Source organism: Juglans microcarpa x Juglans regia, chromosome 2D, assembly GCF_004785595.1.
Source record: "Juglans microcarpa x Juglans regia isolate MS1-56 chromosome 2D, Jm3101_v1.0, whole genome shotgun sequence".
In the NCBI taxonomy this organism is placed as follows: domain Eukaryota; kingdom Viridiplantae; phylum Streptophyta; class Magnoliopsida; order Fagales; family Juglandaceae; genus Juglans; species Juglans microcarpa x Juglans regia.
Genome location: NC_054596.1, coordinates 8,538,251 through 8,599,198, shown reverse-complemented (window position 1 = coordinate 8,599,198; position 60,948 = coordinate 8,538,251). Strand labels below are relative to the sequence as shown.

Below are 60,948 nucleotides of genomic sequence, written 5' to 3'. Positions count from 1 at the left end.
AAAATAAATAAAAAACAGGATAGTAAAAAAATCATACAAAAAAGACCCTGCATCATGATCCACCGAGTCAACAAACCTTTACGTCAACATGATACAAACTTATTATACTAGACAGTTTGCATCTTCTATATACTCAGCTGCCTTTAACTCTACCCACCAGCATCTGATTTTTTTTTTTTTTTTTAAATGAGCAGTGCTACATCTATCTACAATTTTATTTATATTTTTATTTACAATACTCATTTTATTAGTTTTCTTTTAAAATTTAAATTTTATAATTAAAAAATAAATTTTTAAATTTTTCTTAATACATTTAATATTTTTCTTCTTTTATTAATCTACATCCAAAGGAAGAAAACAGCGTAGGATGGAGGATGAAAATGAAACTTGTACCACCGTTTAAAGCTTCTCCATTGAACTTGAAACCCTGTTGTAAATGACAAATTCCTCGACCTAGCAAAAATAGACCAATTCCTTTTCTTTTCCTTTTTACATTTTTTTTTTTTTTTGGTTGAAAGATGAAAATGCTCTAATGAAACACATTCATAAAGTGCAAATATGATAACGCACATCACTTATTTTCTCAATTACACATGATAATCTTGGATACCTACAATGCCACATGCACGGTGCCCAAGAAATAAAAAAGGGTGCACTGCCCTAACAATCATCCACCATATCCATCCGCCACTGTGTGTGGTTCTGCTCATTTGGTCCACTTGCTGATGGAACCCAGAATTCTGTGACTGATTCCTCGATAAGAGGATCAGATTATAATGTCACTTACAATAGCCCTAATTGCATACATCATGTACCCCACTAATAAAATAACAACACGTACCAAATCCCCCTTCCTCGGCTCATTAGAAAAAAAAATATATATTTTAAAAAAATAACTGTAATAACTACCATCTACCTAACCCATAAAAAAATTTGCCACAATCTCTATTCTTAGTGACATTATAGCTGAAACCATCGCATATATCTTCCAATGCACAGATTTACCCTCGGCCTTCCCTATTATTACCACTTAAATCCCCACTCCTCTTGTTCCTTGAACCTCCTTAGCACCCCCTCAATGGCCACATCAAATGCATCCTTCACTGTTTCCAACCCCTCCTGAGGTCTTGCATACACTATTTTCGGTATATAATCAATCACTTTCTCTCTCATTTTCCTCACCTCCTCCCTGCTATACCTCTCCAGCACTTCCTTCACAGACGTCCCGTTTTTTACGGCGTTTCGGTCTATAAAGACCGAGTAACTATCCGCTTCGCCCGGTAAAAACCACTCGTACTGATAATAGGCAGTTCGCTTCCAAAAGAAAACAGGGATCGACCCGGCAACCATGCAGTCGAATAACGATCTGCGGGTGAAGCTGTCACCCCTGGGCTGTAGACAGAACTCAGAGCTCAAGAACGTTTCCAGGATCGCCGATGTACCGTTGGAGCAGCGAGACCCCGCGCAGTCTACGATCGTACACGCGTCCGTTCCGTTGCACTGCCTGAGCAATATGCCCCTAAAGTCGTTCCTGACGGCGCCACGTGTCGCCCCGGCGAAAGAGAATAGGCTTGTGCGGTTACGGTCGCGGACGAAGCGCTGCCATGCCGTTACATCGGAGTCTGACCTGGGGTGGAATCCGGTGGGGTAAGGCACACCGACGTCAAAGTAGTCCCACGGGTTCCGCTCGATCAGGAGGCGCGTTATATTCCTCATCCCGCGCATGTAGATACAGCTAGAACCCCAGTCCTCGTCTTTCGACCGCCGGAAGTCCCACGAGATGCGCCCCATGGTGAGGAAGTGATCCCAGCCGTTGGATCTCTTGTAGTAGGGTTTGTCCTGAACCCACTTTAACATCATCTCGCAGTGGAGATCGCGTTCCTTGGCGCTCGAATTCGACCAAAGATACTTACCCACCGCCAGTCCAGCGTAGAACGGTATGTAGAACGCCGTAGCATTTTCCGGCTCTAGGACCCGACACTTGTGCTTCAAGACACGATTGTGGAAAATGATCTCGGACACGAACTGGTCCGTCCAGTACCACGCCGAAGCCAACTGCTTCGGCACGATCCCGACAAGCCCGGTGGCACTCCGGCCGAAGCCATCATTGGCCAGCGCTTCGCAGCGCGAGCTCCACGGGTTCAAGTCATCGCAATTGGCCAGAATCTCAGAATTGAATGTTACGGGGAGATCGTACACGAATATTCGACCCGATCCACATTGATCTCGATTCGGGTCAGCGGATAAGGAATTCTGGACATATTCGCTGGGGCGAGGGTGGGAGAGGGAAAGGGAGATAGGAAGAGAGCGGAGGGTGAAGAGAAGGAGTATCTGGATGGAGAGGATGGTGAGGAGGAGCCAAATGCGAGAATGGGCATAGTGGATAGGTAGAAAAACCGAGTTGAGCTTGTTGGGTGAGTTCTTGCGGTCTAATAACTCGGGGGTTTGGGGTTTCTTGATAGTTTCGAAGGAAGCGTGATCGGAAATGGGAAGCATCAGAGAAGGAGTAAGGAGGGTCTTTGACTCTTTTCCGGCAACGATGGGTTTCTGTGAATAGTGAGGGTTTCTTTGAGGTGAGAGGTGGTGGAAGCCGAAGGGTTTGGGTGTTTGGGGAGATATTGGACCGGTGGAGGATTTTAGAGGCTTGAAGAAGAAGGTGGAGAGAGGGGAAAGGGCACGTGTGCGTTCGCGGTAGGATTAAGGGCTGGCAAGGGCAACCGACAGAGAACATAAGCTAGATTTGTCAACCGACACGTGGGGGGTTTCGTTTATGTGCTCTTGCGCTAATTTACGTATGTTTGGAAATATGCGCGTAAAGCTCGTTATACTTTTGATTATAATCTTTTCATTAGGCCAATTAATTGGCGATGGGAAATAATATTTTTCTTGTATAAATTTTGTACTTAGATAGTTTTTATATTAAATAACGTGATAAATTTTCGTGTTCGCATTTTTTGCAATAAATAAATTTATATCTTTTTTTACATATTATTAACTCTTTTAGCTGGTCCCTTTTCTTGATTTGCTGTAACGCCCGGTCCTAGAGGTCTAAAAAGTTAATTCATGTGTCACCTAAAATCATCTTTATAATTTAATTATATATACTCTAAATACTTCATAAAATATAAATATAATTGTTTTAACCAAACATTTATGTTTCTCTACGAGGACACCGAAAAAAGACCTCAACATAACAAATTAAAAATCTCTATAAAGACTCAAAAATATTTACGTCTCAAAATACTCAAATTACATAAAATAATAAATTTAGTAAATATGACTCTCCAATAATTACTGGTACCTTTTGACACGTATTCCTATACGATTATCTAATCTTTCTAAAGCTTCCCATTATTAATTTCCAACTAAACCATCAAAATTATCAAAAAATTATTGTGAAGATAGGAAGTAAGTTATCAACAACTCAGTAAGCAGAGAATATATACTAATATGTAAACATGAACATTTACAGAGTTCATAATGTAAAATAAAATATTTTTTATTTCATAATGTAATATCATAACATGTTATCAAAAATATCAGAGCGAAAGTTCAGAAATATTCTTATTTAAAAATTATTTGGCATAGCATAACTGAACATCATCATCATCTTATCAGAGCATCATATCAAAACAAAGGCCATGTTTAACCCCCCGTGGTAAGGTTGTGCATCTGTGGATAGACAAGCAGAACATAAATCACTCTGTAACCAAATGGTGTGCACTCAAACAGAGACCATTACTATAACTCGTGGCAAGGTCGTATACCACTATTATCACCCGTGTCAGGGCCGTATACCACTATTATCACTCGTGGAAGGGCTGCATACATCTATTATTACCCGTAGTGGGGCCGTATATCACTACTATAACCCATGACAGGGTCGTATACCATTATTATTACTTGTGGCGGGGCCTTAATGGAACATAACAAAATCAGAATCAGAAAGTCATGCCAAAAGTTTTTCAGATACCACATTATATCAAAACTGAGTACTGAATAGATTTCAATCATTTCACATATTCCAAAAATAAATTCAGAACATCTTCACATTGCATGCAAAAATCTTTAGATTTCCTATTCGCTCTTTTTGCAAAGTTCAGAAATAGAATGTCAAAAATAAGTTCATATCTACACCAGTTATGACAAAAAATACTTTCTTCTTATACAAAGTCTTATAAGTAATGCAGAATATATGACTGCGGTTGTTTTCATATTTCTTTTCAAAACATATCATGCGCACTTTTCATCAAACTCAGTCATTTTCTTTTATGCAAAATTTAGCATAGGAACTCCGTTTACTTAAACTTTTTATTTCTCTGAACTTTTCCACAACACTGTCTAACGAAATCCATCGTCACCTATAAAACAGACACGTAACTTACTTAAATCTCTAATTAAACCCATATTTTAATATTTAAGCCCGAAATACTAAAATAACTTATTTTCCTAAAATTCTAAATTTCTCGTAAACCTCAAATAAATCAACATCTACTAAATATCTCCGACTAATGCATCAAAAAAAAAAAATCAAAACAATTTTCCACCTTCAAGCACCTAATTTCCCCTAATTTTATTAATCATATATAAAATATAAATCCTACGATCAACACTAATTGGTAGGGGTTTTTATGTAATATAAACAAGTTGCATTTTTGTAATAACACTAAATTTGGGTACAGACTTATATTACGATAATAACTCAAAAGGCCAGCTTGTGTTCTAAGAATGAGTGGAGTGCACCATGCGAGGTCTTAGACTCACCGAAAGAGCAACACGTGTGGTGGCGGCCTGGGTGGATATGACATCGGTGCGGCGGGACATTGTGTAAGGGAGAGAGAAAGTGATGAGAGAGAGAGAGAACATGGTGAGAGAAAGGGACTTACGTACGGTGGAGTGTGTTGACCAAGACGATGGTGGCGTGAGGGGTAGCACGACCGAGTTATAACCGTGACGTGTGACAGTTTCCGGCAAGAAACGATGGCGGTCAATGGAAGGGCATGGGGAGGGAATTTCTTGCTATGTTTTGGGATGCAAAAATAGAGATCACTTTGGTTCTCTATTTAGGTAGTTGCCGGTTTTACGTGGGCTAGGCAGTGGGGCACACGATGGTTTTGAGTGGAAGGAGGGCTCACGGTGTGGAGGTTGGTTTCGCGGCAGTTGGGTATGGCGGCTTTTGTCATGTGGGGGAGATCTCGATACGTTGGGTTTCTGTTCAGGGCTATTGTGCTGCAAGATGTAGTGGAGTTGCCACTTGAAGGGACTCACGTATAGTGGCTTTGGTTACGACATGGGGTTGGGCAGACCTGCGTGTGGGGACGTGATGGCCATGAGGGGTGGTTTTGGCTTCCAATGAAAGGTGGTGGTGGTGGCTACAGTGCAGTGATCCTAAGGAACCTGAGGAAGGAGAGGAAATTCGCCCTAAGATCTTGTGTTTGGGATGAAGGGAAAGTGTGCATGAATGTGTGTAATGTGCTTAAATAAGGTGCTGATGTGAACCCTAATGGGAAAGAGACTTGCATGCTATGGAGACATGCATGGATTATGGACCTGGTTCATGAGATTGGGTTTTTGGGGCCCATTTCAAAGTATTTGGGCCCATGTCTTGGATATTGTACGGAATTAATAAATATATTGGGCCAGTTAGCGTAGTCCAAATAATCTCTTTGGTTTAATGGTAGTTTTCATGGGTCGAGTATTTAACCAACACTAATGGCCTCCACTCAACTTCTAAAATAATTCAACTTGTCCCATAAATTTTTTAGGCAAATTCCCACTTGGCCCATTAGAAGATTTTAACCTAATTATTAAGCCCAATCAATTCCATACTTCGCCGAAATAAATTTTGGACCCATGACCTACTCTAAAATTACTCGTTAAAGCTCAAGTAGGCTTTTCATACATATTAATCCAAATAAAAATTTTTGAAAACTAGGTTCATGTTGGGCCCAGGTGTTACATTTGCTCTACTCATCTTGTCCTCAAACATATGGCCGCTTTGATCCATCCTAATTCCTAACTTTATAAGTTATAACTTATGACATAAAGAGAAGAATCCACAATATTACAAGTCTTGAATACTTAACCATGAATTAAAAGAGGATATTCCATTGGGATCTTAATGTTGTTTCTTTAAATTCATCTATCCAAATATGAGAATCTAGAAATGTTATCATGTGTTTTATCATTTTGAATCAAATAAGTTGATTTATTTATATAGTTAATTTTTGAAATAATTAAAACGCATCATTCTAATATGTATGACTTTGAATAATAAATCAATATTAAAATAGCATTGGCATTTATTCATCATCTTCTATCATTTTGAGCGCGTTAATCTTGAGTGAGATAAAATTAGAAATCTGAAATTTTCTTAATTTGAGCTAAAGTGCAGTGACAGAACCAACAATTTTTTTTAGGAGGACCAACTTTTATATCGCACGAGATGTTTATATAAAATGAAAGAGTATTACAAAATTATAAAACATATATAAAATTAAATCTCGATCATTTATCAAATAACTAAGAAATAAAATTTTAAAAACACAACTTAATGTATGTTTCAAATTTTTGACAACAATATTTTATAGAATAATATTTGTCTATTATTATTTTTGTAAATATGAAATATTTAGAAATTATTTTCTTCGTAGAAACTATCAAGTGATCTTTTATAATACAATCTTTCGTTCTAATATCTAAGTTAGTTTACCAAATTTCATGTAAAATCTATCCACTTTGGTGTCACATTAAGCATAGAATACTACAATTGAGACCTTAAATAAAATTTTCCTTGCTCAATTAAGTTTAAAAGATACATCATCGCCATTATTTTTCATATAAATCATCAATCTTAAATGGTTTTTCTGATATTTTCACTTTGTATTTTCTATATTAAGAAACTTAATATTGTATAATAAAAAACTTTGGGATCAATATTAATAGCTTATTATTTCTACTAATCTTAGTTTTAATTTAATTTTAGTGTGGCCACATCCTTAAAAAATAGATAATAGATAGAAATTATACAAAATCTAAGGGTTATAGGAAAAAAATTAGAGAGAGACATTTCTATATATATTGAAATTTTTCAAAAGTTTAGAAAGCATATGGGAATAAGAAAATTATAAATTTTTTTTGGGAGGCCAATTTCTATATACATGAAATTATGATTAAAATTTAGGGATTATTTTAAATTTTGAAAAAAAAAATTGGGTTAATTTTATTTTTAAAAATTTGAAGGATTAAAAAAATAGATATACCAAATGAATCAACGGAACTCTCCCGAGTTCTAATCTAAATATTTTAGCAGTTTTGCTACGTACAACCGACGATGGGAACCACCAAGTAATCTACTGACGTTAGTCGATATTTAATAATAAAAAAAAAACAATAAACAACAAATAGACGAAGTTGGAGTGTACGAGTCTGTTGTATCCTTGTCACATGTCTTCTTTCTACTGTTCTTTTTGCTAAGACTATTAATCGTCCGAGTCGAATGAAGAAGTTGGAGTGTACGAGTTGAAGATGGGAGATTTTTCTATGAAGCTTACCAACTATGATGCAATTGTGATCTTTGTCATTCTCCCTAATAAAAATGGGAAATTAGATGATGTCGTTCTTAGATACAATTCAGTAAAGGAGTACAAGAATGATACAATCTACTTTGAAGCCATCTTACTGGAATCTGGGGACCACATAAGTGGGGACATCTTCTCCCACAATCTCCAGCTTTTTGGGTCACATATCACTCCAGTTAATAACCAACTTATCCCCACCGGTGAAATTCTCTCCGTCAAAGGAACAACATATGATTTTCTCGAACCCAGATCGATTGGTAGTAGGTTCAAAAAGGTTATAATGATGTTTAGAAGTAAGTTCTTTTTTTTTAATGTATCTCACACGACACAACTTCTAAAAGTTTTGTTTATTTTGCTTTCTCCCTTTCGGAGAAAGCAAGAAGACATTGAAAAAAAAGAAGACAAAAATAAGAAAAAGAAATAGGAGAAAAAACGTCTATACCATGAACCTCTACTCTAAATCATTATCCATCAGCCACAAAAGCTTTTGGCTCAAAATAGGAGAAAAAGCATCTGAGAGAGAGAGAGTGAAGTCGCGCGTTGTAGGTAGGAGAACCAGATCAATAGCAGTGATCTAGTGAACCAACTGGTGGGTTGCATCTCTGTTGGGTACAGAATCTGTGTTGTGTATTCAAGATCACGCACACTTAATTCTTGTTCAGAGCTTGAGGAAGAAGATGAGAAGAAGAACCTGCAAACAAGAAAGCTGCGACCATGTCTTCGTCTATTTGGGATGAAGGCTTCGTGTTCTTTTGTAAGAAGACGAAGGGAGCAGTTCTTCAGGAGGAAGGGCAAAAATGATGGAACGCGGTCATTTGGTATATATGAAACACACAGTTTCATTTTCCACGTGGATGCCAGTTACGCGGCGGTTCTCTCAGACGGTTGCAAGTATAATTTCTCATATTTAGGTTAGCAATAAATCACATTTTTTTGGTCTTTTAAAGTTTTTAATTTAGTATCAACCAAAGGTAAGAGTAGTTTCCAAACTTTCTACAATAATCAAACAAAAATAAATTATGCCTTCTTTCGATTTTGAATTTAGAAAGTATTCCAATTTAAATAATTTCATCTCATTTAATTATTATAATTTTTTAAAAATTTTAAATAAAATATAATAAATAATTCAATAATTTCAAATTTTAAAATAAAAATAGTATTTTATTAAAATTTTAAATTTTTTCATCTCATTTTAATAAGGAAAACTCTTAAGTCAAGCGAGATTGCGTACCAAAGTGCACCCAGGTGCTGACATGGATTAATTTAATGAAATGAACCGTTTTTTATTGTAATTGAATGAGTTGAAGGTTTTGGGCAGGATCTGAAGTGAAATGAAAATAGAAAACAAAACACACAATTTTGACAAAACAGGATCTTCGTGCCCTCTCTCCTGTCTGGTTTGACAAAAAATAGAATTTGTTTTCAAAATTTTATGTGATTGAAATGAAAATAATGAAGAGATAACATGAATCTTGCAGATTTCCTTGAATCTCTGTGGAGGGAAATAGAAATGAACAGGCTTCACCATGACCATTCCCATGACTTGAGTCTCGTAATTATATCACACGGGCTAACCTCACGTGTCTTCCTCATGAAGTGGTTCAAGTGGATGGTTGAACAATTTGAGCTCTTAAACAATCTTAGGAACTATGAATTCCGAGTGCTAGAGTTAGGAAGTGGTGGAGAATACAACCTAGCAATCCATCACACAGAGGAGGAAATAAGAGAATATGGACTAGATTCTGAGATGATAGCTGACCAAAAATGGTGAGCCCATGGTAACAGGGGTGCTTGGAACCACAATTGCCCCTGTTATTTTGATACTTTTTTTTAACATCTAGCTGATTCTGATGAAAACGAATATGAAGACAATGACGACAAAACTCCAAGTAATGCTTCAAGTATATGCACATAGGCTACCCAACATTTGATTGGAGATCATTTTTTTTTTTATTCACTTGGTTGTTGTTTTTGCATAGTGAATCAAATATTAGAAAAGGGAATTTTCAAGGCTGATTTGGTTGTCTAGTCATATTGTAAAAATCATGAGTTTGGCTTGAGAATAGGGAAGATGACAATCGATTAGAAACTCTTAGAACTGCTGTTGTAATCCTTGGCTTCCATGCTGGGGATTGAAAAAAACAGAGACAACGATTTTGATATTTTAATTTAGATTTCTTTTGCGAGCAGCTCTAGGTCTTGCCGTGTATGTCTTCTCTTCCAGTTTCGTATTTTTTTTTTTAATATAATAAGAGCCACATCGGCTATCGGTACACAATTGGTACCAAAAACTGCATGTACGTATAAGAATTGTTTTAATAAGAGAAAAGTTATTCTGCCGCCTCAATGGTATCGCTTAAGTGTATTGCTCGGAAAATTTTTTTTTAATTTTTTTTATTTAGTGATTAAGGAAGTGATTTTAAATGTATTAATATATTTTTTTATTTTTTACAAATGGGTAGTGATAGGGTTACAACCCAATTACTACCCATTTACTACTCATAGTTCATTTCAAGTTTTTTATTTTTTTTATCATTTTTTTTAAGTATTTTTTTAATATCCTTAACTATTAAGAAAAAAAAATATAATTTTACTTATAGTTACTTTCTTAATTATTAAATAAAATAATAAAATAAATAATAAATAAGTAGTAGAATAGTAGTAATTTTATTATTTTCCCACTTTTAATAAACCTCCCTGAGCAGTGCAGGGGTGTTTGCTGGCACTTGTGAAGATTAGTTGGATCTCATTAAACAAACCGATCAAAACGTGTCCACGGCGCGAACTACAACACGTGGCGTAAAATGTAGGGCCAAGACGAAAAAAAGGCTGACCAACAGTCTGACAACTCCTGATAGACATTAGACATCGGCACATTGCTATTTGTCATGGCAATGGGTGGAAACGAAGCAGCATGAAGACGACGTCATTGAAGTTGATAAAATATTGTTAAATGAATAAATTTTACATCAGCCTACTTCTACTGATGATTGCAGCGGCAACACACTTTACATGTAGAACGGTTGATGTATTCTGTTCGATAATGTGGTATAGTGAGCTATTCGGTGTATAAAGAAAAAAAAAAATTAACATACAGAAGATAAAAAAAAAAAAAAAGTCAGCTCAAATACGCTACAGCTGATGTGCTTCAGTAAGTTGCTGTATAGCTTTACTCTTGTTAAATTAATTAATTAATTAATTAATTATAGACGTCATTGAAGTTGATAAAAATATTGTTAAATTAAGCACCGCTGCGTTTGAATTAATTAATTAATTATAAAGCCTGCCAACCACCGTGAACTTTCTTGGGGGTTTGTGTCCTAACGGAAGTGTTAATATTTTTGGAGGGTAATTGCCGACAAATTGCTTTTTGTAGTTTTGTGCGAGATGTGGTTGAACAACTTGCATGAGACTTGGCCTCTCTGTCTCTCTCTATGCTTCAATTCTTCAGCCAATTGGTCAAGGATGATGATATACTTACTATCCACTTACCATTCTTTACTATTATGAAATTTTTATTCTTTTATTATTATTTTTAAATATATTTTTTAACATTTTTAATCATTAAAAAAAATTAAAAAAATATATAATTTCAGTAATAATCACTTTCTTAACTATTAAATAAATAAATAAATAAATTTAAAAAATAGTAAAAAAGTAATAAGAGATTTATAAGCCTATCATTACTTGATCTATATGTGTGACAACTACAAGTGGTTATGATACCATGTTCTTAACGTGGACCGTGGGACCCTCCCTCTTTTTATTTTCTTGAATGTAATGTCGATAATGTATATACGTTCATTCAATTAAGGCGATTACTTATCTTTCATAAAATGTGTTTTGTTATACATCATTACTATTCATTCTCATATTTTACACATAATATTTTTTTTAATGTGGAGTAGTAAATAGTGACTGATGAGAATAATTATTTTTTATAAAAACTTTTTTAGATGGTCTATTTGGATATAGAGTTGATATCAACTCATTTTATTTCATTTCATTTAATCATTATAAATTTTTTAAAATTATTATACAAAATATAATAAATAATTCAATTTTTTCAAATCTCAAAATAATATTATAATAATATTTTATTCAACTTTCAATTTTTATCTCAACTCACTATTCAAACTTTATCTATATTTATCTCATCATTTAATGTTAGGAAAATGATAGACCCTCGATTATATGATTTTTTTTTTATTTTTTTGTATTTTTAGCATTTGTGTTTGTTTATATTTTAGTATCTTTTTTTTTTTAAAAATACAATAATTAATTAATTAATTAATTAACACCGTCGATACAAAAGCTCGATAAATTTTGTCTTGTCGGTAGACGTAGCAATGCCTAGTTCTGTCGGCCCAAATTTGGGAGGGTTCAATTCAACTAATATTACACTAATTATTTAAACTTGACAACCATCCAAATAATTTTATATTAGTGGAGAATTACAGTCATAAAGAGATTTTATAAAATTAGATTTATAAACTAACATAACATGATGTGATACGTTAAATTTACTTTATAATTAAAATAATTTTATAATTTAATATATCGCATCCTATTTAATTTATAAATTTACTTTTATATAAATTTTTATGGTTAAACTATTTCTCATCATATTAATGCCTTGAATTCAAACCTACAATTTAAGTTCAATTGCATTAACAATGTAGTCAAGTTACTTGATTTAGGTCTATCACTAAAAATAAATCACCCTCATTTAATGTCAAGACATAAGAGTTCACATGGGAATTGAGTTTTTTCTTTTAATTCAAATTGATCCGACAATATTGAATATTTGTTTGTGAATATTATTTTATTATGGCCTCGTCATGCATATTTATCAATATTTTCTTAAATTTTTAAAAAAATATTTAGATTATGAAATTGAAGATAATACTTGTCGACGCAACATCGCGTTAGATAGTTTCTGACGAACTAGTGGATCTGGATACCAACCCTCCGTAAATCAAACATACGCAGTGCACAAAATTTCCGGACTGGCTTTCTCGGATGCATCTCTCATGCATCCATGTATACGAAGTGTGAAGACTGCTTTGTGGGTCTGCGCTAGATTCTTGCCGAATTAAGTGTATTCCAGGTCCATGCATCTGACTGTCAACGCGTAAACTGTTAAATATTGTCATAAAAAATCATTTACCTTATTATTATAAAAAATATTCTAACTACAAAAGAATTATATAAAGATAACCACACAAATTGAAATGACTTGATGTGTTTCGTCAGATTATAAAGTTAATGTTCTATTATTATTATTATTATTATATATTATGGTTGGTAGCCTAGCCTCATCAAATCTCAAATTGATTGTGGTTTGTGCGCGGCACCACAATCTTCTTACATGTATGCTTCTAACGTGTGCCTTGTTTTGCTTATTGTCTGTCACGAATTAATGTAGTATGATCTGGAATGTGACAACTCTTGTGTCTATTATTATTACGATACTAATATATTTTGACCGACATACTTGGTTGAATTAAAACAAAAAAATAATAATAATAAGGGTATGCACGCCACATAAGCTCGGGATCTTATATCGTCCTATAACGTTAGTCATTTTATATACACATCCGTATAGAACATAAATAAATAAAATTATATTTAATTAGAAGCATAGAGGGTGTCTCCTCTAAATAAACTCAAGACTTTTTCGGCATTGGAATTCGTCCTACTTGAATCTTGAATACAGTATTCAAACCAAGAAAAAATTACATGTTTATGTTACGTAAGTCCAGCTATCTGGTTTTGGAATTATGGGTGGTGGCACTGATGGGGACTAAGCAAATTGTCGATTACTGCTAGCCAGGGATGATAAGACATGTTTCCCCCTTTACTTTGTTCCATTTCATTAGCTTTACTGAACATTAGACATTTAGCTTTAACCATTTTCTTTACGAGCTAAGTCATTTGGTTTAATCATTAGGGTGTTCTTTTTCCTCTTTGGCATCCAATGATCATTAAAGCTTCTTATTTTGATAAGCACTTTTGATTCTTTAGCAGAGGATTGAGTGATGGAATAGTACTAGTTTTTTTTTTTTTAACAAAAAAAGAAAAATAAAATTATACCCATCAAGCTAGAACACATTATGATCATTTAGATCGTGCCACTTAGAATATGTATTGTTTTAATCCTAAAAGCGAGGATAATAGAAAGTGAGAGATGAGAAGAGGGGCCGAAAAGGAAAATATGGATTGGAACAAATTTTTATTTTCATTTTGTTGATCTCAATGGTACACAAACTAAAATGGACTTTAAGGCTACATTTGGATATTAAACTGAGTTAAGTTGAATTCTCTATGAATAGTAGTGAGTTGAGATAATGGAGTGAATTCTATGGAGCCAACCTAAGATAAGTTTATATGTGTCTAGATGTTAAGATGAGTTTAGATATAGAAAAATTCTATTCATAAACCTCACACACCATCCTTTTTGTTATTTTTTTAATTTTTTTCTTTTACCAAATGTGTGGTATATAGATAACGAATATAATAATTCAATTATTTAAAGAAGAATATACCCAAAATTTTTTTAAAAAAAGTTTAAAAAAATAAAAGAAAGTGTGGTGTGTTGGACTTATGAAGAGCAAAGCTCGTGATTTAGAAATTGGGTATTTGAATATTATAAGAGATCTAAATCTAAATTGAACTCAACTGGACTGAGTGCAGTTAAGGAACCAAACAAGCCGTAAACCTTTTGTAATTCATGTTGCAAAATGAAAAAAGATAACCGATGGCATGCGGATGAAATACCACTCTGTTAATCTCACACCTCAAACCCTTATGTGATGAACCCAGTCTATTAAGCATCACCGGTCATCAAGAAAGGGCTGCGGTCAGTCGTGTGCTTTGCTGTCATAAAATACATACAAATGCGAAAACAACTTGTTTTTCAACGGTTTCTTAGCTACAGCCGGAAAACGAAAATAAAGAGCAAAGAAAAGAAAAAATGATAAAAACACCAACACAGAGAGAAGCTAATATTTCTAATTTGAATCAAATCCATAGAAATGCGTATGAGATGAAGTGGGAGAACCTCGACGAACATGAGGCGAAGCGAGGCTTCATGTTGGGGAGGGCCTGGGGAGGGACTAGGGAGGGAGGGAGGGAGACTGGATGTCCAAGCTTAAGTTTCGGGTTTTCTCGGGCTTCCCCTGCCACTTCCATGGCGTTCCAGGTGGTTACAACTGCCATAGTCTTCTGACTCAGAGACTATATCTTCTTCTACTATATATGCTATTCCTCTATTTGCTATGAGGAAAAAATAAAAAATTAAATTAAATCACACTGACTGATCCACATAAGCGGTGTGCGGTGTAAAAGCTTTAGAATAGCAGTTTTCATATTCTTTATGAGACTGAATAAATGGGTCTCAAGGTGATCACTGTCAAGATAAGTCAAACTATTCTGTGAATGGCCCCCAATCCTTGGCCTTGAGGGGTTCTGTATCTTATATAATCTTTACAAAGCAATTCTATACATGGAAATAAATCAGTATGCGCCTAATTCTAGCCCTATGCATGGAAGTTACAATCTGTCAAATATTAACTAGAGAAATAAGGAAAGAGTTGTATAAGGAAAGAATAATGAACAATAATGGGCAGCGTTGCTGTCCATTGACAATCACAGGATAATTAAGCTCAATTGGCAAAACCTAAGTGTGAAGGAAGCGCAAACATATCCTACATAGTACATATTCGGTACATTTGCAAATCACGCACTTGATGCACAAACATATTAATTAACCTCAAATCAAATCACAAACCAATCAAAACCAACCTTTCAAGGGGTTATGTCACCCATACTGGACATGGTGATTCCATGCCAACAGCCAACTCAACTCAGATAAGCGTAATGTCATCCCTGATCGTATTATAGACATATAGCAGGGGGCTACATGCAAGTATTAACAAGAATCCTATAAGATCACTTCGGATGCACTCTAGAAACTTTTACTCAGATGTGTTATGGTATATCATTATCATCTGTATACTCTTAAGAACATCACAAAATACAAAGGCAAATATGAAATAGCATTCATCAAGTATGTTCAAACCATTCAAATGAATTACATGGACGATTATTTAAGCTAATGTAGCTTAAATGCAATGTTGCAATTATAACACAAAGGCTCTTCAACCGGCTCACTTTAACAACTTTATGAACGGGGGAATCCATAAATTACATTTTTCATCAGCACAAGAAATCAATGGATCCCACCTCCATACATGGTGGGGATAAAAGAGTTTAGAACTTGGTAATGCGAAAGCCCCCTCCCCTAAAATAAGCATCTGCTTACTACATAAATGGGATAAAAAAAAAAAAAAGGGGTCAAGCTACAGCATCTCTAACTGCTCCTCTAAAACAGGGTTTACTGTTAAGCTTATGTTCTCTATAAAGAAGTCCAACTTCAGGGTGGCGATTAAACTTTCTGGTTCAGTCTCTCGTCTCTCACCTTCTTTGATTGTAAGCACACCAATAGCTAGACATGGTTTTGGACTAATAGCACAGATTTCACATGCTTAATGGCAAAGATGAGAGCGGCTGTACTCTTGGTATTCAAATTCTATATACTCGTGTTCAAACATAATCCAATGTTATTCGGCTAATTAGTCAAGACACACATTTATTGATATTTTCTTTCTGGACATAATTTTAAAATATGACACCATTGTTTAGGCAGGAAACTGAAGAACTCAATAAAATCCATTGTACAGAAAATAATATTCGTCAAATGAACATCTTCAGCTCTAGCGCAACAAATGAGATAAAGTACCTAGATAATAGTACTATAATTACTGTTACTTTTTCTTCAAGAGCAATGGTCCAACGTTGTCCCCAGTAGCTTTGTTGTGCTTAACATGGCTTCCGTCACACAAAGGGAAAGTACCGGATCTCCAACATCTGCAAGGGAAAAACAAAAACAAAAACAAAAGCTCAGAGTTTGGATACTTTGGCAAACTAGAAGAGCATGATATCAGACAAATTCAAAAAAGAATACAGCTACATGTTATTCACTTCATGGAACCTTTTATCTAGCTGTCTATTTCAGCCGTTTGTGGTCTGTGGTGTACCATATTTAAGACTTGAATTTCCTATGAAAGATGTTACAGAGTCAAATGGCCACATCCGTAACTGGGTTAGGCAGTCAAAGGAGTGAAGAAATTGATCCAAACGGCTGATGGATTTCTGAGAAAGGAATCCGTGTGTCTTGAGAGAGGAAAACATAATGGCAATACTTTTTTATAAACTAAAAATTATTTAAAACAAGAAGAAAGAAAGGAAAAACCTATGCTTTTGAGGAGTGTAAGAAAAGTTTCAAAATTAGAACCTTGAGTTTAAAATATCAACCCCACATTGCTCATCTCCAATGGATTTCTGATTCTCAGTATTCTTCTCACTTTTGGAGTTAATTTGGTGTCTTCGTAGACTACGGCTGAGTTGTTGTGGTGCTGGAAAATGTGGTTTGATTCCCATGGAAGTGGTTGATTATGAATGCTACACTGATTTGGGGAACAAAAAAACTAGGGCATCGATATAAGACTATAAGATTACTCATTTGAACAGTTCCAAGCTCTTATTGGATGTGTAGTTTAAATTTTTTATTTTTGATAAGTAAAATGAAATTTTATTGAACGAATGTATAAGGCGAAGCCCATGTACACAAGAAGTAAACAAAAGAAACACCTAATTACACTATAAAGCAGAAGAAAACAGAAAATCATGAGCAGATGCTCCATCAAGACCTATAACAGAAAACCATTGTGATAAAGTAAATACAAAGAATTTCCAGATTTCCTCCAAGGTGCACTCCTTACGTTGAAGCATCGCTCGTTCTTTTCCCACCAAATACACCACATAAGGAACAAAGGAACCATCTTCCATGTCGCAACCACTTGTTTAGAACTACGAAGCCCCCTCCAACACGCAAGCAAATCCACTACTATCCTCGGCATCACCCAAACCAGTCCAACTCTACTAAAAGCTCCATCCCATAAAGCCTTAGCCACCTCACAATGCAAAAGTAAATGATCCACCGATTCCCCATGCTTCTTACACATAAAACACCATTCCATAATAACAAAATCCCTCTTTCTCAAATGACCAATTGTCAAAATATTTCTAAGTGAAGCTGTCCAAATGAAAAAAGCAACTTTGGAAGGCACTTTTCTTTTCTTTTCTTCTTCTCTCTCTCTTTTTTATTTATTTATTTATGTCGGGGAACCTCTCCAAGGCAGGGCCCTTCGGACCCACTCCTGCAGAGTAAACCCCGGTCCCGTGCACCACATCCTCGAAAGTTTCCCTACACAGAACTAGTTAAGTCGCTGGCTTTTCACCAGGGGGTGTGGCCCCTAGAGATTGTTTACACCCAAGGAGATTTGAACCTTGGACCTGGGGGAGCATACCCCAAGCCCAAGGACTTTAACACTTGAGCTAACCCCTAGGGGTTAACTTTGGAAGGCACATGAGACCTCCAAATGCGCTTCCAAGGAAAGAAACACACTGCTGAACAGTCAATGCCTTAGAGTAAGACCGAACCGAGAATTTTTTGCTGCCCGTATGCTTACATATCATTTTATTCCCTCTCATCACCCCCAACCCACAGGGAATAAAGGTGGCAGAAAAAATCAGACACCTCATCAAGTTCCCAATCCTGAACAGCTCTCATAAAACCAACATCCCACTGCAAAATTCCATTCGAAATTACTGACAGATCAGCAACAGATGCAAGCCGATTAGATGCTATACGAAACATAGCAGGGACCACACTACAAAGAGACCTATCACCACACCAAGTACCAAGCCAAAAACAGACGCTGTACCCTCATCAACAACAAAATTTGGGTAAAATTCTCACACCCCTTTTCTAATAAGTTTCCAAAGACTCACTCCATAGGTCCCCCTAACCTCCTTAGAACACCCCCCCTCCCCAAACTCAAACCCATATTTCCAATCTAAAACCTCCCTCCACAACGACACCCCTTCCACTTGATACCTCCACAAACATTTTCCCAACAAAACCTTGTTAAAACTACTCAAATTCCGAATCCCCAAACCTCCATTTGAAATAGGAGAGCAAACTTTTTTACAGCCAACAAGATGAATCTTCGTCTCCTCACCCATACCACCCCACAAAAATGTAAGAAATAATTTCTCAATCTGTTTTCCCACCTCTACTGGCAATGGAGGTTAGAAAAGGGTACTTTTAATGAGAGTGATTCTACCCCCTTTTGTTAAATAAAGCCGTTTCCAACCCGCCAACCTTTTCACAATCTTTCCACAACCCCATCCCAAATAGACTTCGCCTTGTGAGGCGCCCCCAATGGAAGACAAAGGTACTTCAATGGTAAAGCAGCAACTTTACAACCCAACAACTCCGCCAAGCAGTTAATACTCTGCACCTCCCCCACATGAACCATCTCCGACTTACTCAAATTTACCTTCAGACCTGATACAGTTTCAAAACATAATAAAATCGCCCTTAAGGCTTGAAACTATCCACTATAAGCATTACAAAAAATAATAGTGTCATCTGCAAAGAAAATGTGAGAAATAGTGATAAAACCATTCTGGACATTTCCCACCTTAAACCCAGAAAGAAATCCCCCCCCCCCAACAGCAGCCTCCACCATTCGACTCAAAGCTTCCATGATAATAACAAAAAGGAAGGGAGATAACAGATCTCCCTGTCTCAAACAGCGAGAACTGTGAAAAAAACCACAAGGACTCCCATTAACTAACACTAAAAACTGTGCAGTAGAGACACACTGTCTAATCCATCCACATCCCCTCACCCCAAATCCACATCTCCCAAGCATGTAAAAAAGAAAATCCCAATTCACATTATTATACGCTTTCTCCATATCTAACTTACAAATGACACCTAGCACCCTTTCCCTCAAGCGAAAGTCTAGACATTCATTTGCAATCAACACATAATCAAGAATTTGCCTTCCCCGAACAAAAGCTTTGTGGTATTTAGAAATAATTTTTTCCATCACTGTACTCAACCAATTGGCAAGTACCTTCGAGATTATCTTATAAACACCACCCACCAAACTAATAGAGAGAAAATCCTTCAACTCAGATGCCCCAACTATTTTGGGAATAAGAGAAATGAATGTGGCATTAAGGGACGTCTCAAACTTCTGATAAGTGAAAAAATAAAACAAACTATTACGCATCATAAAATTTTGAGTTCCTTTAAGTTTTCAAAGTTATCTATAAACTGACAAATTCTCCTGACATTTCTAGACATTGTATGCTATCCTGTTCTGAAAGAAAAATCAGCCACTTATAGCATTATATTATAGTTTGGTCACTCTGCTTCAGAATTAGCTAAGAAAATATTTAATCTGACAAATATATCTACTAAGAAAATTAGCTAAGAAATTATCCTTTACACAATAATAAGTAAAGTATATCTAAACACATAAAAGTATTTTCATAGCTAAGAAAATATATCTTCAACGACAATTACAAGAGCAGCGGAAACAATAAGTTGGCCATATGTAATTGATTTGGATGGAACTTGTTTGTGTTCATGTGTGTTTGTGGACTAAGAAATTTGTGCATGAAAAATGTTATTCCTGATAATATGAAAGACGCCTATCAACCCCAGTGCCTGACCAAAGGTCACCAAAAGTATAGGGCTCTTGACATTTAAAATCTAACTTCAAATAATAAGCACGTAAATATATAGCCCAATAAATCAATATGTAGCAGAACACTTCTAAACTATTATCCCCTTAGCAATTTTCCCTTTCCATAAACCCAACAAACCGATCTTACGCAACAATCAGTTGATGGGAAAGGAAATGAAGAACCGTATGAACTGAGGGGTTTTATTACCTGCAATAAGCAGTGACAGGCTTGGAGAGTTCGGTGACAACGACACTATCCACTACTTTCTCTTCGCTCTTCCTTATCTCCGGGTTAACACCCTGACCCTCCGCTCTCACCACCAACACACGATTCGGCCTGGCTCTACCCACATGACCGAAAGATAAAGACTCGGAGTGGGCTCCAACGGTGGTTCCTCCTCTGCTTCGCTTGACGCCCTCAGCGGGGGACTTGCTGTAAGTAAACCCGGCACCTACCAAGCTTAGAATCGACGCCATTGAAATGGATCTCTGGAACTTCCTTGGGTCTGAATCAATGAATCGCTGGCTCTCTGTGGGGGTAGGTGAATTATATTTTGGAATTGAAAGATGGGTGGGTGACGAACTTGTGGAGGCCACGCCCTTCGAGAGGGACGTGGCCCGTGGGGGATCTGGAGCGAGGCTGCTTAGGACACGCGCACGAAAATCTTATTATTTTTTTTCACCACCAAAATCTTATCTTGGCGCCTCTCAAATGACCAAGGACTTGGGAATCAGGACGGCCTTTCAAAATCAATTATATGTTTGTTCAATAAAAAAAACAAACTATATATATAATATAAGGAAAATGATTTACAGAGAACATATTTTACCACACTTTACATAATTATATTTTAAATAAGAGATATTTTTATAAAAATAACATAATTTTATAAAAATATTTTCATTTTATAATATTGTTGTGTAATGTATTGTATAATATATTATGTGTATATCATTTCTCTTATATATAATAATTTTGTCAGTTGTCGAGAGGTGTACGTTTGTGCGTTGGGCTCTCGTTTTTATACTGAATTGAATTGAGATAAATTGAATTTAGTTTAATTTTAAGTTGAATTTAATATATAAATACTTAATTTTTAAATTATTAAACTCATCTAAATTTAAAATCTCTTTATACGTGAAATCTATATTCTTTTTTCAACTCAACATCTCTTTAAACTTAAGACTCACAATCTTTTTCAACTTCTCATAAATATATCTAAACTTATCTTAGTTAGGTTTCACAAAACTCACTTCAGCATTTCAACTCATTATTATTCATAAAGAACTTAACTCAACTCAATATCTTAACGAGACTTGAGTTGAGTGTGAATAATAATATATTATGAGTTTTATTGAGATAAATTTAACTTTTTTAAATTGAAATGAGTTTAAATTTTTAGATTAAAATGTATGAAATAAGTTGATATAGGTTTAACTTTTATATAAAAAATTAAAAAAGCATCTAATCTCTTCGATAATTAATTTGACATGAATTGAGTTTGATTGAACGATCAAAAATAAACGTGAGAACATGTTTAGATTAAAGGATATGCGCCATTGGATTTGTATCTTGAGTTTGATTGGTAGTGTATTTTATTTTATTTTTTAATTTTTAAATAATTAAAAAAAGTTACAATTAGTGGGTTTGTGTTTTTTTTAGTAATAATACTCCTTCCATGAAAGTATTTTTATAAAATGATATTATTTTTATAACATTTTTTTATAAAAATATCTCATTTAAAATATAATTATGTAAAATATTATGTGTAAATCATTTTTATTTTTCTTAAATGTTTGAAAAATATTAAAGAAAAAATCAGAATGCACTAATGATATAGTCCAACGATCGCCTATGGTCGGCATGGTAGCCGATCCTAGATTAAAGTTCCGTTTGAATATACAAATGATTTTATTTTATCTCATATCATCATTATAATTTTCTTAAAATTTTTACATAAAATATAATAAACAATTCAATATTTTCAAATCTTAAAATATTATTATTAAAAAAATAATATTTTATTTAACTTTCATCTAAAATCATATCATCTCATCTCACTATCTAACCAAGAATTCAATCATAACCATTGAAGTCATGCTACGGAAGGACGTTGCTATTTGCCGTTTGAGTTTATCGTTTAGAATATAATTGTTTGATCCGACAGTGCCAAGTGGCATTACCGTATCATATTTTAAAAAAACATAAAATACAATTTATTTATTTATTTATTATCACTAATATCAATTTGTTATCGTGACATATGTAGAATAATTTATTGACTATAAACGATTGTCAAAATCCTTAATAAACTTTCAAAAATACATCATTCAGTTAGTTATTAAACAAATAATGCTGCTAGAAGTTTCGATTAATCTCTCTCATTTCCAAAATTATAATTTAATTTTTATTCTATTGTGTCAAATAAATATTACAGCCTACAGTTGATGAACTTTGTTTTACAGTCATTGATATTAATATGAAAAATTATTGAGAAATTAATCCGAAGAGAAGATGCCCACAATTGAGAAAAAAAAATGAGTGCTCTATTCTGTTTTTTTTTTTTTTTTTTCTTTTGTCTTTTAAAATGACATAGCAGTATCACGTGGTACTGCCATATTAAACGGTCCATTTGAACGATAAATTCAGAGGACTAAATAGCATTTTCCATTTAGAAACTACACCCGGCATTGGATTAAATTTAGCTCAATTTAAATGTCACTCATAAATTTAGAGTACGAACAATGATTAAATTAAGCATGAAATAGAAAGACAAATTTTATTACGTTACTCCAGTTATATCACTCATTTTATTTTTATTGACGTGGCTTTACTATGCAGTATGTAGTACTACGTAACTTATTAAAAAATTAAAAATATAAACATAAAAGTGAATAGATGAAATTTAAAATTTTAATTTTTATCTTCTTATATTCACCGATGTAATTTTATTTAAAAATATTTTTTATTTTTTCTTAATAAGCTAACGCCTAACGGTGCACGGGAATAAACTGACAAACTGAGCTATATATTAACATGTTAATTTCAGTACTGACGTGCACATCCCATGTGCTAGAGACCCAGATGCCACGTCAATTCCGAAAAACAGAAAACCCAATTAAGATTTTTTAAAGGAAAAAAGCTAAATTCACCGAGGATGAGTCCTGAGGATGGATCTCAATAACTTATTTATTTATTTATTATTATTATTATTATTAATAGTTAAGAAATTATTTTTTGAATAATGTTGTATTCTTTTAAAAATATTAAAAAGTATAAAAAAATGAATGAAAAAAAATCAAATGACGACCCATCCTCGAGCTACATCCTCGTGTAGCACGACTCTTTTTAAAAATTTTAAAGAACAAAACAAAAGAACGATCTAAAATTACTTCCACGTATAATTTTTATCAAATTTTTGCACTGAATTTTATTTTTTTTATTATTATTTACTTGATAGTTAATGAAGTGATTTTAATAAGTTTGTGATTTTTTTTTTATTTTTAAAATATATTTAAGGAGTTTAAAAAAATGTTTGAAAAAAAAAATTGGTTGCTCGGTAAGGATTCTCGAATCCTCTGTGGATGTAGCATGACCCATCCGATACGGTGAATTGTACTGGTGATTGAGGGATGGATTTAGATCTTATTTGTATTTAGAAAACATCTCAACCCCATCTCATCTCGTCTAATTATTACAATTTTTTAAATTTTAAAATAAAATATAATAAACAATTCAATTTTTTTAAATCTTAAAATAAAAATAATATTAGAAAATAATATTCTAACAATATTTTATTCAATTTTCATCTCATCTCGTCTCATTTCAATTTAACTCATTATCCAAATCTCGTCTTAATTTGAGTAATGCTAGATACAGTCATGAAGTGCGCAAATATCGTACAATCATTTTGTAAAAGAGTGAGGTCTACCATTAAAAAATTAATTTTTTATCATGTGAATATTATATTTACTCATTTTTTTTAAAAAAAATTGTGCGACGCTTGACATTCTACGACTATAAATATGATTTATCGTGTAACTTTTATGTAATAAAGTTGTAATCCTAATTCCTAACATTTGTCGGCATAAAATTGGACATGGGATGAAAGAAACCCCATTTAGGAAATAATTTGAATCTTAGGTTTGGTTTGGCTATACAGATAAGATGTGATGATATAAGAAATATATGAAAAGTACTGTTAGAGTATAACCTAGTAATGACTACTGGGCGTGCCCCTAGGTTAAATCATACTTTTTTCTTTTTTACATTTTTTAAACATCTTTAAACATTTTAAAAAAATTTTAAAAATATCAATACACTAATAATTACTTCTTTAACCATTAAGCAAAATACAAAATTTTAAAAAAATATATATGAGCGGACAAAATAAGGGGGCATATAATAACAATGAGATAATTTGTAAATAGTTATAAAATCTTAATTATGAGCGGACAAAATGAGGGGCATATATTCTACCATATTTTAACTTTATAATTGTTTATTCAAAATTTTATCTCTCATTTCTCAAAACTCCATAAAAATCTTAATTCAAACTATTTTATTATTATTCACAATTTATCTCACTGCTATTTACAAATTTTTCATCTCAAAATTATAGAATGCAATGAAAAGACCAAATATCTTAAAAAGCACACATGTAGAATTTATAATTATTTCCGCACACGTAACATAGTTTGATTTGAAATGATAAATTTTAAAATTTGAGTCTTATAAATTAAATTATACTATATAGATGATGTGTAGTGTAAATGTATTCAAATAACACTATTTAAATAAATAAGAGGGATATATGAAATAAAATTTATTATTATTTTTAAAAATATTTAAAAATATTAAATAATGAATAAATTATCAAATTAATTCAATTCATATATATTTTATGAGTAATGACTCGTACGAGTTACAAATATATAAAAAAAAAAAACCACCATAAAAAAGTATAAGAAATCATTTTATTTTGGTGAGGTTAGGGACTTGTAATTAACATATTTTATCGCTCTCTCTTTACTTATCGCACCAAATAGACCAACGAACTATTTTGACACGTAAGATCCAATCCCGCCCCTGGACAGTTAGTTAAATCCCCAATTACAATGAAACTTGAAAAATGAGCAAAGCCAATCCTTCAACGTTACTCTCTCAGCTTCTTTCCAAATTCTTGCTTCCCTTGCATTGGATTGAATTCCTTCCCGGAGCTCTCTTCCCCTCATCCTCAATAAGCCTTCAACATTACTCTTTCAGCCCCTCTCCAAATCCTGGCTTGCCTTGAATTGATTTGAATTCCAGCTCTCTTCTCCTCTTCCTCAATAAGTTATTTGTGTTTTTCTTTATTGGTTATGGCGATTTTCAATGCAAAGAAGCGAGGAATTCTTGGATTCTGGTGCTGCCTTTTGGTGATTATGATTTACTCCATGAATTGCTATTCCGCGAGATCTGACAAGGAAACGAGGGAGAGGTTCTACGGGAACCTGCTGAACTCTTCCGCACCGGCTGCCGACGATGGCAGCATTGCCAAAATGTTCGATCGCGTACTCGAGAAGGAGTTCGCCGAGAATGATCAGCCCGAAGGTTAGGCTTTCCGGCTCTCAACCTTGGTTTCTTGTTATTTTTTAGGTTCTGCCTTCTCGTGCTATGTTCGGGTGAGGAGAATAATCGACGAAAAAAAGTGTGATATCTGGACTAATTCGTATGTTTAAGTACATGTCAAATGGTTGGCATTAGGAGCGAGGCTGTTGTTTGACCGGATGCGAAAGAAGAGTTTTCTTCTTTTTCCTTTTCTCCCTTTTTCCTGGGGAACCAAACGCGACACAAGGTAGCATAATGTTCTTCAAACGGTTAACTGCGGCAGCATTGCTTACCCGAAAAACCTCATATTCTATTGAAATAAATTTGAGTTCATGGCTTTGGTAGCTATTTACAGGATGATGTCAAAAGAGGCACCAAAAAGACCAGCAGTATAGCTCCAAAGAAGTTGATCATATAGATATATAGCTGAATATCCATTAAAAGAAGCAGATGGATATTTCAAAGTCTTTCGCTAAGCAGCATTGTGAGCCTACCGGCTGTGGAGGTTCATTACAAACTGAGACTATTTTGAACATGGTCATCGAGTACACCTTATAAAGTTGGCAGAGGTGCCTGGTTCATTGCTGTGGTTAATATTTTGCGTCTTATTTTCATGGTAGCTAGAGAATATCATGTCTTATTTTCATGTCTTTGGTTGGCGGTTCAACTGAATTTTTATTTTTTCGTATTTCATTGACGTTCTTCTTCTAAATATTTGGCTTCCCTCTTTGGTGAATAGTAATTTATACATTCCTGTACTGGGCCCTTGCTTTTACCTCGTCCCCCTCGATGAACTTTTACCTACTCGCGCACAGCATACAGAGAAAAGGGGGTAGACAAGCATTTTAGCCTGGGAAATTTTGCCTGTGTTTAGCGTGGAGTTATTAGCAGTTGTGCTTTCCAGGGAATTAGGTGTCATGTTATGCCAAATATGAGCTACTTTGGAGGCCTTTTTTTTTGCCAAGCACAGGTCTCCATCTCTTTCTCAACAATGAGATTCCATTGTATCCTATTCTTTCAGTCTTTAATGGTTAACATGATAGATCCAAAAATCAACAGGCTATCAAGCTAAAGAAAAGAGAAAAAAAACAACTGCTTCAAATAAGAGTTCCAGGATACTCTTTCACATTGTGCATTCCTTGGTGTTTGATGTTTCGTTTAATGATCTTTTGTTGATTTCACTCTGCTTTCCACTTTACTAGGATCTGACGGAAGCAGCTTCAACAGCAGTTTAGCTGATCAACAAGTAGGTTTGATTTTTCCTTCAAAATTTATTGGATGCAGTGTAATAATGGGAATATACTTATCAAAAAAATAATAATGGGCATGGTTTTCCACTCATGTGATAGGGGTAGTGAAATCTTTTCTATGATATGGATATTTCTCATTTTGTTAATGTTCTGTTTTTATGAATTTTTGTTCTTCTTTGTACATCCTGTATGCTAGGGTTTCTTCCCTTTGCTTTTTCTTAATGAAATTATGTACTTAAGAAAAATATATTTCAACAAACTCCGATAATGAACTGTATTTGGAAATATTTGTTTTTTTGCTTAGTTTTGGCTTGAGCTGGCATATAAGGCTGAAAATGAATGAGCAAAATAAGTTTTCCTTGGGCTCTGGCTTTTGTGTACACCTCAGGTCATGCTTCCTATATGGCTTGTGTGCAATGTAACTGGTCATTGTTTCATCTAAATCAGAAACAGATGGGCTTCTTTACATGCTTATTCAAGGTTTTTACATCATACATGATAGAGCACAGCTGAGTGACATTTATTGTTGCAAACTTCTTTCCGAGTTGAACCGTCTGGCTCACACTATTTTTTTTTTAATTTATTTATTTTATTATGCTATCTGTGTTAAAAAATGAATGCTATCTATGTTAAAGGATGAATCTTGACAATGTTCACAGGCTGAACTGGAGACTGTGGCTAAACTCACACCTGAGAAGACCAAGAGAAATGATACAAAGGAGGCAAAGTAAGGGACTGATAAAATATGTTTGTTGGGTAAATGTGATTACAACGAACGTATATATTTTTTATTTTCAACGCCATTTAATAACAATAATAATTACTACAATTATTATTATTTGTTGTTGTTGCTGCTGAAGCAACATGCTTCTTTGACTTAAATCGTTTTTTTGGTCAGTGCCACAACAGTGGAGAGTGAAGATTCTGATGACATGACCACCTTGATTGACAAAAAGGTGCGACAAAACTTTGGGAGTCATGGTTATTCACGCTCTGAATACCATTCCCACTAACTTGCTTTTCTTACTCAATGGTAGGACAACGTGTTTGTGATGTCCAACAAGAAATCCAAGTATCCAGTACTTCAAGTAGATTTGAGGTCAATGTCTTTTCTTCCTTTTGTCATGATATTTTGATATTGTTTTCTTTGGCAAAAACTTGCTATTTTAGATTTGTTTGTGTGTCAATTGGCTATGTTTTGGAAAGCACGAGGAATATGTTGTTTCATCTCGTAAGAAAACATTGCCATTTTCAAGAATATAAAACAAGTCTTTAAAAAATGCCCCACCATCCACCTTCCTTGATTTCTACATTTTAAGGACAAGAATGTTGGAAAGTTTCCAAAATCTGCCTAGTCAACTCTTTTGCATTCTAGGAGATATTGGGTGTAAATGTGTGAATATTCTAGGAGATTTAGTTTCCTTAGAAGTTAGCATTTAGTTTATTCTTTCCTACTTTATTCTTTCCTTTTTTCTCTTCAGTTGTAATCTATATATATAGCCTTGTACCTATATTACGAATTTTAATGAGAATAATTCCTACAAATTACTCTCTCATTCTAGATGGTATCAAGAGCAAAGTTCCTTTCCTGATTCATCTAAAAACCCTGTTCTCTCTGGCGGCTCAAATCAGCTCCTAATATCTTGGTTTTTCTTCCTTCTTCTTCTTTGCCTTTCTCTTCTGTTGTTGTCAAGCCTTTTACCATGGTTGATACTTCAAACGAGGCCAAATCCAAAAACAAACCAAAACCAAAACCTACCCATTCTGAACCCTACTCTGTCCAAATCACAAACATACGACTGAATGGGGTAAACTTCCTACGCTGGTCACAATCAGTCAGGATGTATACTCGAGGGAGAGGGAAGATAGGGTACTTGACTGGTGAAACCAAGGAGCCTGAGAAAACTGACCCTTCCTATGCTATATGGGATGCAGAAAATTCCATAGTGATGGCATGGCTTGTGAATGCTATGGATGAAGAAATTAGTGCCAACTACATGTGCTATTCGACTTCAAAGGAGCTCTTGGACAATGTTAGTCAGATGTATTCTGACCTTGGAAATTACTCTCAGGTATATGAATTGCAGCAGAAAATCAGCAATACTCACCAAGGAGAAGGTAGTGTGACCAGGTATTTCAATGTTCTTAAGGGACTTGGCAGGATTTAGACTTATTCAATGATTATGAATGGAAAATCTGATGATTGCAATCATAATAAGAAGATGGTAGAGAATGCCAGAATTTTTAAATTCTTGGCTGGACTTAATGATGAATTTGATGAAGTTAGGGGAAGGATTCTAGGGAGACAGCCATTACCTCCACTTGGAGAGGTATTTTCCAGAGGTGCGAAGAGAAGATTGTCGTCGGAATGTCATGATGAAAAAAAAGGAGGATGAAACTGTGGAGAACTCTGCTTTAGTTGCTGCCAACCCTGCTCCTTATTGTGCTACTAGCACAGATCTGTCCACTGCCAATATTTCTGCACAGCGGTCCTATTCTAACCAAATGAGGTTTGAAGATAAGCCTCGGGTATGGTGTGATTATTGCAATAAACCACGCCACACTAGAGAGACTTGCTGTAAACTCCATGGAAAGCCTGCAAACTGGAAGAGCAGCAAATCTGGAACCTCTGGCAGCAACTATATAGCCCCTAGAGCCAATGAAGCAAAGGCTAATTTCCTAAGTGCTGAGCAGGTGGATCATCTTCTTCAATTGCTGAAATCCACTCCTACATCTGGTCCTCCTACTGGTTCCTTGGCCCAAACAGGAGATATCCCTAGTACCTACTCTTGTGGCTTAACTCTTGCACCATGGATTATTGATTCTAGTGCATCCGACCATATGACTAGTACTTCACAATTTTTTCAATCTTATTACCCTTGTCTTGGTAATAAAAAAGTTAGAATTGCAAATGGAAGTTTCTCGTCCATTGCAGGAACAAGTTCTGTCCAAATCTCTGACAAAATTGAACTAAAATCTGTCCTTTATATTCCTAAACTTGCTTGTAATTTGCTGTCTTTTAGTAAACTCTCATGGGATTCTAACTGCAGTGTCATATTCTTTGATTCCCATTGTGAATTTCAGGACCAACTCTCAGGGAGGATGATTGGCAGTGCTAGGATGATTGATGAACTCTGTTATTTTGACGAGACTCTATTTAGCATTAAACAAGCCCAGGGTTTGAGTAGTAGTACTAGTACTAGTTCATTGTCTGTACGAGAACAAATTATGCCTTGGCATCTTAGACTTGGACATCCTAGTTTTCTTTGTTTCCTAGCTTATTTAAAATTGTTGATTGCAACTCTCTTCATTGTGATACTTGTCATTTATCCAAGAGTCATCGGAACACTTATCAATCAAAAGGTTATTGTGCTTCAAAACCTTTTTATTTAATTCATAATGATGTTTGGGGTCCCTAAAAAATCACTACTGCATCTGAAAAAAATGGTTTGTGACATTTATTGACGATCATACACGGTTGTGTTTGGTGTATTTGATGAGTGATAAATCTAAAGTTGAAAAATTATTCAAGAATTTTTATCATATGGTTGAATATCAGTTCCAAACACAAATTAGTATTCTTAGAAGTGATAATGGTACTGAATACTTTAACAAATGCTTAGGAACTTTTTTTTAGCAAAAAGGTGTTCAACATCAATCTACTTGTCGTGACACCCCACAACAAAATGGTATTGTGGAGAGGAAAAATCGTCATTTATTAGAGGTTGCACGTGTCCTAATGTTTTCTATGCATGTTTCTAAATATTTATAGGGTGATGCTATTTTGACTGCCTGTTATCTCATTAATAGGATGCCTACTCGTATTTTAAAATACATCACTCCTTTTGCCTGCCTAAAAGAGTTTTTTCCTACTTGTCAAGTAACATCAGATTTACAACTAAAAGTTTTTGGGTGTACTGTTTTTGTTCATATACCAACCCATCTTCGGTCCAAACTTGACCCTAGGGCAGAAAAATGTGTTTTCCTCGGATATGCTCCTAATAAGAGAGGGTACAAATGTTTTAACCCTATTACAAAGAAAACTCACATCAGTATGGATGTTTTTTCTCTTGAAAAACAGCCTTACTTTAGCCATAACTATCTTCAGGGGGAGAAAGAGAAAAGTGAAGATGAGTTCTGGCAAACTTCTAATCTTTTTCCTAATGTTTTCATTGATATTGACATGAACATCTACACTCCTTTAAAAGGTCAGGAAACAGAAAATTTATCTAGTGAAAATAATGGAATTCCTAGTCTACCTGTACAAGGCATAAGTGATTCACAACCAAGGGGAGAAATACGACCAGATATTACCTCATCTGAACTTCGTGTTTATACTAGAAGAAGAGATCATTAAAATAATAGAAATCCTTCTTCCAATCCGGAGCAAAGCCAATCATCATCACCTGTACAAGTTGGTCCTTCCAATACACCAGGTAACTCTTCCACTCCTGCTCCTTTTAAAAACAATTCTGCTGATCTAGACTTACTTATAGCACTTAGAAAAGGAGTTAGAACCTGCACCACACATTCTATTGCCAAACATCTATCCTATCATAGACTTTCTGATACTTATAAGGCCTTTACATCCAATATTTCTCACTCGTTTATTCCAAGAACCATTCAGGAAGCGATCACCCGGAATGGAGATTGGCTGTTAAAGAAGAGATGAATGCACTGATTGCTAATGGCACTTGGGAAATTGGTGATCTACCAGAGGGAAGAAGACTGTGGGCTGTAAATGGGTATTTACAGTCAAATTCAAGGCTGACGGTAGTGTAGAGAGGTACAAAGCAAGACTTGTGGCAAAGAGGTTCACTCAAACATATGGAATTGACTACCAGGAAACTTTTGCTCCTATAGCCAAGATGAACTCAATCCGTGCGTTACTATCCCAAGCAGTCCATTCAAACTGGCTCTTGTATCAATTAGATGTGAAAAATGTCTTCTTAAATGGAGACCTAGAGGAGGAAGTTTTTATGGATCTACCACCAGGATTTGAAGGCAAAGAAGGTAGGGGAAGGTGTGCGATTGAGGAAGTCTTTATATGGACTTAAGTAATCTCCTAGAGCTTGGTTTGAACGCTTTGGGAAGGTAATGAAGAGTTACGGCTACTGCCAAGGTCGAGCTGACCACACTATGCTCTATAGACACATTGGAGGAGGCAAAGTAGCTATACTTATTGTCTATGTTGATGATATTATTCTGACAGGGGATGACAATAATGAAATTTACAGATTAAAGAAGATTCTTGCTAAGGAGTTTGAAATTAAAGACTTAGGTAACTTGAAATATTTTCTTGGCATGGAGTTTGCAAGGTCAAAGAAAGGTATATTTGTTTCCCAACGAAAATATATTCTTAATTTACTTGGAGAAACAGGTTTTTTAGGGTGTAAAGCTGCAGAAACACCAATAAAGCCTAATCTAAGACTCCAACCAGCTAAACCTGAAGAAGTAATCAATAGAGAACAATACCAAAGATTGGTAGGGAAACTCTTGTATCTCTCTCACACACAGCCTGACATAGCCTTTGCAACAAGTGTGGTAAGCCAGTTTATGCACTCACCAGGACCTGAACATTTTGATGTTGTATACAAAATCCTAAGGTACCTAAAGGGGACTCTAGGTAAAGGCTTATTGTTTGGAGGTCATGGGAGTTTACAAGTTGAAATATACACTGATGCAGATTGGGCTAGAAGTGTCATTGATAGAAGATCAACTTCTGGCTATTGCACATTTGTTGGAGGAAATTTAGTAACATGGCACAGCAAGAAACAAAATGTGGCGACAAGGAGTAGTGCAGAGGCTGAGTTTAGGGCTGTTGCTCATGGAATTTGTGAAGCACTGTGGATTAAAAGATTGCTAGAAGAGTTGAAATTTACTAGTTCATTACCAATGAAACTGTATTGTGATAATAAAGCTGCAACAACTATTGCTCACAATCCAGTTTTTCATGACAGAACAAAACATGTGGAGGTGGACAAGCATTTCATCAAGGAAAAAATAGATAGTGGGGTAATCTGTTTGCCCTATATTTCTACAGCTGAGCAAGTAACGGATATACTTACAAAGGGACTGCCTAAGAAACAGTTTGAAAACTTAATCGGCAAGTTGGCTATGGAAGACATCTTCAAACCAGCTTGAGGGGGAGTGTTGGAAAGTTTCCAAAATCTGCCTAGTCAACTCTGCTGTATTCTAGGAGATATTGGGTGTAAATGTGTGAATGTTCTAGGAGATTTAGTTTCCTTAGAAGTTAGCATTTAATTTATTCTTTCCTTTGTTCTATTCAGTTGCCTTGTCATGATATTTTGATATTGTTTTCTTTGGCAAAAACTTGCTATTTTAGATTTGTTTGTGTGTCAATTGGCTGTGTTTTGGAAAGCATGACGAATATGTTGTTTCATCTCGTAAGAAAACATAGCCATTTTCAAGAATATAAAACAAGTCTTTAAAAAATGCCCCACCATCCACTTTCCCTAATTTCTACTTTTTAAGGACAAGAAAATGCCATTTGAAATAAAGGATTGCAGATGGACCTTAGTCTTTTAATTTGTCCATGCCCAAATTCACCTATCTAGATAATAGAATTTCTCCAACATGATTTCTCCTCAAACTGTATATAAAGGCGGAAATCATATGTGGTTGATCACTTTGGTGTATAGTTTTTGAAAAATGCGACTGAAGCGGTTTAGTTTTAATGTCACATACTGCCTGAGATTTATGACTTATCAGCACTGCTTTAAATTTGTGGCAGATTGATCTCAGACTTGGTGGTTGTCATAGTTTCTGCTGCTATAGGTGGAATTGTTTTTTCCTGTTTGGGGCAACCGGTTTGTATTTGTAGTTGTAGTTGTATTCATTTTTCAGTAAATTGCACTGCATTTTAAGTCCAACTATTTAAGTGATTTGTATGATACAATATTTGAGATTTTCTTTATTTTGTTTTGGACAAATATCGTAGGTTATTGTTGGCTATCTTCTTGCCGGGTCAATTATTGGACCAGGGGGCTTGAAGTTTATAAGTGAAATGGTACAGGTATGTTGTTATTGATTGCTCAAAACGTAGTTTCTTGAAGTCAGAATGCTTTGTTCTATTAACATTTACTCATAATTCCTATGGGGTCCATGGCTTTTCCTTTGACTGCATTTTGCTCAAAGGGTTAAAGTGAGATAATGCCTTTTTTTTCAGCTCTTTTATTCTGTTAACTTTGTCTTCAAAAATGTTTATTCACCTATATTGTTTTTCAAAAATACACTTTAATGGGTTTCCCTTCATCCATTTATGCCCTTGTATACAAATCTATTAAACTACCAGGTTAGGACAAAAAACTTGATAGAATCTAAAAAGTATTAACCCAGAATGAAATTTTCCTTACATCTTCTAACCTTGCTGAACATACACAGATTAAAATTGCTGTCTTATCTGGCGGTATTTGTTATGATGCTCTGTCCCATAACCAGGGTGATTGCCTGGATAATAATAGTTAACTGAGAACTTGCGATGAGGGGAGTGACCAAGATGAAAAGCATGCACAGCACATGCTTCAATATAACACCCTATCTTCACATTCAACAGGCTGGAAAGAAACCGAGTGCAATAAACTGCTTCATGTGCACTAGCCTGGAGTGACTGAGATAGTATCAACTGAGTTGAATGAAGTTATATTTTGTGAATTTGATATGCATTGATCTAGTCTATCATCTTATTTGCAGCAATTGGTCTATACTTACAAGAATTTTATTGATTACAGGTTGAAACTTTTGCACAGTTTGGTGTTGTCTTTCTTCTCTTTGCTTTAGGGTTAGAGTTTTCTTTGACAAAGGTACGCTGTTCTTAGCTTGGGAAATCTCTGTCTACCATGTATCATACAGTAGCTTATTTATTAGGTTCTGTCATAGTTTGTTTGCATTATCATAATTTAGTATAGAGTGGCTAGTTTAAATTGTGTTTGGTGCAGTTAAAAGTTGTGGGGCCTGTTGCTGTTCTTGGAGGGATACTTCAGATAATCATATTTATGTTCTTGTGTGGCGTAACAGCCCTGGTATAGTTCTGGGAGTGTCTAATCTAGTTTTATTCCCTGTGACAAGTTACAACTCCTGTCTAAAGTGATGCTAAGGTTGAACATCTGCTAATATTGCAGTTATGTGGAGCAAAGTTGTCTGAGGGTGTATTTGTTGGTTTGTTCTTATCAATGTCATCAACAGCAGTGGTATTGTTGTAGACTGCTTGTTACCTCATTTTATCCTTTCTCCTTGGTTTCTGGTCGCCAAATTTCGTATTTCTTTTCATGCCTTTTTCTATTATATGTTTACCAGGTGGTAAAGTTTCTGGTAGAACGGAATAGTAGTAGTGCTCTTCATGGTCAAGTTACAATTGGGACACTTATTCTTCAGGTATCTCATAAACTATTTTAGTCAGTGATACGTCTATTAATCTTCACCTTATGTGGTTGATTGTTTAACTTATATGGTTGATTGTTTTCTATTGTTTATATTGATTCATCCCTACACCTGGATAATTTCAGGACTGTGCTGTTGGCCTATTATTTGCCTTGCTCCCAGTTTTGGGCGGTAACAGTGGCCTTTTGCAGGGGATGGTTTCTATGGGAAAGCTGTAAGTCTGTTTATGAGCCTTTTTCTTTGCACGGCTTTTTTCCTATGTCATTTATCAAAGTTGTGATTTTAAATTTGCTTTCATTGATCAAGCCTTTAGTATAGTTGTGTTTTTTTTTATCACCAAAATGCTAGTAGTGCCGACGGCATCATGTAAATGATTTCATTGGCTGTTGGCCTGCTCCTTATTGACATCAGGCTGCTGGTGTTGTCGATGTATCTCACTGCTGCATCTGTACTGTCTTGGTCATTTGTTCCTCGCTTTCTAAAGCTGATGATACAGCTATCAACCCAAGTGAGTTGTAAACATGTTAGCTTCATTGATTGACTAGTAGTTCCTCTATAAGTGGTTTCCCTCTTTTGTGATTCAGACAAATGAACTTTATCAGCTTGCTGCTGTGGCTTTTTGCCTATTATCTGCCTGGGTGAGTTCCAGATATAGGTATCTTTCATATTAAGGTCATGCTGCATTTTGATATCGCATCCTTCTTACTCTTAACATATTGCTTCTATGACGGATTTTGTTTCTGGTGATCCCTTTGTCCCTTTTGTACAAACTCTCTTGGTGGATGGTTGAAGTTGTCTATTTGCTTGTGCTGGATGCCGAGTAAGCTTTAGGAGATGTTTTGTTGTAAGATGGTTTCATGAGTAGTGCAAGTGTTTGTGAAACTTGTAAAAACTTTTAAGACGATGGTTATATAGAGTTTTAAAAAAATGTTGGGACCCTTATGAAAGTAAGTTTGGATGAATAAGTTTCTAAAGAAATTCTGATGGACAATATAATAAATAATATTAAACAATTTATTTAAATAAAAAAAGAGATGAGAATTTGCTCAGCCACCCCTTGATGGCTGCCACCACCGGTGCAGCCCAGATCGGCCACCTTGTGGCGGCTAGAGTGGCATATTCTGGCCCCATGGCGGCCCGATCTATGCCTAGATTGGGCAACCGGTTGTGCCCAGGTTGGCCACCTTCGTGGTGCCAGCAGCCACAGTGACTAGACTTTTTTTAATTTTTCATAAAAAAAAATTTGAAGATGTTTTTTTTTTTAGTTTTGGGTGATTGAGGCCCCGTTTGGTTGTTAAACTCATCTGAGTTCAACTCAGTTCAGTCTAATTTTAAGTTAAGTCTAACATTCAAACACCCAACTCTCAAATTACTAAACTCATCTCAACTCAAAACCTTTTTACACGTGGGACCACAACCCCTTTCAATTCAACACTTCTTTACACGTGGGACCCACAACCTTTTTCAACTTTCCATAAATACATCTAAACTCATCTTAACATCCAAACACATTTAAACTCATCTTAGGTAGACCCCACAAAACTCACTCTACCATCTCAACTCACTACTATTCATAAAAACTCAACTCAGCTTAACGCAGCCTGAAAGATTTTGAGGAGTTTTTAACACTGTAAATATTGTATGTTTGGGAATGAAATGATCTTTGACTATAAACGATCTTTGAGTTTAGAAACTGTCTCAGTATCCAAACATCCCCTCAATGCCCCATTTATTAAGCATCCTCTTTGAGGTCTCAAAAATTATAGATCCTAGCTAATGACATCAATCTATGTGAGGTTCTTGGTATTCATGTACATTCTATCAGTGCTCTTGAAAATAGAGAATAGTTGTAGAAGTTTCTTTTTTTTTTTTTTTTGTCATTGTCTTCATGTAGAATATTTTGTTCCTTTCTTTCTTTTTCTTTCTTTCTATTTCAGTCTTGAATCTGGTGCTGAGTCTTTCCCTAGGGCACTTTTTGTTTTTTGCAAGGAATATGTTTCAACCTCCTCCTTCAAGGCTATAGGTATCGTCACTTATTGTTCTAATAGAAAACTGATAGATAGAAACATTTTGTCAAAGTTGGGAATAGAAACTTTCTGGTATTCAAAACTTTTTTCCGTGTATTATGGAAACTGGCAATCACTATATAAAGCATTATTCTCTCAAGCTGGTGTGTAGATCACACAATCCGCATCACTTAAATGGTATGATTTGATTTGTAAGATTCAAATTTTAAAATTTATCTTCCAAATCAAATTATACCACGTAAGCAATATGTGGTGTAAAGGCCTTAAAATAGCAGTACTCCTATATAAAGCAGTGGCTGATACGCTTGAGCACATTTTTTCTAGCAAATGGACAGCAATACTGAGATGTAAAATCAGGGTGAGACATTAAAAGGTGTTTTAAGTGTGCAGTACCATGACCAAGATTTTCTTTGGCATCTGTGTTTATTGTTATCTGTGCAAACTTAGTTGTAAAGAATTTAATCTCATAGCCTCTCCTTCCCTGTTTGATTCTGTTGCATTTAGATGGTGGAACTTGGCACAAAAAGCTTTTGTGCAAGGGGGATTACTTTTTGCAAAGACAAATTATTTGCTTGAATCTGTATATAGATTACAATGTTGAGGGGAAAATAAGACCAATTCATATCTAATGGTAATTAAGTAATAGATGATTTTCATAAATTCAAATAAAGATGATGAGTTGCTGTATGTGACAGGAGTGCTGGAAATTGCCACATATACTGCTATCAATTCCTTTTTAATATTATTGAATCTTTTGTGACATTTTCAGTGCAGTGATAAGCTGGGCCTTAGCCTTGAGTTGGGTTCATTTGTGGCTGGTGTTATGATATCTACTACTGACTTCGCTCAACATACTTTGGACCAGGTACTCGTTTCTCTTATAGTTATGAAAATTCAATTGCTGCATGTACATGGATTTAGATTGAAGATGCTGCTTCATTCTGGATGTCACATGAGAATCAGTTTACATTTTTTTTTTTTAATCTTATCACAAGAATAATGGGAACATTGCTGATTTGATGCTTTTCTATGCTGTAGGTGGAACCAATTCGTAACTTATTTGCAGCTCTTTTCCTTTCAAGTATCGGAATGCTTATACACATACATTTCCTGTGGAACCATGTGGATATATTGCTAGTATCCGTCATTCTGGTTATAATCGTTAAGACAGCTGTTGTTACAGTTGTTTCTAAGGCCTTCGGATATAGCATTAGGACATCATTCCATGTAAGTTGTCTTCCTCAGCTTGTTGAGTTGATTTCTGATCTAAGTGAAACACATCAATTACTTATTTTCAAATTTTGGTTATTCGATTATAGGTTGGAGTCCTGCTTGCTCAAATTGGAGAATTTGCTTTTGTACTCCTTAGTCGAGCCTCAAATCTTCATCTTATTGGGGTGATCTCTCTCTCTCTCTATCTGCTTAGGTTTGTTTGGGTTGAATATTTTTCTTGCTTAGAAATTGATCCTGCTTTGATAATGGCTGATCTCTTATGGTTTCCCTCTAACGGAATATTTTGTTCAAATTGTAACTAGAGGGCCTGGTGATAATGATCCACCTGTCTCCTCTCCCTGAATTGAAGGAATCAGTTATTCCAATAGTGAAGTCCATCTCGATGCCTACAATTTCCTCTTGTAAGAAAATGCGTTCAGGTTTAGACCTACTATGCACTCTCATGGTGTCTGGTTTCCAGAGCATGAGTGGAGTTCAGTTTTAAAACTTGGGATTTTGAATTGATTATTGACTTACTGTTCTGAAAGGTCAAATTAGACGGATAAAGATATCAAGAGGAATCAAATACAGGATTTTGATGACAAAATTGAACCCCTACAAGCTGCATTCATTGATGGCATGGCACGATGGACAAGTTTATAACTTGTGAATGTCACTGATGCGGAATAGCTACATCAGTTTCAGTCCCTTTCTTTCTGAGCATTCTGGAGGATTTGCTCTTTAAAAGTGCTGGTTCCACTCCACAACTTGTAGGCGCTACAGCTATTAGTGAGACCCTGTGGAATTCTATGGCTTTGTATCATATAGGACAAGTCAAGCACTGAGAGAGAGGGAGGGAGGGAGAGAGAGAGAGAGAGAGAGAGAGAGAGAGAGAAGGGACAAGTCACTTCATGTAGGGTTCATGGTTTTATGCCCTCAGTGCTATTATTTTGTTAGCAACATGTAGACTATCAGGTCCATGATCTAAAAAAGAGGTAGAAATCAATTTTTGCTCCCCCCGTCCCCCTCCAATAACCCCCACCAAAGAGAAAAGTGAGATTTGATGCTATTTATCAGAAAAAACAAATGCCTTGGTAGTGTTTGTCGGTTGTGGGTTGTGCAGGAAGAACATTTTTTTTTTATAGGTGTGCAGGAAGAACATTTATCTGCCCGTTAGATAATACAAATTCTCTTTTGATTTTTCTCATATTCTTGACTTGACCTTTAAGTGAACCGTGGAGAGGGTGTTTAATTAGTCTTGTAATGCTTTACTTTTAATTAGTCTTGTAATGCTTTACTTCAAGTTTTAAGCAATTTTGGAAAGGAAACAATTTCGGAAATAAGTGTTATAGAAAATTAATGCATATTTGGTAACCTTAGAAAGTGCGACAATTTATGTGAAATTAGCCTTTTGAAACTCATCTTTTCTCACCTTAATGAATTGGTTAAGGAACATTGAGGTTTCAGTATATGTGAAATTAGCCTTTTGAAACTCATATTTTCTCACCTTCGAGTCCTGTAAGAATTTAAAATCTCTGGTCATTGGATAGTTTGTTTGATTTGTCATTGCTCCACTCAAATGAATTGGAATTGGTTTACCACTGCTTTGCAATGGCATTCCACTTGAAAAGGGACACAGACTGTAAATAATGTCATATTTACCGTAATGCATCACAAGCGCCCAGTCTAAATCCATGCTCATTTGATTAACATGAAGCCACTTGGAGTGTTTTATTGCAATTGTTTTTGTAGTACGAGAAGATTATGTTTGTTAGTCTTTTAAAAAAGAAGAAGAAGAAGAACCAGCATTCTTTTGTCCTCCAAAATATTGTTTGTCCTACAATATTTTGAAAAACCAGCATTATTTTCTCTGTTGGATGCCCGTTGCATTGAAGCAGACTAGTATTTTGTTTTTTGTCCTCATGCTATAAGATTCCTCTGTCCTGTGGCTTTCAAGTTTTTGCTGTCAATCTGCAACGTCACTGTGACACCATATATCACTGACTTGTTCGTTTTTCATTTTTGTTGCTGTTGATTAAAACATTGTACTATAGGGGAAGATGTATCTACTTCTTCTTGGAACAACAGCTCTTAGTCTCGTAAGTTTCTTTTTAACTGAAACTCTGATCTTTGTGTTTTCTTTGGGAATATTTATCCTGGAAAGCGATTATGTACAGGTAACAACGCCTCTGCTGTTTAAACTGATACCTGCTGTGATGAACTTGGGCGTTCTCATGCACTGGTTCCCCTCAGAGAGCAACACACAGAATGAGGTCCCCCCCCTCTCTCTCTAACACACACACACACAACACAGACAGCAACATAATACAGGAACATGAACCTCCGCAAACATCAAGTACTATCGCATTATTTACTTCTTCCTGTGCAGTATGTGTTCCCCTATAAAAGAAACTTTTACTTGGAAGATAAAAACACGTCTCTAAATTTAAAACCTAATATCAAATGACCCATTACCACTTTTTCTGTGCTGGAATTTTTTACACCACCTTTTGACTGCATATCAAGAGAACATTGTTTGGTGCATGTTGGAAGTCTTTTCTATTAGCATAGAAATTTTCGTTGTTTAAAAGGCTATGCAGCAGCCATTCTTTGGTGCCATCTTATCCATACAAGACACAGATATACTCCTACAATTACTATTCAAGACTTGTTAGATCTCAGTTTAGTTGTAAAGATGCACAACCCTTCAAATAGATCATACTTAAAATATTCCTAGATGGAGAACCTTGGAAACATTCAGATCAAACAACAAACTCCTAGGAGTTGGCTCAAGTGGTAAGAACCTTGGTCTTGGCGATAGCTTCCTTCAATTATCTGAGGTGCACTTGTGGGAAACTTCTTATCGAGGGCTTGTGCATTACTGTGATTAGTCGGAACTTTATTTCTGGACCCTTGGTGCCAAAAAATAAAATCAGAGGAAACAACATGCCATCCAATCCAGTACATTATCTAGGAATTCTGTGGATCTTTCACTTTCCATTTTCATTTTTGTTTCTTTTAATCTTCTGTGGACTGTGTCTGTACATGTGAAACATAACATACAATTTCTATTTTGACAGGAAAAAGCTTCCATGATTGAAGCGTATAACAGATCATTGTGATCTTCCATGATATGATTGAATTGGCTGGTCATATCAGGATTACAAAGTAAATATCAATCATTTGAGCACGTCAGGATCTGCTTCTACTGCCAATTTTATTTTTTAGAGGTTTCAGCTGACATGTCAGCATATTCATTCCATTGAAACTCAGCACTGAGTTTTCGTGTACATAGGTATACATTTTTTGTATACTTAAAAAGAGTACTATAGATAAGAAATCTTTTAGGGCTCACACACGTTCGTGACAGTCTATGACCCAATCGATATCCATATTCTCTTACTTAAAGGTGCTTTAGACCAGATATACTCTGATGAATGGTTACAGCCGAAATTTTGAATTCAATTGTATAAGATAGTGTACAATACAGAAAAATGAAACAGATATTCAATATCATTTTTGTGATGCTTAATGAAATTATGATTTGAACTATATTGAGCATGTTGCTTGTAACTTAGCTTCGTTCTTGGCAAAACTACTAGTGTTTTGCCAAGAAAGGAAGGAAAAATTACTAAAATAAAAGCTAGAGCTGTACAATCTGAGTCGTGACTAACCTTTGATCGAAAATCTGCCCGGTTGACGGATGCATGTTGTTATAGTACTATTCTGGTCTCGTTTAGTTATATAAATAAGATGAGATGAAAATTAAGAGATAAATAAAATATTATTTTTATTTTAAGATTTAAAAAAATTAAATTATTTATTATATTTTATATGAAAATTTATTAAAATTATAATAATTATATGAGATAAAATGAGATAAAATGAATTACAACGAAAGAATTTCAATTTTCATCGCAAACAATTTTTTACCCTCAAGTTAAATTTTCCTCTTCCAAGAAGAAAGAAACATTTATTAGTGGATTCGCTACTTTTACAAATTCCTGGAAATTAAAACCACTTCTGCTAAAAAAAAAAATAAAGTATACCCTCTCACTCTCACAAACAGAAAAAACGCATCTAATTAACTTTTTCTCTGTACAACTTCTTATCAATAAACTCTACCACTCATAAATCACCTCAATTTTCTTTTTTCTTTTTTCAAAATCCATAAAATAAAAATTGTGACACGTATCTAACGTTATTCTTTTTTAAGATAAAATTTTAATTGCAAGAGAAAGTTTTCAACGGGATAATAATTCCATCAGATCTATTAGATTTGAAAAGTCCTGACTTTGTTTATATGTCGAACATTTTGCAGATTTTGATTTTTTTTTTTTTTTTTGCTGCATGTACTATATGTTTGAATCATAGAATAAATTGATAGAATAACGTTAAATTGATAGAATAAATTGATATAAAAAATATCTTATATCTTATGAAAAATACTTTCATATTTTATAAAAAAAATTATAAATATAAAATATGAAAATTAATAATAATTGATGTATAATAAATTTCATAAAATTTAATGGACTTTCGATTTAATTTTTCTTTATATTTTTTGGGGGAAAAAAAACCCCACACCATGTGCTTTTTCTAGAAGCTACCCGTGGAATCAAACTATAGTTCAGTCTTCGAAGTCCTTCTTCTTTATTCGACTCGAAGAGAAAGGAGAAAGGCTCAGAGAGAGAATGGAGAAGAAAGAGGAGCTTGTTGGTAAGGTTCGATGCCAACGAATTGGCTGCAACGCCACCTTCTCCGAGGACGACAACCCCGAAGGTTCTTGTCAATACCATGATTCGGTACTGCCCCTTTTTTTTCTTTTTTTCTTGTCAACCCGGAAGGTTCTTCTTCGTTTCTCTATTTTTAGGACATTACTTTTGCCTCTGTGGTATGAATTGCGGAGCTGATATTTTTTATGTTTTATTCCATTGATCTTGCGTCTACCGTGTTGGCGTCATCCTCTTATGATCAGGGTGTAAGTATTTCTCTTTTCATTTTCTCCTCTTGAAAATATTGCTCCCTCTGTTTATCCATCTATCTCTGTATCTTTATATTTATTGTTCTTATTTAAAGCTTCATTTTTTTTTTGGGGATATTGTCGAATCCAGCCTATATTTCATGACGGGATGAAGGAGTGGAGTTGTTGCAAGAAAAAAAGTCATGATTTCAGCTTATTTTTGGAGATTCCAGGGTAAGTACATTTCAGCTCGGAGATTTAGCGGCGGTGAAAAATATAACTTATAATTTTAGTACTTATAATTTATAGCTTAAGTGATAAGTTCTATTATTAAAAATTATTTACTGTTTGGTAACTATATTTTATATTACATTATTTGAAAACAAATTAAAAAAGTCATTTTTGAGATAGAAATCGTGATCATCTGATTTATTTAAAATTATGACCATATCTTTAAAAGTTTGAAAGTTGCAATTATTTGAAAGTTGTGTCGGTATTTTCGTTCATTGATAGTATTTTTAAAATTTGAACTATATTTTAGATTATCCAGAAAAGTACGTTTGAAATTAAAAAGTATTGTAATATATAACACCCAAACAATCTAATTTTTTTATTAAAGAACTTTGAAGGCTACTTAAGTACTTTTTAAAACTCTTAACGCAATCTCAAACAGGCCCTAAAGCTTGCGCTCTACGAAGCTGCTTGCTCGATGAAGGGACATTCGATTTGATTTGAGTTAGTATGCCTAAGAAATAAACTAACTAGGTTAATCAAGCATTTTTTTTTTTTTTTTATCGAAAATACTTAAGAGCGTTGATTTATAGCATGCCTTACACTGTTATACTCTTCTTCTTTTTTTCTTTTTTCTTTTTTCTTTTTTCTCTTGACACTATTCTACGCAAAATTATGTACGAGGACTTCTGGCTTGTGATTTTAGTGTCAAACTTATCACACAAGATTCTTGTTAAGTTTTTTAGTGGATTTGTCACAGCATATGCGGGTGCTGGATTCAGGTCCAATCAGTTTACTGCTGAACATATATGAACTTTCTGTAATCTGCATGTTAAAAGTTTAAAATACATATCCTACTCCCATCTTTCAGGCACTCAGATAGTTGAATGGTAACCCTATTTATTTGCCACACAATCCATAAGGTAATTAGGTTAGTGCAGCAATTGCCAGAGGAGTTCAATTGTGTATTTTTTTCACAGTTGACCACTTTGAAAAGGGGATATCTAATCATTCTTATAGTAGAAGGATTTATTCTTTGCTGATTTAATTTCATGTAGTGAAATCTGTTGGCTTATTGAATTAACTTTTGAGTGAGACGTGAAGATGAGGATGTGTCATCTAAAGCATTGCCCGAGTCCAAATGTAGTTATAGAGTGAAAGGAGCTGAATGCCAGTTCCCTTGGAACTTTCACACGGGGAATGTTCCTCTAATCAAATATCCATTAATGGAATGATAAGGATGGAGAAAGCTTTGACATGAGGCAAGCTGTAATGACCTGGCACATACCAGCGCTGTGGTTGGGATATATTTGCACATCAAACTTTCATGATGTTATCTGTTTTCTCTTCTCTCTTTTATTTTATTATCATTATATTTTTTTTGCTAAGTTCAAGACGGTGTCAGATTGGACAGAAGTTGTAAATTTTTATCAATTAATCTAAATTTCATGCCGTCTGTTGGACATGCTGAGGCTTGGCTTATTTTTATCACCCATAAAAAAATTGCCTTGATTGATTAATGCCTCTGCTAAGTATCAGGATACTAGTACCAAAGCTGTCATTATATTCCATTAGTGCACGTACTTTTATCTTGAAAAGTCTAGGAAAGTTTAACTTTCTATATATTTGTCAGTATTTGTTAAAGTTTTCTTTATTAATGAAGGTGTAAGACAGGAAAGCACACAACTGAGAAGCCTGTGTTGACAAAGGCAGCTCCTAGCCCAAAGAAGCCAGTTTCTGCTCCCTCTTCAAGTTCAACAACAGATGCATCTTCTAAAGAGACTTGCTCGAGGTGCCGGCAGGGTTTCTTTTGCTCCGATCATGGTAATCTCATTTGTATCCTTTTAGTTTAGTGAGTTAGTAGGTAGTTATTTGGGTTTCTTTTGGAAATGAAATTCTTCAAATCGGTTCTGCATTCTGTATGGAGTTAACCATCTGTCCAAGTAGTAGTATAGACAATTTTTATAAGTAAATGCTAGTCACTAACTCATCCAGCATCAAGCTGTGACCTTGTATTTGGGGCAGGAAAAGGCATTATGGTATAAAACCATTGGCCAGTAGGAGTTTGAAGCATTGATGTTGTCAATGCAATAAAGTTGGAGTACTCGAATATTTCAGATGAAAAATGGCAATGATATCAGTTCCCAATACCAATGTAGAATCAGTCCAAAACCTACTCAAGGGCATTACTGCGATGGAAAACAATGAAGACTCATTTACGGAACCCAAGTTCATTGTAGAATGAGTCCAATGTTAATGAATGTCCACTGCATTACAATGCTTTAAAATTGCTATTATATGAAGTTCCGTATTGTAGCAATGGAATATTTCCCCCTCCCCCAGTAAATAAGGGGTGGATGGTGCAGTCACAAGTTCAATCCCATACAAGTCTGTAGGTTACTTTTTTAAAAGGCTCTGGATTCTTGTTTTTTATGGACAAAGAAAAGATATCCGTTGATTTTGTTGCTTAGGTTCCCCACTTCGCTTATAAGTAATTTATTTTCGTTGTAAGCTGAAGCAAGTGTTTTCCTCTCTAGGTTCGATGGCTGGACAGATGAATTCAAAACCTTTAAATTTGGAAGCATGCGCACCTAGCAAGAGCAATACAAATACTCACAGCTCTCCTGTTCCAGCTAAGAAGCTAGTTGATATAAATGAGCCCCAGACATGCAAAAATCAGGGATGTGGCATGACTTTCAAGGAGAAGGATAATAGCGAGACTGCATGCAGTTACCATCCTGGGCCTGCTGTATTCCATGACCGTATGAGAGGGGTAAGATATTTTTTTGAGGTCTTCTTGTCAATATATCTAACTTCTCGATCATCAAGTTTTGAAAAATGCTCTTATGGTAAATATCCTATTGCAGTGGAAGTGCTGTGACATTCATGTAAAGGAATTTGATGAGTTCATGGGCATTCCGCCATGCACCAAGGGATGGCATAACGCTGATCCATCATCCTAGCAATCAAAGGCCTGTAAGGATGATGTGTTTCCATCGCGACTCCTTTCCTCCCTCGAAGTTGTATTTTGCCATTGATATGGTTCTCTAAGTTCAGATGAACTTCTTTACAGTTTACTTTTAGCATTTTCATTGTTATTGACACAACAATATATAAGAGACGCGTACATTTCGGTTGTGAATGTGAACTTTTCATTTTGATTGTCGTCTGCAGTAACAGTCTCAAGCGCATGACACCATTTGCTGAGAAATCCCGTGCATGAGATTTATAACTCTCCTTTTCTTTTCAACCTTTTTATTAACTTTCCTTCGTATTTTGGTACTCCTGCTGATAATTGGACCTTGTCTCCGGCTCCTATTCCTCTTAGCATTCATAACGTAATGCACAAATGTTGGAATTTGACCCTGGAACTATTTTGCTTCCAATTCTTACATCTCTACTACAGAAGAAAGAAAGTTACCCTCGTTTTTTCTTTTGTAGGGAAGAGCCACTTGGTAGGGAAATGAGAAAATGCTTGCTTCTAGAATGAAACACTTGTTAGAGGCTGTTAGGGAGGGAAAATGGGAAGGAAGTGAAAAATGGAACACCTTTATTCCGTTCTCTCCAAACAAGCTTTTGGGCAGAACATGTCTTTCATTCGGAAGCCACTCTTTTATCTTGTATTTCATAAAAGCCTTCAGCCTCGTTTAGTTACACATGAGATGGGATCGTATCAAAATTAAAAGTTAAAAACAATATTATTGAAATTTAATTTTTTAATATAATTTTTATTTTGAGATTTGAAAAAGTTGAATTATTTTTTATATTTTGTTTAAAAGTTTGAAAAAATTATAATGATTAGATTACATAACATGAGATAAAATGATTTATAAAAACAAATTAGATCTCAGTCTTTTTAATATTCCACTCCATCTTTTGAAGTAGTTTTCGATTTTTTTCCTTCCAAATTTTATCGAAATGCCTTTGGAATTTCTTTTTTGAAAAAGTTAGTTTGCCCCATGTTTTTGTTCCTGGATTTAACCGTATTTTTTTTAATTATTAAAGAAGTGATTATTAGTATATTTTAATATTATTTTTGTTTTAAAAATTAAAAAATTTGTATTATTTTTTTATATTTTATTTATTAGTTGAAAAAATTATAATAATTATAACTATAGGTGTGTGAGTCCAAACTGATAATACTTTGGTATCCTAAACGACCCTCTAACAATGATTTAAAAAAAAAAAAAATGTTAGATATAACCATAGGTATGAAAGTCCCACCCAGTATCTTTGATGTGTAGTCGTGATGTATTGTGAGATGTGTTTGTATTGACTAAAAACTTGGAGTCATTAAAATCGAATTGTTTTTCAAAACCCATCCTGCTTACACGCAGCAGCCCGTTTAGTGTCCTTGCTACCCTTTAATGCAAGTGCAACGTTTTACGTTTATATCAATTTTTGTACGTCTCTTCCGTTACATGTTTAAATTTACTTAATATTTAATTTGGTTGAAAAAATTGAACATTTATTATATTCAGCATCAAGTGTTTCTCTCTAAGTTGGATTATATGAAACCTCAATATAAACAATTTTACAATTTTCACACCACTCTTTAATAAATATATTTCATTAGAAATTGTGTACAAAATTATATAATTATTGTATTATTGAATCTCAACAAAATAAAAAAGTTTCACGTCATTTTGCATTGAACAATTTATTAAATTGAGTAATGTTACGTATAATTATAAAATGTAAAAATATTGTATAGTCGTTTGGAAAAGAATGAAATTTATTATTAAAAAATTTATTTATTTTATATGAATTTCATATTTATTATTTTTTAAAAATTATTATTTGATATTTATCCATTCAACTATTATTTTTTTATTGAAATTTATATAAAAAAAAAAAAAGAAAAAGAGAAAGGAAAAACTGTAAACATTATAGTAGAATAGCCGTCACGGGTCCTATGAGGGGTATAATCAATCCCCTTCTTAAATTTCTCAACCATATCAACGGGCCCACATCTCCTTTCCCATCGCATTTCTTCTGGTCCCCTCCCCTGCCCAACCATTTAAAGACAGTCTTCCTTTGACTACAGTCTACGTATACTGGATCTGCTACTTTGGGGCTAATTTAGCCACATAGGTTCAATAAAAAATTAAAGATATTTATAATTAATCTGTTGTTGTAAAGTTAATCTGATAATATTTTAACATATTTTATGTGAATTTGTATATTTTCTACTTTGGTTAATCTGCATGCATGCATGCATGCAGGCAGGTAGGGAGGATATGCACATATATTTTTCGAAAACCAATTGCATTGGAACTTGAAACGTTTGATTGCACGTGGCAAGCGTTAATTAGTAAGTATGGTAACCAGAATCTCCATCAATCATTATAGGTACGACCTTTTTCTTATAAAAAGAAAAATGAGTAATGATAATAAATAAAAATAAGTTAAATAATTCAAAAATTATTTTGTAATTACCACTTTCCTTGCGAAAAAGTTGAAAATTCCCAAAATCCCCCGCTGAAAAGGACGCAACTATCATCCCTCAACATCAATCCCAGCTTTTCCAATACTCCAATATTAAAATGCCCCTATTGTGCGCCCTTTCAAAGCAGAGTTTTAAAGCGTGGGACCCATCTTTCAGTACTCACGCCGGCGGTACAGTAGCCGACGGAGGTTACCGACGGGGTAGTCGCTGGCTGTGGCTTTTGTCGGAAGTCTGAACCCATCTATACGTATATAAGGCCCGGACCAGTAACCCTGATTGACAGTCACATTTTGTGATGCTACATGTCTACTGCTAGGGAAAGCGTTCTCAGATTATGCCACGTGCAAAATACTTTAATAATTGGCATTTAATTAATGAAGATGGTTGCATGTCCTGAATCCTGTCTCGCGTGGTTGGCTGTTGCTGCATGTCTTCCACATTAATTTTCTTTTCTTAAAAAATAAAAATAAAAAATAAAGAAAAAGGGAAGAAAAACCACTAATGATTGTTAAATATTAATCTAATTTCCCTCCTGATACAAATAGTGTTAACGTCTAAAAATAATGCAGCTCAAAAGAGAAGAAAAATTCATTCTCAGATGCATTGAGATAGGCGGAGTCTCGATCGGTGAGATGTGGAGACCCCAACGATGATTCGGTGCAGTTGTACAGTATCATGACAGTGAACAGTATTTAAATGCGAATAAAATAAAGAGAGATGGATACATAGATTTATATGATTTGACATTAGACTTGCATCCAAGAGAATTTTAAGGAGAGAAGATTCTACTATAATATATTTATTTACAGTCTCTTATAGCTTATTATTTCTTATTGTACAATGGAAGTTGTAAATCTATTTGCTGGAGAATATGTTCTCTATGAAGCTCTGTTTAGAGGTTGAAGAATAAGTCGAAAAAGAACCCCCATTCCAGTCGTCTGGACATCCTCTTTTATCTGATATCTCTTCACGCGTGCGCCTCAGTAGCAGTGAGGGATGTCTGCTTTGCGTGTCTGACCGTATCTCCCTTTCCTACTTTCTCATGAGTCCCTGACACCCCATTCCTCCTAATGCCCTCACTCCTTTGTCTCATTTTCATCTCTCTTCCTTTGTCTTCTAATGATGGCTTCTTGATGGGCTGGGCCTTGAGAACCATTTTAGGCCTGGTGTATTTTACCTCATCATAGTTGCCCACGATTCTTAAAGGCAATTTATTACAAAGAAGACATTGAGAATCTTCAAAGATAAAATATGTGATCGACCTGATCTACCTCTATCCGTAGAAAAATAAATTCAGAGAGCTAGCCCTGGTCATCCATTCCTCTAGCGTTAAGTAGTAAATATTTACAAGCGTGAGATTAGGCGGGAGATGGGCTTGACCGCGTAGAGATATGTAGGGCGCAAGCACATCTTGGCGAGATAAGCGATAGGTAAGCTCGACCGCATAGAGTGCGAGCTTGAAGCCTGGCTGTGGCAGGAGGTGGGCTTGACCACATAAGATACGCAGGGCGCAAACACGTCTTGGGGAGATAAGCAAGAAGTATGATTGACCAACTGTGACGGGAGATAGGCTTGACCGCATAAGATACATAGGGCGCGAGCAAGTCTTGGAGAGATAAGCGGGAAAATAGGCTCAACCACATGGAGTGTAAGCACGTAGCTCGGCTATAGGGGGAGATGGGCTCGACCGCGTAGAGTGTGTACGAAAGTTGGTCGTGTTGTCAAGTGACTTGCCTGCCTATTCAGACACTTGGGAGGTCGGGTGGTCCCTAACCTTTCCCGCTTGCTAACTTTTTATAAAAATGGTGAAAATGATCGAGCGGTTTGTAAGACTGGACTCGTCCTTAGTTTGTTGAAAGGCGTATGTTCTTCCGGCATTTTTGTTTTCGATGATGTTGGTGAACTTTATTTTTTTGATGTGAATTGCAGTTAGTGTTAGAGTATGTTTGTTGTAACCAGCGCGAAGTGGTCATGGAGCTCATCGAACCTCTAGGTCCACTTCAGGCGGTTTTGGAGCTCCGATGCACGTGAACTCCGAAGTCTCGTTCTCGAAGGTAACCCGCTTGCAACAGTTATGACACAAGTGCGAACACTCGGCATTCGCTAGTGGAGATGTTGTCTCGAAAGACTAAACCCGCACTTCACCGTGGGGCAGGCAGGGCCGCCTTACGGGCAGACTCACCTGTTACCCCTCACGGGAATGTAAGTAAAAGATGCTGCAAAAGTCAAACTTGTTAGTACAAATATTTTCCAATCACAAGTGCAAAATTTGGGAACCTAAGATGTCTTACTAGGGTGCGGTAAAGGTATGAGGTGTTATCCATTTAATGTTCTGTTGTTGGAGATGACGTTTTGTTACAGAACATGGTGTTCCGTCGTAAGAGATTCCGTGAGTGGGGATTTCATTGATGGAGATTTCGTTGGTAGATATTCCATATTCGGCTAGCTGAAGGCTGACCTGCACTCCTCCGCGAGAGGGATAGAGCAGCCTTAACCATTACACTCATCTATTTGGCTACCAGGGAGTTAAGTAGCTGATGGAGATTCTATTGAGATAGATTCCGTCTTCAGGTAGCCAAAGGCTGACCCGCACTCTTCTGCGAGAGAGATAGAGCAGTCTTAGGCATTACACTCATCCATTTGCCTCACGGGGAGATAAGTAGATGATGGAGATTTCGTTGCTGGAGATTTCGTTGATAGGGATTCCATTGATAGAGATTCCATCTTTAGGTAGCCGAAGGCTGACCCGCACTCCTCTACGGAAGGGATAGAGCAGCCTTAAGCATTACACTCATCCATTTGCCTCGCAGGGAGGTAAGTTGCTGATAGAGATTTTATTGATAGAGATTCTGTTGGTAGAGATTTCGTTGATGGAGATTTCATCTTCGAATAGTCGAAGATTGACGTGCACTCCTCTACGAGAATGATTGAGTAGCCTTATGCATTACACTCATCCATTTGCCTCGTGGGGAAGTAAGTAGTTGATGGAGATTCTATTGTTGAAGATTCGGGTAGCCGAAAGCTTACCCGCATTCCTCCGCGAGAGGGATAGAGTAGCATAAGGCATTACACTCATCCCTTTGCCTTGTGGGGAGGTAAGTAGTTGATGAAGATTTTGTTGATGGTGATTCCATTGCTGGAGATTTCATTAATGATGATTCCATTTTCGGGGAGCCGAAGGCTGACCCGCACTCCTCCGTGAGAGGGATAGAGCAATCTTAGACATTACACTCATCCATGTGCCTCGCGGGGAGGTAAGTTGCTAATGGAGATTCAGTTGCTGGATATTTCGTTGATAAAGATTCCGTCTTCGAGTAGTCGAAGGCTAACCCGCACTCCTCTGCGTGAGGGATAGAGCAACTAAATTACACTAATCCTTTTGCCTCGTGGGGAGGTAAGTTGCGTTGATGGAAATTCCGTAGGTGGAGATTCCATTGATAGAGATTCCGTCTTCTAGTAGTTGAAGGATGACCCACATTCATCTGCGAGAGGGATAGAGCAGCCTTAAACATTACACCCATCATTTTGCCCCGCGGGGAGGTAAGTAATTGATGGAGATTTTGTTGATGAAAATTCTGTCTTCGGATAGCCGAAATCTGACCCGCACTCATCCGCGAGAAGGATAAAATAATTTTAGGCATTACATTCATCCCTCTAGTGCATTGTGAGGAGGTGAGTAGTTGATTAAGATTTTGTACTACTGGGATAAATCATATTAGTGAAAACAAAATCTAAGTAAGTTTTAAATGAGACAAACTGGAGTCTGCTATGACTGATTCTTGCCCACTGCTTGACTGAAATTGGCCGCTGTTGTTTTTCATTTATTATCTTTCTTGCTTCTCATTTTCATTTCTCCTATCTCTCTCTCTCTCTCTACTATTTTGCAAATGAGTCCGAGCATAGGAGTCCAAGTGGTTGATGAGCATATTCACCGAGGAGCATGCATGGCCGGGAAGAGTGTCTATTCGAGGAGTACATGGTTGAGGAGCAGACTGCATAGGAGTTGGTTGCCCGCAAGTGGCTGAGAAGCTTGTTGGCTGGTCAACAAGCGTGGTGGACGACGATCCAATGGACGAGAGGGTCCTTGGCCGAGGAGTCTTGCCCGTGGTTGGTGTGGCCGACGAGTTCGTGACCATGGAATGTTTTGGCAGAGGAGTCCTGCCCGTGGTGTATGGCCGATGAAGAGACCACTAGTTACGGTGCATGGCCGAGGAGTGGCGGTCCTCTAGTGGGCGAGGAGACCTCGACCATGAGCTAGTCGAGGAGTCCAGTGCAAGTTTCGTGCACTGGGGCGTGGCTTCAAGCCATTGTTAATATTTAAAGAGATTAAAAGAAATCATGTCCCTGTCTATATTACTTGAATATTTATGAGTCTACTCCTTGATATACGTATAAATAAATTTTATAAAGATATTAACAAGTCAGGGTTTGTTTGTTAAAATTTGTAGGCAAAGTTAACAAAATATAAATAATCTATTGTGTCCAAGCGAAATAGCTGATGGATAAACTCGAATATTAAATAAACTATTCATGAATGCAAAATACAGCTAGATGAAAACTCAAGCTTAAATCGTAATTTGAATAAAAATTAAATGAACGAAACTCAATCACTGACTACACGCTCAACTCATCTAGACCCATAATTAGACACAATAATTTTAGTCTTAGAAGACACTCTCTCGATCGAGGTAATCTCAAAATAATCCAAAATGATTATCTAACAATGGCTTGAAAATAGTCCATTGCCATTAAAGATATCTATAGAGTTCTCATATAATTTAAATTATGGAAAGCTATAAAGATGTATAAAAATTTCAACTTCATCATACGTAATGTCGCCAAATAGACATTAATTTATAATATCATTCAATGCATTTCCCATTATCCATGTCTTCATCCAACATTTATCTTTCAAACCTCGAATGATTATTTTGTTTTGTTTTTTGTTTTTTTGGCTTGTTATCGTGCCAAAAAATATAAACACACATTATCAAACCGTGTTTAGAAGCAACAGATAAAGTGAGCATAATTTCGGTATCTAAAAGTAGAAAAACAATGCCTAGATATTTCATAATACATAATTGAGTTTTATATAGTTATAATTATTTGCATAAATTTATTAAAAAATATTTATATTTTTGAAAACCCCAACAGAACACTATCCAACGGCCAAGGATACATTCTCCATCTCAATACTAAAGATAGATATATATTTTAAGGGCGAATTTGATTATATAAAATTAAATTATTTTATTTTATTTCATATAATCATTATAAATTTTAATATAAAATATAATAAATAATTAAGATTTTTAAATTATAAAATTAAAATTATATTATATTAATATTATATTTAATTTTCAATAAAACATCTTATTTCATCTGTATAAACTGCATAGCCAATGAGTTCTAAGAATCCCAACCCCCAGTACCGAGGAGGGGCAGGTCCAAGACAAAGCAACGCCACCCTGGACAATTTATATATATATATATATAGATATTAATAAGAGAAAAGAAAAATGAAGGAAAATCAGAGAAGCTATGATGCAGTAGTCATTGACTAGGGGGGGAAGAAACAAGAAGAAGAAGAAGGGAAGGAAGTTAAGCAAAAGCTGGAGGAGCCAGCTTTAAACGAAGCCAAAATCTGTCCAGTTGCCAAAAGTGGCGATAGCATTGCTGCTGCTGCCGCTTCCATACAGACACTGTTTCCGCACTTCCTACCAATCCTTCTTGAATTAGTTTTAAGATAAGTATTGGTACATTTGTGATGCCTTATTGCAGCACTCACAAGTTGAGATTTTGTTTTTTTATCCGGAAAAAAAAAAAGGTTGAGATGTTGTTTTAAATGATTGTTTAATTCATATAGAACTTTTATAAAAATAAATATAACTTAAAAAAAACATTTAAAATTTATCAATTTATGAACTTATTTTAATAGATATACTTTTAGAATAATGTTACTCATCATTCTAATTTATATTATCATCTCATCATCTTATAATGTGACATTAGATGATTATAGATTATTTATTATATTTTACTTGTAAACCTGTCATTTAATAGTACATCTTGAGATAATGAAAAGATAATAAAAAAATAGATAATGAATAATTTTTTTCATAATTTTAAACGAATTAAGGTCTTAATTTTCCATTATTGAAAAATACTAAATAAATCAAAATGGTGACCGATGAGATGCACCGGATGATTTATTTTTATTTTTTTATTTTGTTACTTATCATTCTATATATTATATATATGCTTGTTTTTATTTATTTTTATTAAATTAAATGAATTATTTTATTTTTGATTTTTATGTTACATAATTTTAAAGATAAAAAATAATGTGTGGAGCAAAGGTTACGAATAAATAAATAAATATTTTTTTACTTATCCGAGACACCATCCCATTGTAAATTTTGGGGGCAATAGGTAGGTAGGTAGGGGAATAGATTACAGAGTGGAATCTGGATAGGTAAAAGGTTTGGTTATGATGGAGGTGAGCTGACAAATAAATGGTCCAGCTTGTGCATAATTATGCATCGTTGTTTCTATTATAGGTTCCTCATTATGGATCGCATATGCAGCTCCTTTATTTTTTTTCTCCTCCTAGGTCCCTACCTTCACTCCCCACCTAAAATGCCGCTTGCATTTATCCTCTTCTAACATCTGGTTTGATTACATATATAATTAAAAATTAAATTAAATTATATTTATTATATAATATAAAAAATTAAATTATTTTTTATATTTTATATATTTTTATTTTGAAATTTAAAAAATTAAATTATTTATTATATTTTTGATAAAAATTTAAAAAATTATAATGATTATATGAGATGAAATAGTTTAAACTGTGTAATCAAACGATGCCTTAGAATTACAAAAAATTTAGATCTTTGAAAAGCCCAAAAATAAAAAAAAAGCCCAATAACATTTTGGAGATTCACTTATTTTTTCTTTTATTATTATTATTTTTTTATAATTTCGAGTTTTAATTTTCTTAAGTGATATCTTAGTTTGGGGATGTTTTATTTCTACCTCTCTTACTCAAAAGCGAGAAAGATGATGATCTCATTGCCATTTATTATTAATTTTATTTTCTTAAACCGTCATGACTATATTAAAATATTTGTTGAAATTCATTTATCTTATATTCTGATTTCTTTAGTTATTTGATGTTCAAGTCGGTATGTAGAATAGATATAGAAAAATATTTATGTGATATAATTTAATTTATAGGATTTAAATTTTAAAATATATATTTTAAATTAAATTATGTTATAGAAACATTTTATTAAATATAAAAACACAAACGTGAAAATATAATTTTTCTTCTATTAATATTACATTGCATACGTTGACTTAAAAAAGAGCATGGAAGGGATTGGCTAACGAACATAAAGAGAACCCCAAATCCTATGTGATCATTTTTTTTTTTTTTAAATGAAGATTTTGGGGTAAATTCGCATTTTTCTTTTCCCCCATCAACCAAATCGGTGGGTGCATCCGAAAATTGAAAGAGTGGAAACAGCATTTTTTTCTTCTTAACTGTTCCACAAACAAGAACCCATCCAGCTCCTCTTCCACTGTCCCTGTTACAGTACAACACCACGCGCTTATGTTCTCTCTGCATACTACAAGTACCACCACTTTACGCGCTACGCAAACCGCGCGTATTCATAGACTTGTTAAATCGGGGGCAACAAACAAAACATCAAAAGACCTATTGCCATCCGATAGGACCACGGATCACTCTCCGCGACACTGCGCGTTGGATTATCACTCAACAAATAGCTGTCGAAGAACTTCGGGAAACGGAGAGAGTACGAATGACGGCCGCTGCCGAGTGTCTCACTCTCTTTCTCAGTCAGTCACTAACGTCTCTTCACCGCCGTTTATAGCTCTCTCTCTCTCTCTCTAAAACCACAAGTTCGCCTTTTCTCTCTCTAGAGCCTGTCCTATCCTCACCTCTCTCTAACATTAACATTCTCTCTCTGTTCCTTTCAGTTCACGCCAAAAGCCTGCTCTCTCTCTATTTCTCTCTCAAAAGGAAAACCAGAGCTCACATCTTGTGTCTGAACTTATCACTCTCTTTCTCCGCATTTCATTTCTTCCGACGTTCGCCGTCTCCTTGCGTTCATTGTGCGTGGGTTCTTGTATTATTCCACCATGGAGGTGGAGGTATTCCTGCAGTGGAGGAGCAAGGAGCTCTCTCTGTGTTTAATAATCACCGTTCTGGCTCTTCTCTGTCCCATTGCTTCTCCACTCAACGACGAAGGTGCTCTCCCCGTGTTTGAGCTCTGCTTTATGTCTAGTCTTTCTTTCTTTTTGTATATTTTTCAACCGCTGAGGCTCATTTTGTTGTCCAAAGGATCTACAATAAGCCCCGGACTCCGTGGACTATATATGCAAGCTGTTATTGGCGGAAGAAATTAATGGCCATGAAACCAATAATGTGTGATGTTCCGTTTAGTTGCTTCGTAAACGGACGAAGAAATGGAAGGAAGAAAACACGAATCAATATTCTCCGACAAATAATAAAAATAATAATGTATTTTGATCTTCAGCTGCAGTTTTCCTAGACGACTGTCAACTCATATTGACTCAAGTCTATAGTTACCTTTTCTTGTTCTTCGTCTTGCTTATACACATTCCATCAGCAGCAAAACATGGCCCATGAAGGGAAATTTCAAATTTTAAAAGGTCTTTTTGTCATCGCGAAAAGTCTCCCTTCTTTTCTTCCAGTTCTAAAAGTTGTTTCTGGATAGCAATTTTATTTCTAGCAGCTCGCAGGCTTCGGAATAAAATAATATTATTATGGAGTACTTGTGAATCTGTATGCACTGATGATTGTAATCGGTAGATGCGCTTGCATCTTATGTCTTTCCAACTATTATATTCTAGAACTTGCATATAGGTGTTTTTTAAGCTAAAAGCTAACTTCCTCTGTTTTTGGGCGAATAGCTTCCTCTAATATATAAATGGTGGGCGATATTTGTAGGGAAAGCGTTAATGTCGATCAAGGCCTCGTTTAGCAACGTGGTGAACGTTTTGCTTGACTGGGACGATGTGCACAACCAAGATTTCTGTTCCTGGCGTGGTGTCTTCTGCTACAATGCCAGCCTCTCTGTGCTTACTCTGTATTGCTTCTCTCTCTAACACCTTTATTGTGTATCTTCTTCATTTTCTTTTTAGAGCTATTTCTTTTTCTTTTTTTTTTCGTCTGGATTTATATAGGTTTTGGCTAGGTTCTAAAGGTTTCTGGTACATTGTTCCAGGAATCTGTCGAACTTGAACCTAGGTGGAGAGATTTCACCGGCAATTGGAGATTTAAGAAACTTGCAATACATGTACGCAATTGTTTGTTCTGTTATTACTTGCTTTGCTTCATTTATCAGAATAAAATATTATTTAGCTTGTTCATTTTTTTACTTTTGTTTTTTGTTGAAACGGCAGAGACTTACAGGGGAATAAGCTAACTGGTCAAATCCCGGATGAAATTGGCAACTGTGCTTCCCTTGTGCATCTGTACAATTTCCATTTTCTTTGATTTCTTGTTTTGCCCCTTCTTGGGTGAAGACGTCTGGAGCGTTGTATTCTTTTTAATTTAACGACTTTGTTCTAAATGTAGGGATTTGTCTGATAATTTGCTGTTTGGGGACATTCCCTTTTCGATATCTAAGCTCAAGCAGCTTGAGCTTTTGTAAGTCTTGAATTTGCGTTTTCTTTTAGCATGTCATGTTTTATGTCAACCTGTTTTTGGTCATTTTAACTCAGAATTCTCCAATTTGCCGGCTACAGGAATTTGAAGAACAATCAGTTGACTGGCCCCATACCTTCAACACTAACCCAGATTCCGAACCTCAAGACTCTGTACGCTTTCTTTTCTCCTGGATTCTCCTGTACGCGTGGTTTTAACATGTGCAAATATATATGCATTGTGGGCTTTAAAACTGGTCATTTCTATGGTGCTGGTGTCTTAATTGTATCTCATGGTTTTTATCATCAGTGATGTGAGCTTACTTGGTGATTTTATTTTTTAGTGATCTTGCACGGAACCAGATTACAGGGGAGATACCGAGACTTCTTTATTGGAATGAGGTGCTTCAATACCTGTAAGTACCGGTGTAATTTCCACAGGATTCATCTAAAGATGCTGCTAGCCTGCTACCTTTATGTACTTGTAAAAAAAAATATGTGCTACCTGTTTATTACTCAGTCAAACGGGCACTGTTTCTGGGTTTTGATGCTTTGAGCTAATCGTTCATGAGGTTGAATGTTCCTCTTATGGTTAACAATTGTCTAACAGTCTTTTGTAGATACATACTTCCAACTTTTCATTCGTTTGGTTGAAATTGTTTCTACAGAGGGTTACGAGGAAATTCATTGACTGGAACACTTTCACCTGATATGTGCCAATTAACAGGCCTGTGGTATTTGTGAGTACAGATCATACATGCACTTATGAATTCCCACGGAATTGTTCCGTAAGTTTACAATTGTTTCTTATGTGATTGAAATCCTCATATTATTTGCAGTGACGTTAGAGGGAATAATCTGACGGGTACAATACCTGAGAGCATTGGGAACTGTACAAGTTTTGAAATCTTGTATGTTTACAGCCTTTGGTGACTTTTGATATGCTTCTCTAATCATCTACACATGTATTTATATATATTCATAGTAGTAACTTTCATGATTGTATCAATGATTTCAGGGATATATCCTACAATCAAATCACCGGGGAGATTCCATACAATATTGGATTCCTACAAGTGGCAACTCTGTTAGTTTCCTCCCAAAATCAACATTTTACTCAGTTTAAACACATTAGGAACCCTTTAAGTTGTTAGGAAGATTTGAGGACTATTTATGAAAATTTTGTTCTATTTGTCTATGTTGCCATTGAGACCTGCGTTACAGCTTTTACACACTTCTTCTTTTAGGTCCCTGCAAGGAAATAGGCTAACGGGGCAGATCCCAGAGGTGATTGGTTTGATGCAGGCCCTTGCTGTCCTGTACGTATGCACATTACTGCTTTCATTTCCATATTCTAGTGCTTATGGTATGACTGTTTCGAGTTACTTGTTCTGTCCTACACTTACAGGGATTTGAGTGAGAATGAACTTGTTGGGCCAATCCCACCAATACTTGGCAACTTATCATACACGGGCAAGCTGTGAGTTAATGTTGCCTGAAAAGAGAGTTTGCATACAACTATGTAGGATCATTTGTGTTTGACTCTGGCTGTTCCAGGTATCTCCATGGCAACAAGCTCACTGGGCCAGTACCTCCAGAGCTTGGCAACATGTCAAAGCTTAGCTACCTGTGAGATATCTTGCATGGAATAAATAGTTTGGGTGTTATGTTTTACATTATATTTTTTTCTGATAAAAAAATGTTTTAGTTTATATATTTTACTGAGCTAGAAGTCTGCAGGCAGTTGAATGACAACAAACTGGTCGGGCAGATTCCTTCTGAACTTGGAAAGCTGGAGCAGCTGTTTGAATTGTGAGATTTTGTTTCTATATGTTGTCTTCTTTTTCAAAACGTTATATGTTAATCACTGTTT

General features: G+C 35.3%; 5 protein-coding genes across 6 annotated transcripts in view; 3 read left to right on the top strand and 2 right to left on the bottom strand.

The window, feature by feature from the left end:
• Positions 1-546: 546 nt before the first annotated feature.
• On the bottom strand, positions 547-2,779 carry LOC121248301 (xyloglucan galactosyltransferase XLT2). Its single transcript, XM_041146725.1, has one exon. It carries the CDS (start codon positions 2,494-2,496, stop codon positions 1,024-1,026), a length of 1,473 nt encoding a protein of 490 aa, XP_041002659.1. The 5' UTR covers positions 2,497-2,779; the 3' UTR covers positions 547-1,023.
• Positions 2,780-16,216: 13,437 nt separating this feature from the next.
• On the bottom strand, positions 16,217-20,925 carry LOC121248383 (CDGSH iron-sulfur domain-containing protein NEET). Its single transcript, XM_041146843.1, has 2 exons — positions 20,460-20,925; positions 16,217-16,511 (listed from the first exon to the last, which is right to left on the bottom strand). The coding sequence occupies exons 1-2, from the start codon at positions 20,726-20,728 to the stop codon at positions 16,409-16,411; spliced, it is 372 nt and encodes a 123-aa protein (XP_041002777.1). The 5' UTR covers positions 20,729-20,925; the 3' UTR covers positions 16,217-16,408.
• Positions 20,926-25,369: 4,444 nt separating this feature from the next.
• Positions 25,370-42,282, top strand: LOC121248288 (K(+) efflux antiporter 5). 2 transcript variants are annotated; one of them, XM_041146706.1, is made up of 20 exons: positions 25,370-25,844; positions 27,044-27,087; positions 27,751-27,818; positions 27,990-28,047; positions 28,129-28,190; positions 33,846-33,921; positions 34,053-34,127; positions 34,843-34,914; positions 35,050-35,133; positions 35,233-35,301; positions 35,408-35,485; positions 35,617-35,705; positions 35,903-35,999; positions 36,076-36,129; positions 38,288-38,383; positions 38,557-38,745; positions 38,838-38,915; positions 40,785-40,829; positions 40,908-41,003; positions 41,811-42,282. In XM_041146706.1, exons 1-20 carry the CDS (start codon positions 25,613-25,615, stop codon positions 41,850-41,852), a joined length of 1,704 nt encoding a protein of 567 aa, XP_041002640.1. In that variant the 5' UTR covers positions 25,370-25,612; the 3' UTR covers positions 41,853-42,282. The 2 variants fall into 2 exon arrangements, with proteins under 2 accessions (XP_041002640.1, XP_041002641.1); XM_041146707.1 differs by lacking the exons at positions 25,370-25,844; positions 27,044-27,087; positions 27,751-27,818 and adding an exon at positions 27,822-27,847.
• Positions 42,283-43,352: 1,070 nt separating this feature from the next.
• LOC121248363 (cysteine and histidine-rich domain-containing protein RAR1) lies at positions 43,353-47,097 on the top strand. Its single transcript, XM_041146821.1, has 6 exons — positions 43,353-43,535; positions 43,709-43,711; positions 43,845-43,927; positions 45,588-45,748; positions 46,462-46,697; positions 46,792-47,097. The coding sequence occupies exons 1-6, from the start codon at positions 43,425-43,427 to the stop codon at positions 46,885-46,887; spliced, it is 690 nt and encodes a 229-aa protein (XP_041002755.1). The 5' UTR covers positions 43,353-43,424; the 3' UTR covers positions 46,888-47,097.
• Positions 47,098-57,305: 10,208 nt separating this feature from the next.
• LOC121248238 (LRR receptor-like serine/threonine-protein kinase ERL2) overlaps positions 57,306-60,948 on the top strand; it is a 7,727-nt gene continuing 4,084 nt past the window's right edge. The window contains exons 1-14 of the mRNA XM_041146640.1: positions 57,306-57,654; positions 58,378-58,516; positions 58,655-58,726; positions 58,833-58,904; positions 59,008-59,079; positions 59,178-59,249; positions 59,420-59,491; positions 59,744-59,815; positions 59,915-59,986; positions 60,094-60,162; positions 60,323-60,394; positions 60,484-60,555; positions 60,633-60,704; positions 60,816-60,887. Coding sequence (XP_041002574.1) covers positions 57,546-57,654; positions 58,378-58,516; positions 58,655-58,726; positions 58,833-58,904; positions 59,008-59,079; positions 59,178-59,249; positions 59,420-59,491; positions 59,744-59,815; positions 59,915-59,986; positions 60,094-60,162; positions 60,323-60,394; positions 60,484-60,555; positions 60,633-60,704; positions 60,816-60,887 — 1,109 coding nt within the window. The 5' untranslated portion in view covers positions 57,306-57,545. The remainder of the gene's footprint in view (positions 57,655-58,377; positions 58,517-58,654; positions 58,727-58,832; positions 58,905-59,007; positions 59,080-59,177; positions 59,250-59,419; positions 59,492-59,743; positions 59,816-59,914; positions 59,987-60,093; positions 60,163-60,322; positions 60,395-60,483; positions 60,556-60,632; positions 60,705-60,815; positions 60,888-60,948) is intronic.

Excerpts from the sequence above, each read along its gene's own strand:
- LOC121248301 (XM_041146725.1), bottom strand. The coding sequence starts at position 2,496 with ATGCTTCCCATTTCCGATCACGCTTCCTTCGAAACTATCAAGAAACCC.
- LOC121248383 (XM_041146843.1), bottom strand. The coding sequence starts at position 20,728 with ATGGCGTCGATTCTAAGCTTGGTAGGTGCCGGGTTTACTTACAGCAAG. Across the intron at positions 16,512-20,459 it reads CCTGTCACTGCTTATTGCAG|ATGTTGGAGATCCGGTACTT; the intron begins GTAATAAAACCC and ends TTTCCCTTGCAG.
- LOC121248288 (XM_041146706.1), top strand. The coding sequence starts at position 25,613 with ATGGCGATTTTCAATGCAAAGAAGCGAGGAATTCTTGGATTCTGGTGC. Across the intron at positions 35,486-35,616 it reads TTGGGACACTTATTCTTCAG|GACTGTGCTGTTGGCCTATT; the intron begins GTATCTCATAAA and ends GGATAATTTCAG. Across the intron at positions 38,746-38,837 it reads GCATTAGGACATCATTCCAT|GTTGGAGTCCTGCTTGCTCA; the intron begins GTAAGTTGTCTT and ends ATTCGATTATAG.
- LOC121248363 (XM_041146821.1), top strand. The coding sequence starts at position 43,425 with ATGGAGAAGAAAGAGGAGCTTGTTGGTAAGGTTCGATGCCAACGAATT. Across the intron at positions 45,749-46,461 it reads TTTCTTTTGCTCCGATCATG|GTTCGATGGCTGGACAGATG; the intron begins GTAATCTCATTT and ends TTTCCTCTCTAG. Across the intron at positions 46,698-46,791 it reads TCCATGACCGTATGAGAGGG|TGGAAGTGCTGTGACATTCA; the intron begins GTAAGATATTTT and ends ATCCTATTGCAG.